The sequence below is a fragment of the Odontesthes bonariensis genome, chromosome 7, assembly GCF_027942865.1.
Source record: "Odontesthes bonariensis isolate fOdoBon6 chromosome 7, fOdoBon6.hap1, whole genome shotgun sequence".
In the NCBI taxonomy this organism is placed as follows: domain Eukaryota; kingdom Metazoa; phylum Chordata; class Actinopteri; order Atheriniformes; family Atherinopsidae; genus Odontesthes; species Odontesthes bonariensis.
In genome coordinates, this window is record NC_134512.1 from 10,800,276 (window position 1) to 10,861,223 (window position 60,948).

Sequence of the window (60,948 nt, forward strand, 5' to 3'; positions counted from 1 at the left end):
GAGAGAACGCTTGTCAGAGGCTCAAGGCGTCCTGCCACCGGAGTCACGACTCCCAGTGCACAAACAGCGAGCAGTCTGACATGAAACCAACGCATCCACTGAGGCAAAAACAGTCCACAAAAAAAAAAAAAAGAAAAAAAAGAAGAGGCTCACAAAGAATGCCACGGCAGCCATGACCTTCCCCTTGCTGGTTCGAAACATCTTTAATTGACTGCAACTGATGTCCACAATAAAGCGTCAACAAATTCCACCGTTAAAACCAAATCCTCTTGATGCTTTGTTTTTCTAAAACAAGCAGAGTCTCGATTTTTAGCAATAAGCAAAGTGAAATACTATGCTAATGCGAATAGAACTTTTTAAATGAATTAATACTTTCCTTCACAGCCAAAATTACATCCATGAGAAGTATGAGAGGGCTGTAGGAGAGTATTTAAGAAGTGAATGTCAGCTGAATGACAAGCCCGGCCACAGAACAGTAGCGTCGGCCACGGTAGAAAAGCTTTCAGACAGTCAGTCACCATAGGAAACTGCATTAAGTACATCACACCTCCTGACTTGAATTGCAATCACTTAGCAAACCGATGTTGTTGTAACAAAAATCATAAAGGAGAACAGATGTAAAAGTGATGAAAAATAGGAATTGTTGATGTAAACAGCGCACGCACCTGCTGTCAAGATCAAGACTGAAGGCTTCTGACTACATATCGGTGCAGTTATGTAACACAAAGCAAAACTGGCTGCCAGATATTTGTCAAAATATTGTGAAAATTAGACAAATTTTTAAGCTGTGAGACAAGGGGAATGCGGGGTAGAAGATCAAACACCGGCTCTGGCTGGTTTCCAGGCTGCTTGTTGTTGAACTTCTTGAGTAATCAGTGTCTGCTCACCAGAATCTGCCTCCGGCTGTCACAAGTCCACTGCAGATGTGATCCCACGCATTATCGCCACGAACTCGACTTGTAAAATGCTTTATAACTGAATAATCAGGAGCTGCTGAAAACACATAACTTATTGACTGCATGCAAATAATACCCTGCGTGTTTCCCTAATGAGTCTGGCAGCTAGCATTCCAAAACAAACAGGGTTTGCATTTGGAGTTCACTGACCTACAAACATAACTCAAACGGAACTGGAGAGATTATTCAGTGTAAAATTACCTCGTGTTTTTCTGTGGTTAATCACACTTAAGGCTAAAATTTGCGATACTTTCTTCAAAACCTTTTTAGCCCAAACATATATTTGAATGATAAGAAATAGAGCAACTCTCAAATAAAACCCCTGCTGGTTATTTACAATCGAAAAGATGTACAGTGTTTCATGCAAACAGTGGGGGACAGCCTGTGATGTCAACTCCCTTACAGTTAAATTCTGCCTCCTCATTAAAATGCATGAACACAGCTCTACTAAAGTCCCAGCTATCCTATCAAGCAACAACTATTCTCAGCATCAGGTTGCTTTTCATCATCCCTCTGGGTGCTGCATGACAAATTGGAGCCTACTTCATGTCTCATTCAGCATCCCCCATGATGGAGCATCATCATCCATTATAGGTTGAAAGCCCTGAGTCATGCTCACAGGGAAAAAGAAAGGGTCCTGAACATTCCTTGTAAAATGAGAGCTTGTGCTCAGCCACACGTAATCTTGTAATTCCTCATGCAGCACTGGTCTCTTCTTTTCACAACCCCCCCCCCAAAAAAAAAAAACAAAACACCAACCTCTGCTAACCTCCCCTCTTTAACAGCCTTTAAGCTTGGTAACACGGATGTGAATAGGTGGTATCTGAGCATACTAAGGGCACTGAAGAACAGAGCTGGTTGGCCAGGGGCCAAATCCCCATGGTTACTCTGGAGCAGCAACAGCCTCTTTCCTGTGTGTGTGTGTGTGTGTGTGTGTGTGTGTGTGTGTGTGTGTGTGTGTCTGGGACTAAACCACCTCTGCTCTGCATGCACTGAGGACTTGAGGCAGGCTAGATAAGTTAGGGTGGCATCATTGCTGTGTCTTGCACATCTCTAAATCACCTCCCGAAATCAGAGCACGAAGCAGCTTGATGCTTAAAAGGTGAGTGTCCGCAGGTGACGTTAAACAGGATACACACAGGCAGGGTATAGAATAAAGAGAGGGACCCAAACGCAAGCCACCGGCTCTTCTTAAGTGTCTCTGAGCAAGACGCTGAGTTTAGATGCATGTAAGCTGCCAGAACTTGTGCTTGTTCCCTCTTCAGTTACGTAATCTTGCTGTGATAACAATCCTGTCACTAAAATCTCATGTCAGCTGTGTCAGAGGGAGAAAAGCTCAGACACCTAATAGTAACAGGTTGCTCAACACATCAACATAACCTAAATACACAAGACTCTTGTTTCAGTCGTTTATTTGATTTAACATTGGACACCAACCTCTTGGCATTAAGTATTTGATAGATTGGGATCTCTTCTTTGGACCTTTGATAAATCTGATGAGCACTTTCACTGGCTTAAAACGATTGAAATCCACCACCTGCAACTCAACTAACGGTCTTTTATTGGGCGAATCATGCTTAGAAGTTTGATATAACTGTAATTCAACTGACCGGATCAGCGATTCAAAGATATCCGTATTATTTGAACACCGTGTGCTTTGTTTGCCTTGCCGTGTATGCCAACAGGAGGTCATATTCTAACAACTTTTTTATTCCAACGATCCAACGTACCGCCATCGCTGGCTATGACTCATATGCATGGTAGATGAACTACCCTGGTCCCAGTTAATCTTTTCTCGGCGCTCCCAGCAGTTCCAACAATCCCCAGCGACACACTACTCCCGTCCTTACCTTTCACTTGGCTCTCGTACTCCACGATGATTTCTTTATCCTTTTTGAACCTCGGCGTGGACATTTTCCGTCTTCCCGTGCCCGAAGCTCGTTGTAAACTTCTTGCAAAAACTGTTTGTCAACAAGCGGGATCCTACAGCAGCGGTCGCATCCCCAAAACGGTCGAAATGAACGCCAGATGACGAAGAAGCGCGAGACAAATCGACTGTTTAACAGGATTTAACTCTGCAACAAGACTTGGAGCGAGAGGGGAAAACCTTTACTATTTCATTGTTCACGTTCCCTCTGGACACAAGGTGGACACACAGCAGGGCCAATGCGCAATCCTGCTCCAACCAATGACTCTCCTCAACTATCTGAGCAGTCGGCACTGAGCAACAGCACCGCTGCTGCTACCACAGAAGAAGAAGGAAAAACAATCTCTCAAGTTTGAGGGTCTCCGGAGCGGGTTTCACAGAAGTACTGCCAGCAACCCGTCCAAATGGCTTGGACGTCGACTTCAGTCGTAAGTATGTGTGCTTTCTGGAAGTGGTTTCCAGATTGGGACACGCACACACTAACCCCCCCCACCCCTCTTGCTAGCTCTTCCCTCCACGGTTGCTCTCCCAGAACTCTCAGCACGCTCCGAAGCAGACAGGGCAGGCCGACTGCAGCACACAGCAGCTGGGCGAAGAGGGAGGGATCTGCTCCTATACAGCTAGTGGACACCAGTGGACTGACACTCATGCTCCCAAATGTTTTGTTTGTTTGTTTGTTTTTTTAAATCCAGAGTCGGTCGCTGCTGGGACAAAATTAAACCGAATAGTTTCCCCCACTATACTTGTAATAAAAACAGTTTATGCAAAGGGAACCGGCCATGTGCCTATGAAGGAAGTCACTGTTAATATTTCGAAGTGACCAAAGACACAATGATGGCATAGAGATGCAACAACAAAAAAAAGAGAGAAGAAACGTGACTGTAAAGAGATGCTTAATCAGTTCATAAAGCCACGTAATTACTTCAAATACATGCAGAAGTGCAAATGTAATACAAAGAGACTAAATTACCACGAAGAGATGAAAACGACTACACAGAGAGGAAAAAACACCACAAAGAAGTGGCATGATTCAACAGACTCATATGTAACAGCAGAAAACAACAGAAAGAAAAAACCACACTCAGCAGGCACAGAATAATCACCACATGGCCCAGACAAAAGTTTTGTAATACTTAAGGGACCGTTGTCTCTTAATCTGATGATATTAAAGATAGAAATTTTTGTCCTTAATCTATGTAGTTCACTGGCATGTTTTTGTGATAATCAAAAAGCAACTCCGGTACCACAAAGTTGTTGCGTCACAGCTTTAAAGGACTGTTGAAAGTTTCACTTGAAACACACCCAGAAAACCCTAACCCAAATTCCTGGTTCCACTGTACTAACTGAAGGCTAATTTAAAGGTATTGCTCATCCCTGCTCCCTATTCATTGGCTCTTTGAGTTCCAAATGATACCATAAATACATTATATTTTGTAGATATTATGCTTTGTGTGACCTGATCTTTGCTCATTTGGTTAAGTCAAAACTTCCAAGTTTTCTTTAACAGCTTCTGCATCACATTCCAGCTGAGATCACTGCATCCACTGAAATTTAACTGTTCCACAGCGCCATCTGCAGGAAGAATACAAGCACAATACCACAACATCCTCTTCCAGACAACGCTCCATTTTACTTTATTGCACCGTTTTAAAAAGTGCATGCAGGACAGCACTGAAATAAATAGAACAAAAACTAAATTCTCAGTCAGGTTCTGAACAGAAATGCAGGACATATCACACCAATAACATTTCCAAGCCGCTCAAAATACGAAATTGATTTGCTTAACATACCGTTTTCAAACAAAGCCTTAAAACACATTTTCGTCTTATTCTACTCATCATGTCCAATGTTGAGGAGTCCAATCGTCTCTTTTAAAAAAAAAGAAAAAAATCCCAGTTTTTCGTGTATAAAAACAGAGGTACAAAACATGCTCAAAGTAAATATGGGATTCAAAATGTAAAGGCATCTTATAATCTTAGATCTTTTAATGCCTGTACATTCCATTGTTGTAAACATTTCAATGAAAAACATACATAAATGCTACTTAATAATAATGGCAGCTTCACAACTTGACTACATAATTAATGGTTTTATAATAACTTGCACCAGAAAGTATTTCACTGAACATTACCAGGTTCACTATGCCAGTAGTACGTCACATTTTTCCACAGACCACTAAATAAATTAAATCAGTGTTAACTGTCTTGATATTTAAAAGCACAAGTTAGCCGCTTTTGAAGAAATTCTCCTCGATGATCTCAGTGAACCTTTCCTTCATCTGCTGTCGGAAGCTGGAATACCACTCCAACAGCCTCCTCCTCCTGTTCACCTTCAGCTCCTGGCTCATCCCTCTCTCCCTCTCCAAGATGGCCGGCAGTTCCTTCCAGTCGCTGATGAAGATGAAGGGTGCTCCTGCGGCCTTTAAGAGACGGAGCGGGGAGCTGGGCCCGGCTGCACAACTCCCTGGTGTCAGAACATCTTCCACCACGGGCACCGAGCCGTAGGAGCAGGCCTCATAGATGCGATAACACTCAGTGTTCACCCCTACAGGGCTGAGAGTGAGCTCGCTCTGGGCCAGAGCGGTTTGATAGCGTTTTAAACTGTCAGCTGTTTCCTGAGGGAGCCACCTGTGGCAAAGAGGGAGGAAAGAATACGTAAACCAAGAGATTAAACCATCATAATAAATAGGCAAAGTGTATTCTAGTGTTGTTTCTTTAAGATATAGTTATCTCACCTGTCACATTTTAATTGTAACAGTTTAAAGCACAAACTGAAATTCTATTCTTAAAAGTGTCCAACAAATAAAATATGGCAACTGATAATGCTAGGGATATTTCTATGATTCACTATGCAATTGTGTAAAAAAAAAATTACTTGTAGAAGCAATTCTGGCAAAAGCTTGTAAACCATTGTTGAAATACTGAAAAAGTAAAAAACTCATTTATATCATAAAAGAGTAAATCTAGATCTAAGAACAGAAGTTACGGCATCATGGAAAAGTTCTAAACAAGCTGCCATGATGGGTTAAAATCTAGGATAAACTTATCCCAAATTATAAAATAATTCATCATAACAGATTAGGTTATTGACAAAAGGTGAGTCAAGAGGGACATCCAAGAAAGGATCAATATTTCAAGTAAACAGCTGGGGTTCACCTCCCTGTGGAAGATTCTGTGGGCGATAAGCTCAAGAACATCATTAAAATATTCAGAGAATCCAGTTAAATCTCTGTGTACAAGGGGCAGTATTAAAAACTAGAACAGAGAGGATGGGATCTTCAGGCCATCAAAGAACATTAAATTAAAAACAAAAACAATTCTGGAGAGGAAATCACTTCCTGAGCTCAAGAGAACTGCTGAGAACCATAGTTAGTAAACACAGATCTCTACTATTCTACTTTACATTGCACTGTGTGAAGGCACCATTAAAGCTAAACCAAATAAATAAGTTTTAGAGCAACAAACTTTATGCAAGACAATTTCATTGTCATTAAAGGCTTTGCTTATTTCAGGTTATTAAAGGTTTCACTTGTCAATAAAAAGGTTAGCAGATACTTACTTATCTCTGCCAGCTGTGATACATTCCTTATCAAAGCCAGACTGTTTCAGTACATGCATCAGTGTTTCTCTGGAGGAATTTTTGTAAACAGTCCCCAAGAAATTGCAGAGGTATGGCCGGTTGGATGTAATCAGCTCCGTGTTAGGCCTCATCATAGGAAACTGTCTGTATCTGCACAGAGACAAAACAAAACAACGGTAGTTTAGGAAGCATTTTTCAATTAAAGACAGCCTCATACATTTGTATCTGTGCTGAGCGCTAATGAGGTATGCACACACATTAATAAGACCGACAAGAGGTGACATACGTGGCAACACCAAGAGGCCACTGGAAGACGTCCTTGTCGTTGACCCACGGGCTGTCGTAAACCAGAAAGAGAAGGTCTACAAAGCCACCATTTCTCTTTAAGTGTGGGGCGATCCAGTCATTATTGCATTGCTCATTGCCCAGCAGGATCACAGCCACATGAGACACTGTGTGGGACTGAATCAGAGCTTGGACATGTTCCAACCACCGTGTGGAGTAAGAGACCTTCTGCTGCTCGCGACCATTGAGAACCAGAACAAGGCTGTTCATTTCCAGAGGGACATGTCCCTGAACCACAGCAGGACCAGTGTAGAAACTAAAGAAAGGCAGGAAAAGAAGCAAAAATGAGTTTCATAGTCTGTTTTCTTCAATAGTTACATTAAAAACTGGCATATTTCATGGAGTGTCAAACGCAGACTTTAGAACTGCATTACATCTGTGATTAGTTACCTGAAATCAATTTTTCCTGACTGCAGCTCCCCTTCTCTCCATTGCGCTACCTTGTCAGTTGGGTTCAGGGGTGCTTCTAAAATATGTTCCCAAAGATAGAGGCCTGGGGAGGAGAAAAAAAATGTAATTTTTGCATTTACTCCCATCGCAAGGCTTACTAAAATGTGCTGTACCCTTAAGTTGTAACCAAGGCTGTTAAGATATCAGATTTTCCCATCTACTATATTATCAAGGCCAAAATAATTAAAAATAAAAATATGTACACAAGATCTCAGAAATTCTCAATAAGAATGCTATCAATAAAAACCATCTTTAACTTAGTGTATTATTTCTCTTTGTTTGCAAACAAATTTGCCTAAAATGGAGAATGGGGAGATTGAGGTTAAAGCTGATCATAATTTATTTATGGACATATCAAAACTGAATGTCACTAAACCACATTGTGAAACATTTCTTTGTTCATTTCCTTCTACACTTTGTGTTTTACAATAAAATCTGACAAATTCTCTTTTTAATAAATATCAATAATGTCTAAATAAAGAAGATTTTTATTAAGTTCTGTAGTAAGTTACCAAATTTTTGTACACAACATTTTTCATTTTTACAGAAAATGTTCATTAGTTCCAATGATCAAATACAGATCCTTTGATTACTAATATATTGCTAATTACAGACAAAACAAGGATAATAGATAATAGAGACTAGTTTTGTCCAATTAGTCTCAAGTGCAATTTTATAAAAATATGTGAAACTTTAAGCAAAAGCCAAACAAAGCCAAAGCCAAACTATTTTACTTTAATGTATCATGTAATGCAGAACCCATAAAAAGAAATGCTTTTAATCAAATCGACACGTTTTATAAATAGCATTGTCATTTTGTGATGACAGCACAGACTTCTTCTGCTGGCTGTAACAGAATCATAAAACGTTTCAATAATTTTATTTCTAACTTACCGATGGCAGCTTTCCCCCAGATTTGGACCTTGTATCTTTTGGGTTTGTTCTTGTTAATTCTGTCCATGTTCTTTTTGAAGGCATCTCTCTTTTTGTTCAGAGCAGAGTTGTACTCCACCTCCTCATCTTCCCACGGATTCCAGTCATCTGCAAAAAATGGAGCGCCGCCATCTCTGATACCACCTGCAAACATATCACCGTTTCAACTAGGCTCATCGGTACACCATTTGTGTATTAACAAAACACCACCAAGAAACAACAAATATCCATCGGTTTTCGTGTCTTTGGAGACCTTCCTCTAACAGAGACAATATAGCGATTGTAATCTGTGAAATTACCCGACGGTACCCCGGTTTCCTTCTTCACCACCCTGTGAACGCGGGAGATTACTTTGTTGCTGAAGAAAACATTATACGCAGCATAGAGTGAAAATGCCACATATGCAAAAATAATGAGAAGAAATAGTTTTCTTTTTGGTATTTTCATTTTTTTTCTTTTATCTCAGGTTACCATTGTGTGGCTTCTCCCCTTATTTTTTACGAGGACCCTTGTTTACATCACAAGGACCCCTGGGCACAGATGACTTCGATATTTGCCTGTTTAAATTAAGCTATTTTACAGTTTTGTTCATTTTAATATCAAATTATCACCATTTTTATACTGATATTCGTAGGAAGCACTACCACTTGATATAACAACGTAATTTATTTATGGAAGAAAAACACGCAAGGCACTACGGTCAGACCTGCTTACGTAACAGGAACGTTATAAAGTTAGGGACAGTTTCACGTAGGGCAGATTAGAGTAGTGCGCGCAAGGTCTGTACACGGAAGGTCGTATCCCCAACTGCGGGGTTGAGGTTTTAATTTGGGCAAAGATGATGTCTACAGTCGTTCGCCCCGGGGTTCTTTCCCCGTACTATCAAGCAACGAAGCACACAGTTAAAAGCCTGGTCTTCCCTGGAGCCAAGGAGCTGTTGCCTGCTGCTGGTAAGGCCAGATAGCGGACACGAGAAACGTTAGCCAGAGTTGCTATGTAGCTGCGTGATGTAACGATAAACCTGGAGATATTATATTCCCTCTTAATATTTAACTCCGTGAATTTTTTTTAATGGGTACATGCGGTACTTATTTAATAGAAGGTTTCGTATTGCCTACAAACAGAAGCTTCATAACGGCCACATGTGTCTATCTGGAAGTCAATGTGCTTTCGTAAGTGAAATCTGTGACTGACAGAGAACGTAAACAATGTACCGAAGCGTAAGGTTGAATAGAAAAAAGTTCAATAAACCGGTCTTAACGCTGCTGTACAGCAGATTACATCGGACAATTTACTGTGTGATACATTAACTGTAAAGGGGCTTGGAAAAAGTCCAAAGGAACGGTATGTAACCGTCCTTATGTAAAGGTTTGCACTGGCATGTCAGCACAGGAGAATCTCCTTCACAGGTCAAAGAAGAACCCTAGTTTTAATAAGCAAAGGAGGAAGAAATCAAAGTCGCGATAATGATTATTATCCAACATCTGTCTTTATTACTACAATTTTTTTTTTTCAGATTTTGAATTTCAATCTATCAAGTCAACTACTGCTGTAGGTTTTGTTGCTGGTAAAACATTTTAATTTGATTTCGCAAAACAAGCAAACTTAATGTCAGAGTGGAATTTGGAATTAATAATTACAATGACCAAACTATTTTAAAAACCTTTTTTTATTTCATATATATATATATAAAATAAATAAAAAAGATATGTGTGTAATTGTTAGTTACATATATAGAGGCATATAATGGACTTAAATCTTGGCCTGATCTGATGCCCCTTATGTAATTCTTGATTTTCATTATCTTTAAAATGTCAGTAAAGTATATTTAGTTATTCACACAGTATTTAATCAAAAAGTAGAAAATATTGTCATTTTTCTCCATGCTTGAACAAAAGTCCAATTTCAAAGGTCACTTAAATGTAACATAAAATCAAAGTCATAGGGGTTCTTATACGTTTCTAATATTGGAGAGAAATCTTACAAATACTTAAAAACTAGTTATGACACAGAAGTATATTTTTAAGATCTGAAAATGTATTTGCTCCTTCAGTTTGCAAATCTACTCTCCTGCCATGTCTTTAGAAGGTGCTTATGTCTCATATCTCTGTTCAGCTCCTGCAGGAACCCGTCCTGCCCATACAGACATCAAGATTCCAGACTTCTCAGATTACCGTCGGCCTGATGTGTTGGACCCCCACAAGTCCTCCCAAGACAGCAGTGAGAACAGAAGGGTGTTCTCCTACCTGGTGACTGGAGCTACCACTATGGTTGGGGTCTATACAGCCAAAACAGTTGTCACCCAATTCGTCTCCTCCATGAGTGCGTCAGCTGATGTCCTGGCTTTATCCAAGATTGAGATCAAGCTGGGTGACATCCCCGAGGGCAAAAACATGACCTTCAAGTGGAGAGGAAAGCCCTTATTTGTCCGTCATCGCACAGAAAAGGAAATCTCAGCAGAGGGGGCTGTGGATCTTGGAGAGCTTCGTGACCCCCAGCACGACAAGGATAGAGCAGCCAACCCCAAGTGGGTGATTGTTCTCGGAGTGTGCACCCATTTGGGTTGCGTGCCCATTGCTAATGCCGGAGACTTCGGGGGCTACTACTGTCCTTGCCATGGCTCCCACTATGATGCTTCTGGAAGAATAAGAAAGGGACCAGCTCCTCTAAACCTTGAGGTTCCATTCTACGAGTTCCCTGATGAAGACACGGTTGTAGTGGGATAAATACTGGAGCTTTTTCAGTTTCTCCCTCTTATATGTATTTCTGTATTTAAGAGTTTTCGGGGGGGACACGTCAAGTTAGCTTTCTAATAAAGATGTATTCACAACTGCACTATTGAGTTGAGGCATCTTTTCAGTCTCAAGTGAGTTATGTCTTCTTCTCTTCATTTATTTTGGCTTCTTTGAGTCATTGCATTGGAATCATTGAGATAAATAAATCACCTTATCAATCCCAATGTATTTATCTCATTCTTTGCTGCATTTAGTTGAGTGCTTCACAGAAAAAGGAAGCAAAACCCTAACCCTGAACCAAAAGGCAGAAAAGGCTTAAAAACAGGAGCACAGCCAACTGACGAGAGGAAAAAAACTGAACAACCTTAACAGGTGCATAAAACTAAATTTGAAAACTTAAACTAACTTACTTTTTAAAAAATGGCTTTAAAAGTAACCAGTATGGGCTTTTATACATATTCATGTACTTATTAACAGTGACAGACCATTTAAGGGATAGTTAGGGGTGCAACAATCCTTGAAGATAATGGGCTACATTCCAGCACCTAAAGTGCATGTGACCGTAAACTAAAGTAGAACTGAAAAACAAATGAATCTTACACACTGGAGTCTGTTAGTAAGATGATAGACACAACAACCGTGTGGATACACATGTATTTACCAAGAAGACAACAAAATGCTACATACTGTGGCTAACTGTCCAATGTCTCCTACTTAATCACCCCACCCCTGCAATCATCAACGCCAGGTGAGGTGCACAAGTCAGTGCAATTATTTGTAACTGGAGTACACGCTCAAAGTGAAACAGCCATCACCCAAGTGCCAATAAAGTGTGAATATAAAACTTATGACGTATATGGCCGCCGGACGATGTAAACACAAGCAGTAAGATGTCCGCCTTTTTTTATTGATATTATCCAATATTCCAATGTACGCATGTTCACACTACAATGCAGACAAGCTAATATTTCACATTTTTGTATCAAGATATACAACAGCAATTTGGCTTATTCAGTTCAGTCGGTGCTGTTTTTAACTGCATTATTCAGTTTGGCCTTAAATGAACCAATTTATCAACTTTTAAAGCCAGACATCACATCATCAGTACTATTAACCACAAAATATATTTTAAAAAACCTATTCAACTGAGAAATGCACTTCCATCATATGTGACTGCAATTGTACATCTGCTTTAATTGATATGTTTAAAGTGCAAACCTGCTTTTTACTGTTAACAGGATTGTGATGGCATCTTTGTGTTTTACAAGGCATGATCGCAGTCTCTCCAGTTTCACAAAAATTGATCACATTCTCCTGAAAGTCAATATCCTTTTGAGTGTGGGGGCCTTTGACCCAGGTTATTCACTTTTTACCCAAATTTAATCCACATAGTGCACCTCAGCCTGGAGCTCCTTGGTGATGTACCCGATAAGAGCAGCTGTAAGCTGCTGCTTCAGTGCGACGTTGCCCATCACCAGAGTGGTAAGCTGAATCAGATCTGTCCACTGGATGTCTCCCATGATGGCCATGACATCATCATAAAGCTTACGTTGCTGCTGGGGGTTCAGCTCCATTATGATCTGAGGCAGCGGTTTGAATTGCCCGCTGGTCATCCAGCAGCCAAGGAGGCCTCCCACTGCACCACCTACAGGGGAGGAGAGGTTCAAGGTTGTGAAATGATGATTCAGTATTGATTAGATTTCAAACGGTTATCCACAAGTAAGAGAATATGTTGTATTTTTCCACTCACCCACAGCAATACCCAGGGGACCACCAATCAATCCTCCAGCAAAGGCGAGTCCTCCAGCGGCTGCTGCTCCCTTCCCCGAGCCTTTCACTGTGGCCTTAATCTGCTGATTGGCAGATAACTCACAACAAAGCTTCATGACATCATTAATTCGTTGGCCCATTCTGTGAATCAGAGTTAATATTTTAAACATGATATAGCTCTCTTTCTGTGACAGCAGATCTCAACAGTTCGATGTTGGGACAGTGAATGAGAAATTAATAAAAGAATTAGCTATTTGGATCAGTTAGTGCCAACTCGCCTGACCAAAGTTCACAAGACCTTGTAAAAACCCAAAGTTCTACTTCAAATGAACTTTTAGCGATGATTTGGCTGCCACAGATCTGGTCAAATATAGCTTTCCAAATCCTTTGTTTTTATATATACATACCATTTTGAGTAGAGTGTATGTCCACATATTTCCATAATTAAAAAATAATTAAATAATATTCTAAACTCCTTGAAACATTTTTACGTTAGAGTTTTTCTGTCACTGCAACTATAGATTTGCGGGACGTTATATATCTCTTTATTTCTTATTCTGTTTTTTGAGAGCTGATTTTTGTTTTTTCAGACTAGCTGTAATATTAAATCTATTTCATTGGTAGTTGTTTTTTTCTATGTTTCTATGTGCTGCTGTACTGAACTGCAGAAGACATAGGAATGTGAAAAAACAGGAGCTTATGTGCGAAGGTGTAACACCTACCGATTCAATGAAACCCCTTTAATTTCACTTTCATTTACTGCCAGGTAAAAGCAGACAAAAAAAAGTCATCAACAAAGGTGTAACTACAACTTCTTTCACTATTTATATGTTGTCAGTGACTTTTTTTTATTTTGAGGACCATATAACTTATAGATGTGATAAAAAAAAAAAAAAACATGTTTACACTACACAATTACACAAATTACAAAAGAATTGATTATAAACGGTAATAACTTACTGAAGTAATCATTTTTAGAAAATTCCAAGGTCTTCTTTCAGGCAGAAAATTGTTTAGGGGATTATGGATTTGATAAACAATGTACCGTGAGAAAGAAGCGATTAATGAGGAACAGAAGCAAATGAAAAGGTAATTAACTTAGACTCAAATGGTCAAATATTATGTCTACAGATCTCTCTCTCCCTCTCTCACTCACATATATATGTAAATATATATACACATACTACATGACACAAATAACGAGACCTGTGACTTCATATGTGTATAACGAGACCTGTGACTTCATATGTGTATAACGAGACCTGTGACTTCATATGTGTATGAGACGTCCCTTTTCACAAATAAGCTTTTCAAAATCACTTCGTGATATTCACACAGCATTGTATAAAGGACGTGCGACTAGTTAAACTACATATATCGAAATAAAACACACTTTGATATATTCTAATGTTAATCTACTAATAAACAACACGTTATTAGCTCTTATTGCATCAGAAAACATTTCAAAAGCTAACTCTAACATTGTGATTCTGCAGCTTCTTTTTACAAAATAACACTGCTCGTTCTGAATGCGGTAGTAACCAAAGAAAACTATATGTACATACCTTATTGTATAACGAAATCCTCATAGATATCTAAAGAGCTTATTTCTTATATGTTACTAGAAGTTCGACTCTATACTACCGGCTAAACATGATTTTTGAGCTTGTTACCTTTATCAGGGTAACATGCCGCAATGCCTGATGGGAGCAGCTACAATGATGCGTTCATGGAAATCTGACTAATTCTAAATTTTGCCTCTGATCCTTGATGTGCATTAGTGCTCAAGTTACAGCAAGTGACATTTTTTTGTTCTTGTGTAACACAAATTTAATCTTATATTATAATAGCTATAACTGATTCAGCCATTTGTTTTCACTTGTATAACATAGGCTTTACCTTTTGTTAAAGCCTGATGTGTTTCCTGAAGTGCTATAATCGGTGTTGAAAAGTAGATTTAACAATGAACAGTTCATCTTTTCAAAGAGTAGGTTTTCTATCTACCCCCTTCACATTTACCTTTAGTTTCATGTTGATTCTTTGAATGTATAAACGGAATGCAAGCACACTGAATCACACATGTGAAAGTAAAAGTAAAAGTAGAAAAACAGGAAGAATGTGAGTACTCTCACACACAGCTAGAGACTAGGAGGATCAGTGATTAGTTTTAATAATAGGACAGAACATAAAACTGTCCAATAAATCTAAACTGTTCTCCAAAGAAGGCTACATGCTCGTTAAGATGTTCGTTTTCAGGATGAATTAAGAATTAACTTGACATTGATGTCGTCTTTTGATATATTGAATATGAATTTAGAGTTATTGACTGATAGCTTTGTGTATCAAGAGAGGCATAAAACGTTACATATTTTCTGGCAAGGCAATGTTGCTTTGCATGATACCTTTCCATGGTAAAGCAAGTCCAAGTGACCAATGACAATTTAAAGTCACAATTATTACTTATATGTTGATCAACCTTTGCTGAAAGTAATACTTTTCAACAGATATGTAGTTATGATTATCTCTTTTTAAAAAGTATTTAAAGTATGTATATATTTTTTTATACATACTTATTTTAAGAAACATTTGCACTTGTTTTTAATAAAATAATAGTCATTTTAAGATCTCTACACCACAATAAATGGTCAATTGTTGGTATGTTTTAATGGGTGTATTTACAATAACGCTGTCATTTTTTTCTGTTTAAAAATCACTCGATAGCGTTGTTTAGAACCTCTGCGCGTGCTATTTCCGACTGCAAACAAAAGCAACAACAGCAGCCAATGAACATGAAACAATAAGGGGGCTGGACTCATGGACGGTTTTTAAACTACACTCGCTCGTCACAACTGTTCGTGGTTTTGTTTTTTGTATGTGACCCATTTTGTGTTTATAGACTTAAATATTACCCGGAAATGTTTGTGAAGCTCACAGGTCGAGTCGGACAGGTTTAATGCCTTCCCCGTGTTGGCTGACAGCTGAAGCTCACGGTGGTTGCCAGTAATTGTGTGTTGGCTTGTGCGGCTGGGTTTGAATTCATTAGAGTGTTTACATGCGTGCAAGCGTTCACATTTACCCAGGGTACACCGGGAGACACAGTGGAGCAGCGGCGTCAAGCTCTACTTATTACGTAGTCAAACGGAAATGAGTTTGGTGTTTTTTTTTATTAAAAGTACGGAACGAGAGCTGAGGACAGAAGAGAGCTCAAGTGTATTATTCTACAAATACTAATTGATAAATTCCATATGTGTGTAATTCATATATGCTCTATTAAATTAATTTGGAAGTTGTGCCGATTATGCTGCAAAACTGTTTATTATAGTTCGTTATTTATTATAATTTTGAAAATAATATGACATCATTTTGTTTTTCCTATTTCACTGAGATGGAATTATGTACTTTATTTTGTGATTGTGTGGAAAGGCTGCACATTTAATATTTAATCACTAAACTGTCCCAAATCCATCAACTTTAAGGGCTATATCTAGGCTCACTATTTGTGTTTCCGTCATGATTTATATGAGGGGGGGGGGGGGGGGTTGACCTTTCTGTAAAACATGTTAATCATCATTATGGGAGTGGCAATATCTTTTCCAAATAAGTTCTGAAATGTGGAGGCAAAATCACGTTTTCAATGTGTCAAAAGGAAACTCCTGTGAACCCTTCTCATTGTGCATGCGCAATTCAAAGTTGGTGCAAGAGCACCAACTGTGAATATAACATCTGCTCAGCCAACTGCTGTTAACACAATACTTTTGTGCAGCATTTCAGTTCAGTTGAAGTGGTTTTACTTTTCATGAAATTACATACATTTTTTTTCGTTTGTTTTACCAAATGATTTAATTTTTTCTTTTGTATATCTTTTGTATACCAAGACCCATTTAAGTTGGTCTTTTAGTTTATTTAAACTACATTTAAATAGGAATGTTTTATTTTGAAAGGGGCACCCGGATATATCACCGGTGCTGCTGTTGTCCTGGTGACGGACTGAGGTACATGGCGCAGCGAGAGTGACGGGAAGTATTTGCTAATCTTTGGATCTTGAAACCGTGGATATTTTTGGAAATCATGCAGAAATCCTGAAATGAGAGTGTGAAATGATATCACCTTCGAAAGTGTGGATAACCATCACTGCCCTATTGATGAATACGTGCAGAACGGGTCTCAGGAATAGCTGCTGTTGCATTCATAAACACTTCTTTAGGACTCACAACAACCCCTGAGCTTTGTTTTGGGGGTCACTAAACACCACAAAATATCGTTGTGCACGTGGGCTGACAATGGCTGAAAAAGGTAAAATGAATGTGGAGCATCTCGGTGGAATTGCAAGGCTCCGTAAGGAACACAAAAAGGTAATTTGAATTGTTGACACTAAACATGTTTGCCTGCAAGTGAAACCTCGGATGTTAGCCACAGTCAGCTACTCGCCACGCGGTTGGTTCAGTTGAAGACTTTGAAACACGAGTGCGTCTGCTGAAGTGCTTTCCAGTGCATTTACACACGCCTGTGCACTAATTGTGGCATATGTCACATTTATAAGTTATAAGCTTTGGTTGTTTAACTCTGTTTTCCAGGAGCCCCCGTCGTTGCAACCCCTCACGTGACCTAGTTCTTATTTATATGCAGGAGGGGTAATTTAGGTTAGTTTATTGTTTGCTTGTAGGGAACATTGGCTTTCAGGCTAAGGGAAACGAACGTCTTGAATAACTGGTTAATAATTTATCAGCCAGCGAATGGAAGTTGGATAAGGTTGTAGCCTGAATTCTACAAGTCTACGCCCCCCGCAGGCGTGCTATTCTGACCGGAAGTTGAAAGATTACGTTAGTATGATGAAAAAAAAGTTAAATTATGTTTCTGCACCGCTCACTTTTATTGTCCAGTATTCACATGATCACATACCTTGCATGTTGATCGAGCTTGGGACTTACAGACAGCCTGCACAAATTTATCAACCTCACGACCCCCCTTTCGGGCTGGATTGCAGATGTCCTGACCATTGTTTGACCATTGTGATGTTGTCATGTCAGCTGTCTTTCTTCGTCCACTTTCCTCCAATGGTTGGACAAATGATCTGCTTTAACTACTGATTTTATCTGATTATATCAATTGTTCTTATTTCTTTCTTTTTTGTTTAAAATTTAAATCGTGCTTTTTATTTTAATGTATTTGTAAAGCACTTTGAATCGCCTTGTAGTTGAATTGTGCTGTACAAATAAACTTGCCTTGCCTTGCCTTGCCTTGCTTCCACCCATGTGACAATTCTATAACTTTGGCAGAATGTACGATGCTTTTGTGTAAGTAATTCAGTTTTAGTCAGGTGAAACCGCTTTTCAGAAATGAAATCTGAGGTAAGAATGCAGCTGACATTTCCCCATGATTTCCTGAAGGTGTTTTATTGTTGACAGAAGTTTGTTTTGACTTGGATTTGGATTTTAAGCTGAAATTGTCTGTCCTAAAACAGGTGGTGACAGGCTGCGAGAGTCGGATTCAGCACTGGTAAGCGTCACAAAGTCTTAAGAGTTGCTCGTGTTTGGAAATGTTTAAATATGTTTTTGTATCGGTACAAAACATAGGCACAGAAACAACATGCATGTCATTCCAAATCATTCTGAAGCGTTCTATTATTCATCTGCACAAGCACTGTTGCAGCTAAGAGAGAGCAACCCTCTGCCAGGTTTGTATTTGGTTAACTTTGAAGTCTCTGCACACTCCATACAAAGATATGCACATATTTTGTCTTATGGCCTGCTGAACGGGATTAGGCCTGCTTCCTATGATCACAAATAAAAACAAAAAAAATTGGGACGGTAGAGCAAATTTAAAAAAAAAAAGCAAGCAAGAATAAATGAAAGAAATCTAATTTGACAAAAGAGCACAAAATTTAGTTTATTTCTTTTTCATTGGAGACAATATGAAGATGTTTTATTTCATTTTTTAATATACAACATATTTGGCCTGCAACACATTCATAAGAATAGTTGGAAGGGTGGGGGCCAATTGGGGCTTGTTATAATTTGAAAAAAAAGATAGATAACGTTTTAAACAAGTGTTTTGTACAAAATCAGTACAAAAGGCTGAGTCTCTGAGGAGCAAATATATGTGCTGGGATCTTCAGTTTGTCAGTAAACTTAATAAAAGTTTTAACCAAAACAGTTTTCATCCAAAAGATTGGAAACCAGCTTCAGTGTATAATAGCAATCGATTCAACGAATGTGAATTGTTTAGCTGTACGTTATGGAGTTATTACTATGTGTTATTATTATGTCTGAGAATTTATTTTTTTTTTAACATTTTCCCTATCGTTTCTTCTTTTTCTGATTTGTGGATGAGATTTTTGACCAAAAACACCGAATGTATTTGCACCCCATTAGACGCCTTCTCAGTTTAAAAATAGGCCTTTTTTTTTTCTTTTTTTTTTAAGAATATTTTCTCACTTGTCATTGTAGGGAAACGACTCACGATATGGTTGGTATTAACAGAAAAAACTGTGACACTGCGCAAACCTCCAGGCCCTGGAGACTGAGGCCGCTAGAGATAGAATTCAACCATGGTTAATTTTGTTATCTTCACTTTTGCTTTTCTTGCTTTGAATTGTCAAAAAAAAGGAGGATTAATGTCGGCAAAGTTAACAGAATGATGGGTAGATGTCTCTCAGGCACAGTGTATCCCAGTTCTCTTGTTTTCTTATGTGCACACAAAGCTCTTATTTCTGAGGAGCGAAGAGGGAGCTCTCAGAAGTCGTGATCATAATCATAATTCGCAGCAGACTCCTGAGCCCTTTTATCAGAAATTTGTTATTGGATGCTGCAGTGATTTTACTGTTCTGACTTTACATCAGCACTTTGCCACGGTTTTCTTCCTAGGAAAATGCAGATACTGCTGAGGTACAAGGTCCAAGTTTAGATTAATTTGTATTCTGATTCACGGTTTTGTTCGAATTGCTGGATCTGTACTAAGCGTGCATCTGGTTAATTAAAGAGTCGGAGCTTTTCAATGAATGCGCAAACATTCCGGTTGTTTGCTTTTGTGGAGGATTGACTCTGCTGGTATTGGTATGCATGTGTCCTTGTTATAGAGTACAGCACGTGCATTGTGATGCAAATCCAGAGAACGACAACAACAAAAAAAAAAAAAAATCATATAAGCCGTTTGCTAACAAAACAGTGGGAGTCAGCTCAGAGGAAAGGATGTCTCGTTTCCTTGCAGACATATCTCCTCGTTTCCTCTTTCACTGCGAATTTTCAATCTTTGTGCCCCCTGTTGGAGGGACAAAGAAAAGTGACGGAAATGTGGATGTGATTAAGGCCACATTTACACATAGCCGGGTATTTAGAGAAACGAATATTTCCCCCCCTCCGTTTTCAATAATAACATTGTGCACACAACATCGTTTTCAAAAAACATGTCATTTACATCAACCCGCATAAATACGCCGTCAAGCGCCATAATAACTATGCCAAACCTATTGGCGGCAGTGTAGGGAAAGGAATAAAGCCATGCAAGCCAATCAAAATCCTCAGAATCGAGGACTTTCGTCATGTGAAGGAGGAGATAACGCGAGCAAATATCACAACAAAACTGAAGGCAATAAGAGGGAAATATAGACAGTCAGTGGATACTGGACGCAGGAGCAGCCACGGAAGAGTGGTGCTCCTCTATTTTGAACTGTGCGAGCAGGTTTGGGGTGGCAAATGCAATAAGGCCAGAATCGTTTGCACAAACGTAAAAATTAGTAGAACTTTAACATCATCCATGATAATCCTGATCAGTAGCCAAACAAACTGTAAAGGCGCTCTCATGACGTTAAGCATTTTCTGGCGCATAATGTGACGTTTAAGAACCTAAAGCGCCGTTTCTCTCAGTTGACACGGCAACACATAACCGGCGTTATCAGAAATCTCCACTTTGGCCGGAGGTTTTAGAAATAATCGTTTTCTGTGATTAAAAACGGGGTTTTGGTGTAAATGAGAGGCCAAACCGCAGGAAAATATCTGCGTCTTCCTATCGTGTAAACGGGGCCTAAGTCATTCGAGATGTGCTTTACGTCCAGGCCTTTCAAGACTGCGGAGCTCCTTGCTCATAGATTGAATTGAACCACCGGTGTGGGTGAAATGTGACTTTAAAGGAACTTTACAAAAGTGCAACCTTATTAAACGAAGTACATTTTTTATTGAGTGCAGTGGGTTCCACTCAATAGTAGTATTGATCACACGGTGGGGTGTGTGAGCAGTTATTTCAGGCAGAACATTAGCTCTGACTTCTTGTGCGACAGTGAAAGGTATGTAGATGGAAGTAATAAATGATGGTCATTCGTAAAAGAGTCTGTTTTCTTTTTTTTTTCAAACAGATGTTTATAAAAGCTTGATCTATGTTCGAGTGTCTTTGTAATAGCTGCCCCACTGTTGGTCTTGAAGGAGCCAGCCATGGGAGGCCCACACAGGTGATTTCACTTACTGCTGATTAGAGCTCTTGTTAAAGACTCGGTGGGTTTGCACAGACTGTAATTGAAATCCTCCCCACTCTCCAGTTAGCTTTCGTTCCACCTATTAGGGTGTGACAAATTACACCTTTATTATTCCGACTCCTAAATTAACGCGGTGACTTTATTTAGTTGTTTTTATTCTCCTGTAATGGTCTAATTTGTTCGAATAAATGGAAAACACTAATGAGCTTGTGTGTGTAGAGCTCTTAATACCAGAAAACTGAGCGGCAAAATGGAGTAATATTGCTGTCATCGGTTTGTGAATTAAACTGTGATGATTGTCAGGCCGTATTATTGGACTGTGTGTCCAGTGTTAATGCTTTTGTATCTAAACTCAGCACTTGCTGTGCAGCAAGCAACTTTTGATGGTTTTGATGGACTATTTAAGACCCAAAGGGGAAGTTAGTTTTTTTTTTCTTTACACCTGGACCTTATTTCTGGCATAGAATACATTCATCTACTCACCGATAACAGTTTGGTGAAAGTCGGCATCCTTCGGAAGATATTTAGATTACTCGAGATCCGAGTGTATCTATATAACAGGAGAGAACAGGGAATAGACAATACAGCCTCTAAATAAGACATTATCTGTCTTTATTTCACCAATACTTTAAGACGAATGAATGAATGAACGCGTACTATTGCACTGTTAGCTCATAGCTGCCGTGCTGTTGTTATCCGGGGCTATCGGGGGGCTTATAGGAAGCTTTCTACACATGCGTCTAGTGGGATGACTTCATCGATGCGCACCGCTGCAGCACAGCACAGCAAAAACTAACTTCTCCTTTAACAGTGTGATGTTGAGCAGCGGACCAGAACAAACTATTGTTAATTTGTATTATTTACACCTATGTTTTTTTTCTTCTGTAACTATCAGAATATTCTCAGTGTAACAGACAAAAGTGTTTGTGGCACTTGGCGTCTTTTGTATTTTGGGTATTCATGTACAAGACGTTAGCATTGTTCTTTTCTTGGATTTTAAAGTTACCATTAATGTGCTCTCTTTCACACATTTACAAAGAGTCTGTAAAGGGGAGGAATATTAACTTGTGTCAAGTGCTTTTTGATGCATCATTCTTTGAACCTTCTATATGATCCTTGCTGTAAAAAGCTGTGCAACTTAAGCCAGGCTGAGTAGTTTATAAGGACAAGGCTGACTACAGCTGCGGCTGAGGAGAATATCTTTGATAGGGAGAAAAACTTAAAGCGGCACTATGCAACTTTCAGTAATACGGGGTTTGTTTACCATGCAATACACACCCCAAAGCTGTAGGGGGAGCTCCGTAGAAAATAAGGCGACAGTCTAGCCACATTATATATTACTACTCTAGAAGCTAACCACATTCAATTTAGCCGTCGACAGCTAATGGAGAGAGGTGTGTCTTATCAGGCTCCCTGGCTCGGCTCAGAGCCCTTTAGACCTGCCGTGAAGCAGTAGTTCTCGGCTCTCGTGTGTCGCGAGACTTCCAGAGGTAAACAAAGCACGCGGCGCCACAGGCAAAGTTGCAAGCGCTGTTTCGGGCTAGGGCCATCAGATGGAGATGGAAATGTCACCGTTTTCATCAGAACAGGTCAGCCAAGCTATCTGATGATTGCCAAGCAATTTTATGACCATGAAAAAGTTGCATAGTGCCGCTTTAATTTAAGAGTAACTTCACGTATTGCTCTTTTCTCTTTCATTTAAGAAAGCATCGTAGCTTTACTCTGTTGTTTGAGTTTTTTGTTGCCCACCTACAAATAAATAACAGTGACATCTTGTGGCTGCACTAGGTTTTTTTTTTTTTTGCTTCCCTTTCCAAACTGTCACCAAATATAGAAATCAATTAAGCCAATCTGCAAAGCAGTGGTTCCTGAAGAGGGCCTTGGCTTTAAGTGATGAAGTCATTCATTTGACTCGTTGTTTAATTAATTTGCAGGAAGAAGTTATCAGGCGACTATGAAGCCCTAAATGACCGCCTCAAAACCCTACCAGATCAGCTATCTTATGACATCATGGTGAGCGCTAACTTTGTTTAAATGTATTGTTAGCTTAACAGAAACTTGAGCTTAAATACTCCCATCACTGAAAGTTGTATTTTTTCTATTTGCTCTACTTTCACGTCCACTTTCTTCCACCTGCTTTCTTTGACCTATTTCTCTTTTGTTCTGCTTCCCACCCCACCCAACTGTACCGTGAGCAGGTGCCATTTGGCCCTTTGGCCTTCATGCCTGGGAAGCTGGTGCACACCAACGAGGTCACAGTGTTGCTGGGTGACAACTGGTTCTCTAAGTGCTCTGCCAAGCAAGCTCAAAAGATCGTCGATCACAGGATGAAGTGTGAGTGTCGTTTCCTGTCTTCTCTGAAAAGACATCATTACGTGATTTTTAAAGAAATCTCTCAACACTGCGGATCATCCAGCAGAGGGTGGTGGTGCATCACGTCTAGATAGCTTGTCTGAATACTGAAGGGACAAACTTGCTTCATAACGCTGTGATTTACAACACGGGTCTGCTGTAACACAAATGATGTTTGGAATAACATATGGCACATCTGGTTAAAGACTTGCAAGCTGCAAAGCATATTAACGCACTCAATGGCTGTGCTTCTCCTGCATTCATATGTCACCACCATTACTGCTTTGGTTATAAACGTCAAGATAACAATTCATATCTGTTCCTGTTCTTTGGACAAATCGAATCCCGTCGATGCAGCACTTTTGTGCGGTCTAACACAAAAGGTTGTGCGCAGCTTCGCTACCCTGTTCTTTAACAGTGCTGCTCATTCTAGGTCTGAAAAAATCTCATATCAAGTCAAATGGGCCCAAGCAACGATCTTTGATGTGAACATTATTAGAATGTTTAGTGAAGCAGAAATGTGCTGCCACAGCCCATCCAAACCCCCCCTCCTCCCCTTCTGCTGACCCTGCCCACCCTGCTATTACGGAGCTAAGTGCTGCAATACAAACATAGCTAGCTGAAATGTGTCAGACAGCGGCTGAGTTGTCAGGCCTTCTGTGTTTGACCTTTCCTCACTTCCAGTTGATGCACTGACTGGAGGGGCTCCCGATTGCCATGGAAACAAGGGCCCTCTGCTGCTATTAGTGAAAGGGCTTAATTGTTGTGAAGATTTAATGATCCGGAGTAGTATTCAGGGCAGAAGATATTATGAACTGTTTGTGTCATCATTTTTCTTTTTTTCCCCCTCTGCCCAACTTGTTTAGGATTTTAACTCTTTAGCAGCTGCTTGTCATTATGTCGAATGTTTTATTGATGTCTCTGTACTCGCCTGTATCCATCTTTTGCACATTTTGTTTTGCCAGTCTGCTGTCTTAAATGCTCATAGTCATTGCAATGCATCTGTTTTCTACAGACGTGAAGAAAGAATTAGATGATCTATCCATGACGATGAAAAACTTTGAAGCAAGAGTTGGGTTTGCAAAGGATTTGGAGGCCATGTCAGCAGTATGTTTCATTTTTTCAAATTGTCTCACAGATAAGATGTTCTGTAAGACGTAAGTGGCGACAAATGTATTGACTTTGGCATTCTTGTGCTTTAGGGTAAAGGGGACTATGTCGATATCAGAGAGGAGGCTGAAAACAATGACTCTGTTGTCACCAAAGGTATCTTTGTTAGCCTTTCTACTGACCTCATTTCACTTAATCATGGCTTGTATGTAGGCAAAAACATCCATTAGCATATTGCTGGATTTTGTACCATAGTTAGTGTGTTTTTTTTAAGCATAAAGAATGAATGGATTCCTTTTGTGTCTTGGATGCTTTAACAGGAAAGCAAAGAATAGCTCACAAACCAAATTCTAAGCCCAAGTCGGATGTGGTGTTTGATCTAAAAGAAGAGGATGAGAAGAATAATGAAGAGAGCGGAGACAGAGGCAGAAAAGACATCATGACTGAGGAAGAGTTGTGGGCTCATTTGGATGAACTTGAGAAACTGGAGGAGCATCAAGATGAGCAGGACAGGTATATGAACACATATTTGCTTACTAGCCTCAGTCATTGCACTTTACTTCAGGAAACCTTAAAATGTCTTTCCCTCAGATTATCAGATAATACAGACATGAATGGAGAGGACACATCATCCTCTTCCTCCGAGGAGGAGAAGGAGGGAGATCCTGCATCTCCAGCAAATGGCCTGAGTTTGAAGCCAAGCTGGACTTCTGTGACTCACAGTAAACCGCCACTAACAGACAGGAAAGAGGAAGAAGACTATGAGGAGGAGGAGGAGGAAGGCGACACTTTGCCCACCATCTTCTTCTCTCACACAATCGAACCCAAGAAGGTTTGTGCGATTTTTAAAATGACAAAAAACTTGAAATGTTGACGGATATTAATTCATCTATCCTTTGTTTTAGGTGAGGATAAACACAGGAAAGAACACCACATTGAAGTTTAGTGAGCGGAAAGAGCAGAAGGAACATTCAAAGAGGAAAAAGAAAAATGGCCACAGTAATGGACACTCTCATCATGAACTTCACAAAATCACCACTCCAGCAGACATTTACAGGTAAAAGCAGGCCTTTACACCAAAGTCATTAGATCAATCATGATGAATTTGTTGTGGACCTTTAGATTGATTAAACTGGAGTGTTTGCCTTTTTTCAGGTTGTTTGTGGATGTGAAGAACGGGGAGCCCATCCCAAGGAAGTCCATCCTGAAGTCACGTAGTAGAGAGAACAGTGTGTGCAGCGACACAAGTGAGAGCAGTGCCGCTGACTTCGAAGAGCGCAGGATGATTGGACGCAGCTTTAGTCATGATGACGCAATGCACAGCGACACCAGTGATGGCATTACAGAGGAAGACAGTCCCACCACCGCGCCGCTGCATACCTCCAGCCGTTTTGAGATTAAAGAGAAGGTGGTTATCTTTTCGTTTCTTTGCTATTTTTTCCTTCCAAATGCCTTGTCAGCTGTCTTAGTCCATGTAGTCCTGTAAAGAAGGACTCTGTGATACCCATGTAAAACTAATTTAAAAATTCAGCTCTTTTAAGCTTCAGATCGCTTGTTTATAACTTGAACTTTGACCTTAATGTGGCCGAACAATGATTAAATGTCAGCCACAAGAAGCACAAAGCATTAGCATGTCAACAGCAGAAACTTTCTGTTCCAGGTTAGTTACAGTGAGGTGAAAGTGACACCAACACCAGTTTTCTCACATTTAGTTCTATCTTTGTCTCTTGCTTAGGCATTTTCAGGTACAGTGGTAGAAAAGGACCCAATGCCTTCTGCTGTCCCCCATCTGACCATTGTTCCACCAGCTCTGCCAACCATTCTCGAGAGGAAACAGGAGGAGGTAGCACCTGATGTTGCCCCAAATCAACAGGTGCCAAAGAAGGTGTCGAAGTTCAAAGCTGCCAGGCTGCAACAAATGTGACTTTTAATGAAGAAAATCTTCTTCATCGAGCCTTTTTTCTGTCGTCTTTTAACTGGTTAACAGAACAAAAACAAACCACTCTCACCTTTGTTTTGCTCGTCTTGCCCCCACTTACACCTCTAATCGCAGCGGGTTCCTTTCATTCATTCATAGAAAAAGTACAGTAGCAATATTAATAAATCAGCCATTTTTGTGCGTTTTCTCTTTTGCTTATGTATACTTACAGGACAAAAAGCACTGAACAGTTGTTCACGGTTCTGTTTGGCTGTTAAGCCTTTTGTTGTCTGTCATCAGTTTGCCTACTTGCTGCTCTTCTGTTGATCCATGCTGTTGCCACGTGAATTGGGACTGTAGGCTTTGCCATTTAGGACGAGTTGCCTTGTTTTCTTTCTCTTACAAGTAGAATCAGGAGCCACTAGTTGTGATTTGCCGTTCTTTTTGACCTGCCCATTGAATGTATGTATTTTTTGTGACAAACTATGTTAAGAAAAATATTAATGTAAACTACAATAAAGTAAATGATTTTTAACCACAGGTCGATTTCTTTTTTTGTGTCAGGACAGTAAAAAAATATTTTCCCTGTAGATGTGGATGTCCTTATTCTATTTTTCTGACAGGGTTTTATTGTGTTTCGGACTATCTTACAATCATACTGAGAAGGTGTGCTGCAATTTTTACATACTTTACAGCAATGATGGTTCATTGTAGAAGTTTTTCTGTACAAAGTTTTGTTCTTTAAACAGCTATTACTGAGCTCAGATAGGCATTTCTGATTTATTGTTATTTCTTGTGATTTTTCGGTTATGCATTAAAATTTTAAGAGCTAAAGCACCAACTGAAATTGCAGCCAAACTCTCTAAGGGGGCAATAAGGTTTCATCGATGTTGGATGCCAACGAAACATAAAATGCCCTCTCCAGTTAGTAAACATTTCCAAGGAATTTCCAAATCAAATTAATTGGCTGTGTTGCAAACGCACCACCACAACTACACTGCAAAATAAGTCTTGAAAGCAAAAACGTAGCTTAAGAAAAGCATTGAATGTAGCACTATTACATGATTTGTATGTCGCCATGAGTAGCTTCCCCTTTGTAGGGTAGAGTGCTATGTGCACATACCACACAGGCAGGTTCAAGCAGTGACCCATAACATAATCACTTCTGTCTTCTTTACCCCATAATTTCCTTTCTCTGTTTTCACTGTGACTTCCCAATAGGTACTGAAAATGCCCGACAAAAGTCCTCAAATAAAATCTTGAACTAAAAGAGACCAAAACTGGTTAAATAGTGCAATAAAATGAATCTTTTTTTGTCTCTGAATCTTAGTAGATCTGAATAAGAAAGTAACAGGTAACAGAGGTGGTATCATACAAATAGGGATTAAAAATTATACTTCAGCACTGAAACTTTTTGGATCTACGTTTCACTGATGATGGGTGCAATAGAAGCCAGACAAAGTTCTAAGGTCTCAGAAGTTGTAATTCAACATCACATGACCACATACCAATAAATGTGGCCTTGGTCAGAATGAATGGAACCCCTTAATTTTAATTACAGAATGTTGGATTTCTTTGAAAAATAAATGCATATTAATCAGTTTGCAAGAGTTTGCAGTTTGCAATTTTTTTTAAATGAAATGCCCATGGTAACAGCAAAGGAAAAAGAAAAATTAGGCATAGACATGAAATAATACAAACACAAAATGTAACCCAGACACCAAATTTGAACATTTAGAACGCACCATGGAAGAAACTTCAGCAACAATACCACCCTCCAGGTGTTTTTGTAGTAATCTAGAAACCTCTTGAACCATTCATTTAAGTCAGGGGTCACAGCTGGCCAGTTTAAATCAGTATATCTTTTTCTTCTTCTGGAGTGTCTGTTGCTCTTTTGCAGTATTGAGATGGATTGTTTCTTATGTAATCCTGTAAGGAGAATTACATTGTTGTTGTATGCAACATACTGCAACAACGTAATTTTCACAAACTGTTGGAAAGCTGGATGTGCATCAGAGAGAGTGGTGTGGTTAAAACCTCCAGAGGTCACCATAAATGTGTTGGTGGGTCTACAGGTGAACTCTTTTTGAAGACAAAAAGGAAAGGAAACACACAGCCAACAGTTAAATATTTTGAGCAGAGAGATGCTCCTTCTCACTGACATGTCCAGAATTACCCCATCTGTTGTTAACAAGCACTGCACTCCCTTTATTTTACTGGTCTGTCTGTGGTTTCTATTGACACATGCAGTCAGAGAGCTTTGTAGAGAGGTGGCAGGGTACATAATATGTTCCTGCAGCCATGCCTCAGTGAAACACATAATACTGCATTCTCGTCAGTTGTACTTTGTCCTCATCAGCACTGTAATCTCTTTACAGTTCATCCACTTTATTTGCTAGTAATCCCACATTTCCATCAAGATCGAGGGAAGAAATTGTTTAAACTTCCTCCCTCTTTCTACAAGGGTAGAGAGGGTAGGTAAAAATCTGCACTTTCACAGAAGAAAGCTCAGTAGAAACTCTCAAGGAGATGCAAAGAAAGACCAGAGTTACTGCAACAGGTTGACACCAGTGCAATGCCACTGTAGAACATTTGTGCTGATCGAAATTTGCTTCAGGTTGTTGTCTTGCTAAAAGACCAAGCCCTTTGCTTCAAACAATGTTTTCTGACATAGTGTAACACATGTTTCTCTTGTTTGTACTCACTGTGGTCACTGTATTGTAAAATACTTTGCATCAATCAAATCATAAGCCTTTTAGCTTTCCAACAGTATACTGCAAGCACCCCTACACAGCACTGTTGAGTCTAAAACATATCATGACCCACCGATTGAACAGATTGAAAGTTAGAATATGTGTGTCTGTACCAGCAGAGGTATGCTGACAGTGAGCTCTGTAAGATCTAAAATGATTTATTTTATTCTTCTTACTATTTTCATGTTGCATCTGTTGTATAGCCTAACTTATAAACTATTCCACACACAATGAGACTCAGGTGAATCTGAAAGGTGTTAATGTTCAATTAATGATATAGTTCGGGCTAATTATTGTATTGTTTCACAGACACCGTAGAAGTGCTGATGTCCTGTTTGTGTTGTTCAGACAACTGACTGTGTGACCACTAAATGTGTTACATTCACTCCAGTTCCGGAGGGAAACACCACAGCCCCACAACATAATAGATATTCGACCATGTTTTACCGTAGGCAGGGTTTTCTTTTGACTATAGAAGATTATTTCAGAAAGACTGTAGCTTATCCGTCAACATTTTTGTAAACATTATCCTTGCTTAATTTTTCATTTCGTTCAGTTCCACAGTTATTAGGTTTTCTATACATTTTTAAGGATTCAAAATTCTTGAGAAATCTTTTTTTTTTTCTACATGCGACTGTTGACACATTGGTGCAGTATGTGAACGCTCAGTTGCTTACAACAATCACAATTATCTCAGATAAATTTGCAGGTAATGGAGGGCATTCTCTTCTTAGTAGACCCTAAAAGACCATCATGTGTAGCTGTATTTTTGTCTATACTTTGAATATCAGCAGGCCAAATGACACACACAACTATTCTTCAGCTTGATTAAAGCCATGGCTTATGGGTTGAAGGGCTATCACTCCCTATTTAGTTAAAAAGTGGGAATGCAGGTTTCTGATAAGACGCTTTTAAACAGGTCCTGAGGTGACTCCCCCTCCTCCCACCCTTTCATCAGGATTAATTCTCCAATATGAAAATCCAGGTAGCATGAGACAGATTAGGCAATGCTTAACATTAGAGTTGTGTTGGTGAGGTGCAGATCAATGGACTTATGTGGGTTAAGCTGCAATGGTATATGCTAGAACATAGCAGAAGTACATTTCAAAGAAATCTAGAATACAAACTACGTAATGAGCCGGAACACACTCAAGATCTACATTTCAGGGATTAAGGGGGATTTTAAGAGTTGTGTGATGAAGGATTCAAGAAGGTATTGTTGTCCAGACAGGTGTTCGGGTCTGAGAGGGGGAGAGGAAGAGTTGCAATTGGCTCCATATGACACAAGAAAGGATTAATCAGAAGCCAGTATATCTGCTTCAGTGCTATGTTAACATTTGATAATGCAAATCCAAGTATCAACATCATGTGCACTCATGGCCTCTGCTCGTTCTTACTTATTACACTAATAACATGGAAGTAAAAATTAATAAACAGTTGTTCAAAAGTAACTTTGTGTCAACTTAACAGTTTTATATAGTTGATATAGTTTCTTTAAATAAGTTTTACATGCAACCTGTTGCAAAGACACACATTTTGTTTTCATTTCTTTAGCTGTATCTATGCAAAATGCTAAAGACAGCACAGCTCAATGGGGATAGAATAGAATTTTTGCACTACTAAAGTGATTCCCAAAGAGATACTTGCAAAATATGTCTTGACATGGTGTAAAAAGATGATTTAAAATATGATATTAATTGATCAAACTAATCAAAATGAGAGGAATCTAGGCAAGTGTAAAGCAAATTAAGTGGCAGTTCAAAAAAAGTGCACTGTCCTTGAGAAATATATAAAACAAATCTAGCAAGGACCTGTCACAGGACCTGGGAGCTGCATCTCGACCTTCAATTGATCTATCTACTGTTGGCTGAAACCTCATCAGAACTGATCTCCATGGAAGGGTATGTGTCAAAAGGCTGTTCTTAAGAAAGGGAAACAGGGAGCAAATTACACAAAAACTGGACTAAAAATCGGTGGCAACAGATCTTAAGGAGTGATGAATCCTCCTCAGAGCCCAGACCTAAACATTGTTAAGGCAGTGTGGGATCATCTTGACAGAGAATGGAACAAAAGGCAGCCAACATCCAAACAAGAGCTTTGGAATGTCCTTGAAGAAGTCTGGAAAGCTATTCCTGAGGACTACAAGAAAACTTGTCTAAGAGGGTTCAGGCTATGTTGAAAAATAAAGTGGTCAGACTAGATATTGATTTCCAAGCTCTTTGTCATATATGCTGTATTTCCATTTATTTTTTGAGCATTTTTCAATAAATTACTGCACCTGTTTCCTGTATTCCTGGCAATACATAAAGAGGAGAGCGGTAGCTCAAGACATTTGCACTGTACTGTGTATTGACAAAAAAAAAATTAAAATCTTGATTGACAAAATGTTAGAAAGATTAATCAGCCATGAAATGAAATGAAAGTTTGTATATGTCCTTTCCAAAAAAATGTGGACTTTACAAAATTGTGTGGGGCTCTTAACTTAAGGAGAAAAATCATTCACCACATCAATAGGTAACTGCAACAGCAAAATCAAGAACCTGTTGCTGTGTTTATGTTTTTGTATCATTTTAATCTTATTAAGTCTTTATTTTTCTGGGAGTAATATGTCTTGATTGCAAAGACATATTTATACTTATTTTACTCGTTGTCTGGGAGGGTAATCTACGGTGAAGGTCAGATGGTTGATAGAGGTGTGATGAATGCGACAAGCATCCAATTAAGAACCATTACCGACTAAAATGCTAAACCACTGATTTATAATCCTTTGCATTTTCACTCTCACATTAGCAACAAAAAGGTTGGACACATAAAGAATGGCAGCAGCTTCAAGACAAAGCGGTCAACAGATCACAACATCAGCCTGTTGAATAAGATCTTTATAAGATCATGACACGCTTATATGCGAATCAGTCGTTTTTTCATAGAACTTTTTTCAATGTGTTACTCTTGTAGGTAATCTCCATAACGAATGCGACATGCATAATATGACATAATGCTTTCAAATGCCTGTTTATATAAAAAGGATTGTCATAGTCTGCGTCCCGGAGACGCCAGAGCACATTTTACGCACGGTGCCAGACAGTCTGTTACACTTGCATACCAGCGGCCAGATGAGGGAGACATACGGCTTCGGGACATGTCGAAGTATCCCGAGTAATTTTTTCTTTTTTTTTTTGAAGATTTAATTACCTCTTTCTTCAATTGGAAATACTACAGAGCGGAGCGCACTTCGACTGGCGAATGCGTTTAAGCGTGTCTTGAAGAGGAAGAAACGGCAGTTCGAAATCTGTGTCCTACAGTGTGCTGGGCGTTTATGATAAAGCGTGCGAAGCGTGCGGTCCGTCAGTCAGCAGTCAGTCATCCTGTTCAACATCACTCTCCACAGAAGTCCATCTGTCACGTCGCCTACTCCGTGCCTCACCAAAGTGACCAGGTAAGAGTAATCTCAGTCCCTCTTCAAGAATTGCTCAAGTTATTTATGAAAAGTTTCTGACGAGTCGGAATCTGACAGACACGCGTTACCCAGAGATGCCACTGTAGGCTATCTTTCTTTTTGCTTGTGAAGTGCCCTAAGTAATGGCGAGGGCTGAGAGAAGATGAGGTATTCTGGCGAAGTTGCTATAATATGAGGCAACATTCTTTAAAACGAGTGCGGAAAACAGCAGGTGTGCGTTTCTTGGGTGTTTTTTGCGCTTTTGATTTCCATGCAGTAAGATCGTCTTAATGTTTTAATTTTTTTTAAATTTTTTTTTTTTACATTTTTTAATGTCGATCTTCCACCATGTCATCCCCTTCCATAACGTTTTTGAAACGCAACATTGACGTGTAAGTCTATAACAGAGACTATTATGTATGGCTTAACGAAGTTGTGGTGGTGACTGACAATAACGATGCAATGTGTCTGCATTACAATGTTCAATTGGCCTCCGGTGTTTTCACAACGAGTAGCCTATTTTCTGTTGCAGCTTATGCTGCTCTAATAGCACTTTTTTAAAGATAGTGTAGGCTTTTTTTTCTTCTTTAAAAACTGTCACCTGTACAGAGTGGCATAGCTACTTTCAAAGCCACCCTCACCCTCTGCCCCCCCACCTTCCTCCTGTTTCCAAATGCTCTCCTTTGAAGCGATGATGCCCCATCTGTCATATGTGTGCAAAGAGAGACCATGCTCTGCTCTTCTCAATTACTGAATTCTCCTCATGCCAGCTCCGCTGGGACAGGAGGAGGAGCAGGTGGGTGGCAGTCAGTACGATCAATCAACATGAAATATTCAGCTTTGAATATACACATCATTTACTGCTGCTGCTGCTGCTGTTCTTGTTAGAAACACCACGCCAAGAAAAAAAAAAAAGAGTTGAGGCGTTTGTCTGAGGTGTTTTGTAACTGTGATCTTGTGTGAGCAGTTGCATGGCTTCTGTTGAAAAAATGGGCCTGAGTATGTTCAGGTGATAGCCTTTTCTCATAAGATAAACTTAGATAACTAAACTATAGCTCACAGCAACACTGGAAAGCAAGGATATCCAAAATTATTATAAAGAAATTTGAGGAAGGGAGGGTGAGTGGATGAAACTGTATTAAATGTAGCACCACAGCCTGTTTTCTCATTCTGCTGCAGTAAATTCATACAGCTTACATGACAAAGCTCTACTTGGCAACTTTCTCCCCTGATAGAAGCACTTGTTTGAACATGAGGCACATGATTTGAATATCTGTAATCCATGGTGAAATCAACAGGCCAGATGAACTTTTTGGCACCCCCTTACCACCACACTGAGTAGGATTTTCTCCTCGCAACAATGCCTAAGCTGTTTAGACTTAGGCTTAAAATCACTTGAAAAAAGCAAGGCAAAAGTTATTTGTCGTGTCTTTCCCAATGCAGAAATCCCGGAACTTTGAAATCGTATCAGAGAGAAATAGGATCCTTTCCAATCATTCAAACTCTTCAGGAAACTTTTAATCTCCTAAGTGTATTTCTTGTGATAATAATATCGCTGTGATGTTGCCTCATGAAATTTGCCTGAGTACCATGGCCCTAAGTATTTGAGCTATGAGGCAATACAGTGAAAAGCATGGCCCCCTCATATGAGAACACAACAGTGAATAATTAATAACCTTGCTCCCAATTCCAGGAAAACAATAGCATATTGTAGGAACACTGCACTAATTTAACTGGAGGAGTAAAAAAAAAAAAAAAACGCTCTTTAAGTTCGACAGAATCTGGAATGCTCTGCAATTGTTATAAAGCGTGTCTGAATGATTTTTGATTTAGTTTCTTAGCCGCTGTCGCTTTTCACACTTTCTATACTGTTGTGCCATATATAATGTGGTGTTGCATGCTGTATAATGTTGTATTGTAATGTTGTTTGCCTTTGAAATTAATCAGAACCTATTAAATACCCCTCTCTCACCTGCTGGCGGTATGTGAGGTGGAAGTGCACATGCAGGAAGCTATTTTCCACAGGCCTCCTCTCTTGGCTGTCAGCTCCCATTAAGGGGGAAGGTGTCATATCTGTAACACAGCTGAGTGCAGATGGCAGAGTGGAGGGGATGGCTCACCGATTTAAACAATGATTAATGAACAGAGATGGAAAACAAATTACATTGGACTATTGGAGGCAGGGAATTGTTTTTATGAAAATGTTAATTGTGTCTGCCAGGCTGATACCAGGCGTGGGGGAAGGGTGGAGTGAGGGCAAGGCAGCGAAGAAACTGAGGGGCCACTGATAGGACGTCTACTACTCCCCTGGCTCAGATTATCGGCGTGTCTCAGCACGCAGTGTTTAATACCGTACCTTGGCTTTAAGACCTCTAATGTGCCATAACTTTCAAGGTTTGGCTTTTTATGATGAACCCCATGAAGAATTGTCGCCCACCACTGCACCAATTAGCGTTATCTCTAATAATAAGTGGTTGTAAGTGACGAGAGAAAGCGCCCTGTTCTAGTTGTAATTATTGCAGGCGGGTGCAGCTGCACTACTTAGGGAGATGATGATAATTATTTTTCTTTTTTTTTTTCATTGCGGGTTGATTATTTAAGAGCATCATACACTCATCAGAGTAATCAGGAGAGAGTGATTAGTGAAAATCCACGAGGCTAACAGCTGCCACATTAAACACTTGCCTCTGTTGCCAACACACAGAGGTAGTCAGAGCCCTTCTGCAGGACAGAGACGAACAAAAGCACTTCACCTTCCATTCCTGGACCACATGTGTTTGTCAGAAAGTCATGGCTCAGGGCACAGAGAAATTCAGTTAATAGTGCTCCCCATGAAAAGATGTGTTGTTGTTCACCAAGGTCGATCTTCAATGCTTCAATTCGCAAGTACAGGAGGGAGCTGAAGGGGAGTGAAAGTTTGATATGGGATTTTTGGAAGCGTGGGAAAAGAGATAGTTACAGTGCAGTATCTGTGCTCTGTGTCTCCAATTGTACTTGAGCAAGTGAACTCTGAATGCTCCACTGAATCACCACAGTCTGATAATGCATGTGATCTAACACCCAATGTGACACACAATCCCAAAAAACTGTGTCAAATTAGAGATGTGTGCCATGCACGTCCATGTCCGGTGTTCATGCTGCTATGCTTGCCACTGTGTAAGGCCTGCTAAACTAAGGGCTAATTCTCTTAGCCCAGATGTTGCCTGAGCATAGTCCTGGGATCCCACTGGGTTGATGAGCTCAATCAGTGAAATGATGAAAAGATGATTTTGTCCCTGTAATTACAGTGTGTAAACTACTTAGCTAGGATTGCAAAGGAAGTCATTTTCTAATTACGCTGGTACCCCGTTGTCTAATGGTGAATGTTTTTTTTTTTTGTTTTGTTTTTTGTCGAGAGAGAACGCGTGTGTGTGTGTGAGTGTGTGTGTGAGAGAGGTAAGAACTTCATGAAAGGTTTGTGCTCTGCTGCTGCGGCTGAAAAAAGACCATCACAAGGGCAAGATGGCTGCCAAATGAGAGTTCATTGAATTATCAGCCCAGTTAATGTGCCTTGGATTATGCTCTTTGTTTGTCAGTTTTTTCCTGTGGATGCCATAGCTTAATGAGCTACTGTAAGTGGCATTACCAGAGTCCTGCTGTGATTTTGTGATGACTCGTTTAATGACTTTTGTTTTAGTGCCTTCGAGTGCTTTTGCAACTCAAAGTAGATCTTGTTTCTCTTTCATTCTTTCCACATTTGCAAATATTGGGTGATGGGAAAGACGAATGTAAAAACAAGATTATCCTCTCACAGTCAGAGTCCTGTTGAATTAAATGATATGGTGACAAGAGTTTCCACAGACAACCCTGCGTCTCTTTCATCGGGGGGAAGTTGTACATGCCCGTATGTTGCAGACTGAAGGAGCTTATTTCTTTGAGATCTGTGAGTTTATGTTGGAGCTGGCTGCTGTCACGCAGGGCCAAACCATCTGATGCAGCCTACACCATGTGGATAGGCTTCTCTTGTGCAAGGCATCCCCTACGCACCCCACACTGTTAACTCACCCCATCATACGCCAAAGCTTTGTTTGTGTCCAGAAAGAACAGGTGGTCTGTGCAAACAAGAGCAACTGTTTACACATTAGTGATTTAAAATACATTCTATATATGCACGTGCCTGCGTGTGCATGTGTGTGTGAGAGAGAGCGGGAGAGACAGCATGTGAGAGTGGGAGTTTTTGCATGTGCTTGATGAGGAAGACTTAAGTGCATATTTCCTTCCCTATGAAATGTGTGAGAGCTTTTTAGAACAACAGAGGAACCTTATGAATGCAAAGTTTAAATACGAAACACATGTGCCCGGTGACATGATTATGATTCTGCATGTTTCCTTCACTTCACCTGCAGCTACCACAACCTCGCCTTACAGAAATCGTGTGTGAACTGTTTGTTATTTTAAAGACTAAAGAGTATTGACATGTAAGAACAAAAAAATTCTACCAACTCATACAGGTACACACACAGCTGGGGGGCCCTTAGCAAACCTGCTGTTTTCACTCTGACTTGCAGATGTTATACCCTGTAGCTTTAACTACGTTGCCACAGGAACTTATTTACTCTTTGCCATGCATTCAAGGCCACTAATCTGCATTACTGCCTGGGACAAACAAAATTAATCAAAAGCCTCCTTTCACAGTATGTATGAAATAGCTGACTCCCAAATAACAGCACATCACCACTGCACCACATGCGTGCCAGATTTATTTTTACAGGGCACAAGCCAGATTTTTGATAGTCATGAAAGGAGTGGCATAGATTTACTGCATCCACAACAAATGTGTATGTATTCCTTTATGAGTTCTTTAGCTATTACTCACAAGGAGCTAGTTTGTCAGTGCTGTGTGTGCTCTTTCTGTGCTCTGTACTCTTGCAGTAATGAATGGGGCTGGTTAGACTATTCTGTCTCCGTCAGGCTTTTGGGGGGCCTACAGAGGAGCTCCTTTAGGGTTTCATTAATCTGGCTGTCAGAAAGTATATGGGCGCTATCTTTTGTGTGGGTCATGGCGGGCAGCTGTGTTACCACTGCCCTCTTCCTTGTACAGACTCTTCATCCCCTGACAGGGCGGTGCACAGGATGATTGGCTGGCTGCTTTGGTGGGTGAACGCGTGGGTTGAAGTGAGATTCAGGGGGGCATAAAGCATGGCATCGGGCTTTTACTCTGTACATAAGCCTGCTCTGTAATAATGAATAAGACAGTTGTCTTCGGCAGCCTGGGAAGTCGTGGAATTTCAGGAATTTTGAATGTCATAACTCGACATGTTTGATTTAGATGGAGGCAAACCAATATCCAAATTAAAGTGAGACATCAACTGATATGTTCAACATCAAACTACATGATTAAAATAAAATGGCCGGCATCTGTCTGTCTTTTTAAGGTTAACAAAGTTAGGAAACTCCACACCAGAATGTTTTATACATTTTTCAAGTCACTTCAAAGTTACTTTACTTAAAACATTATAACAAGTACAGTGCCTGAGAAAAATATTTTGATGTATATATTTACATATAAGTCTGTGTTATAAATAATTTTAATCATCAGATAGTCCTTAGGTACTTTATATTGTCACAATGCCCTCTACCTTTCATCCTAACTTGCTGTTAGATTATTTTTCAAGTTAGGTTACACCAGAAAGCCTACTGCGACTGTTAAAGGTTGCTGTTTGTAGTACATTCATGGTAGTTTTATCTCAACAATCAACACACTTTGAAAATAGTGTCAAATGTTGCTGATAAAGAAAAATGGCATTCGCTGAGATCAAAAAATTTCATTCATATTATCCATTCCAGTGTCACCTCTGTGCATTTACAATACTGTCCACCCACTCCAACTGACAATATACTGCAAAGTAAAAAGATTATATTGCCATTCTCTTCTCGGTTAATTCATTTATAGAATCCTTTGGCTGACAGCAGTGGAAACAAATGTATTGTTTGATCCAAAATCATCCTGAATGCACAGCTCCCATGGCTTGTTTAACAGTGTGTGTATGTGTCACATTTTTGTTTCTCCTTTATTGCCTGTGTTAAATCACACCTGCTCCTTTTTCGTCTATGTGCAGCTACACCTAAGAAGCGCTACTGTGACACAGTGTTTCATAACAATCAAGTATTTTCTCAATTTGCACCAAAAGAACCTAATCCACTCTGACAGAGAAACCACCTTATGATCCCACTCCCATCTACACCTATTTCTACAAAACCTGCCCCCCTGAAACACACACACACACACGCACACGCACACGCACACGCACACGCGCGCGCGCGCGCACACACACACACACACAGACACACACGTGAAGGCAGTTTTATTCCCCCCTGCTTAGTTAATCATAAGGTTACCACTTTTGTAAATATTAAGCAGATTCAGTGTATGCTAATATCCTTCACTTACTTTCTCCCTGTCAGATATGATTAGGTCAGCCTCATATCCTTACATTGATCTCAGCTCAAAGCAGACACAATGCTCAAACCAACCATGGCTGCAGGCAGCTCTTTATCTGTGTGGTTTTATGTGTAACATTTTCATGACTGAGGTTGCTACAAAAACAGCAGGTGGCACAGACTCATGGTCAAACAGTTTATTGAAGAGCCCTTTAGTTACAGTAAATCTAGTGTCTTGATTTAAAAAGTTTATAGTTATAGTTAGTTAATATTTAGTAGGGGTGTTGGGGTGTGGGAGAAGCTTTAATTAAGGCACATAGAGAGTGTGGGACGACTACAACCACAAGGTTTGAAGCCATTTGTTGCATACTGAGATTGGATTATTCTCCTGTATTTTGCTTCAGTAACTTTTTCTTGTAGCTTGATGTGACAGCCAGATAAGAAAGTGTACTTGCAGTGCTCAAAAAGAAATACAAAGTAATCTAAGAAAAATGCGGCAGATGCACAGTCATTTGAAGCTGAGTTTGATCAATCATTATTGACTCTGCGCAGATTCCAAATTGGATACAGTATACAATATTACACATTCAAGGCTACAGTGCGGTAATGACATCAATAGGAGCTAATGCAATAATAGTTCTAATGACCGTAATCCTTGAAAGCGAGTGGGAAGTGGGAGGAGGGTGGACATACCCTCTGCTTTCTGATGTTGGAAACTGCTGAGGAGCACCAGGTTAACAAATAGACGGTGAATCTCTAATATTTTATTATTTAAATTTTTTTTCCTGTCAAGTGTGATTAGTTCATTACCTCATGGTTACATTGATTTCTGATTCGCAGCTTAAAACAGCTGACATAAATCGTGTCTTCCAGTCTGCCAACTTTTTATCTGTGTGGTTTTGTGTACATCATTTTTCGTGACTGACTGAGGTTGCAGTCCAGGGTGATGTAAGCCTGTGTTAATTCAGGGTGGACAGTGCAGCCTTTGTTCTGTGCCCTTTGGTGCTGCACTAGAGCTGTGCAGGGCTCGACTATGTGACCTCTACCATTGTAGCACGATGTGAATTTGAAGCTTTGTTTTGTTGCTACAGTTGGATAAAAAAAAAAAAGAGCTGGCAAAAGGGGAGGCTTTTCTCTTGGATATCCTTCCTTTAACTGCAGTTTGAATTTTTGCATCCATCATTAATTAAGTAGCTTATTTTCCTTATTACTCCTGTGACATAATTATTCTGCTAAAGGTTTTATTCAAATATGCAGCAAACCTGCTGAAAAAAGGCTGAACTATTTACTTTAATCTTTTCTTTAAAGTGTTTCAAAGATTTATGAAATGCAAAGGAAGGGCAAGTCGAAGCAGACAGACTTTGATGTCTGTGCTGCCTTATTGTGTCATTACAAACAGAGATCTAGGCAAGATTTTCACCTTACCCTTTTGTAAAGATGAGATATTTGTTGAGGAAGCCTTTGTGGTGAGACATATTCAGCATTTTTACAGTCTCCAACAATAATCTAAAACCACAGGTATACTTAACACAGGATGAGAGAAGTCAGAACATACTTTGCTCTATTTCCTGACCTATTTGTGGTGCATCACTGGCATTATACAGCAGTTGCAAAAGCAGATTTGCATATTAAATTGACAGCTTATAACTGTACTGATACTTCAGTTGACAGTTTTTGTGTTTCTGTTCTGACTGGCTTTTTATGTATTTTAATGTTATATACATAATTGTGGCAGATTTGAAATGAATTTAATCTTCCTTTTGTTCTCTCCATAGGTCTGAGCAGCAACAAACAGACGTTTCATCTGAACAGCATGAATCCACATCCTGTTTCAACTGAATAAGTGCAAACTCTGACTTCATTTCACAGCTAACCTTCTGACTGTCCCAAAAAGATAACCCTGACCACCATACTGTAACAGCACCCAGTCCCTGAGAGGACAGCTTCATTACCCCATCCACCCACCCAATTAGTAGCCAGATGGCGCTTCTGGCCAATCAAATCATGGATGCAAGAATTCTCAGCAGTATGAACGGGAGAGTGGAGCTTTCTCAGTTTCTGAGAGTCACCAATCAAAGCATCATCTCCCAGGTGAATTCTGCTCAGGATGACAACCGCAAGAACAGGAAGTATCCTTGCCCATTGTGTGGGAAGCGCTTCCGCTTCAACAGCATCCTCTCCCTTCATATGCGCACTCACACTGGTGAGAAGCCTTTCAAGTGCCCATACTGCGACCACAGGGCTGCGCAAAAGGGCAACCTGAAGATACACCTTCGTACACACAAGCAAGGAATTCTGGGCAAAGGCCGTGGGAGGATTAGGGAGGAGAATAGGCTGCTTCATGAGCTTGAGGAAAGGGCGATACTTAGAGACAGGCAGATACGAGCTGCTCACGTCAGCCAGCAGCAACCTCAAACATCTAACCCAAACCATCTTCAGAAGCCTTTTCTGCACCCTGTCTCAACAGAGCCTCAGTTATTAAACAACTCTGCAGCAGGTGTACAACCACATGCATCCACCTCTCCTAAGATTACTACCATCCCTGATGAGCCCACCCAGTCCCAAACTACCGGATTCCGCTGCTCATTCTGTAAGGGAAAGTTCAGGAAGCAGCAGGAGCTTGAGCGCCACATCAGGATCCTACACAAGCCCTATAAATGCACCTTGTGTGAGTTTGCCGCTGCACATGAGGAGGAGCTCATTGGCCATGTGGAAATGACACACATTACTGCTGATTCAGGCACAGGACAGAAACCATCACTTGGGGCTAGTGATAAGGGGAAGCCCGCTGGGGAATTCCCCTGTGAAGTGTGTGGTCAAACCTTCAGCCAGGCCTGGTTCCTGAAGGGTCACATGAGAAAACACAAGGACTCTTTTGAGCACTGCTGTCAAATCTGTGGCCGTCGTTTCAAGGAGCCCTGGTTCCTCAAGAACCATATGAAAGTTCACCTCAATAAGCTGGCTGCTAAGAGAAATATCTCTGCTGAGCGTGACTCCTCTGTCGACATGAGTAGCTTAATGCAGGACCATCAGAGTAATCTCTACTCCCAGTACATCTCTCGCATCCACAACAGGTTTTTCTCGCCTGAGAGAGCAGATCTGTCAGATTATAACCACATGATGGCCACAGCAGGGGCCGACATGAAGGTCAGAGAGATGTTAGGTAGGATGATTTCCTCAGGTCCTGGCCCTCTGACAGATGCAGAGAGTTCTTCTTTGTCTAACCTAAATCATATCCACCCTCCACTGAGCTCTACTAGCATGGAATATCTACAGAAAGTCATCTCTAGCAGAGATGCTATCAACAACAGCAGCAGCTATGCAGGTTGGCAGATCATAGGACCTGGCCTGCCTATGGAACAGCAGATATTCAGCCCTAAAGACCAGCAGCAGCAGCAGCAGCAGCAGCAGCAGCGCTCCTCCTACCTGCCTGAGAGATGTCTCCCTGCAGATGAAGGCAAACTGAGTCTCAGTGACCAACACTCCAAGGCCACAAGCAGACCTGGGAGCCCAGGCAGTATGAGACACCATGGGCCAACAGAGATGATCACAGAGACAGGGAACCCCCTATCTGGCAGTGCTCTTGACCATAGACCACAGTCTTCCTCTCCAGTTACAGGTAAATCAGAAAACCAAAGCTTGTTCAGTTTGATGAGGAACACAGCTCAGACTCTATAGAATATTTTTGCTGCTCTTGTTGAAGCTCTCCAAAGTGTAATATTTCCAAAACAGAACCCTGATTCTGACATAATGGTCTAATCCTTGATTAAGTTTGTTCCTTTTTTCTAAATTTTTATTTCCAGTCGAGCAACAAATGAGGATATCACATAATCTTCAAAACCCTTGTATTCTATTTTTTCAGATATTTTCTTTCCTGAAAAAAAAAAGTGTGCCATAATTTTTCTCCTACTTGGACTAAGTAGACATGAAGTACAGGGTCAGCAGCACACCACAGATATTATCATCCACAAGGACTTTGTCTTCCTTTTAAAGATAATGGCATCATGTTGAATTGTGGGGATAATTAGTACCCTCTATTTTATATCTGTCACATCCCCACCCCTTGCCTACGGGGGCACAAGATGTTAATGCATGCCATCTGGTGTTTTTAATGATTTGATATATACCACCCAGTGATTTTTATGATTTGATCTACCACCTGGTATTTTTATTGATAGTGTTCTTTTTCCACCTGGTGATTTGGATGATTCGCCTCAATGGGTAGATGCCTCTCTTGTCATGGCATCCTGCTAACATGTTATCATAAGTCAAAATTACTGCTTTAACAGTGTTGTTAAGAAACAAGGAGATAAATCCAAACTTTTGTTTGATTTCTTCTTAGCTCATGCTTCTTTTTTTTTCTTCCAGTGTTAAAGTAGCACTGTTATGTACATCTAAGTCTGTTGCGCTCCTGTGGGATTTGATCCAGCATCCTCTTAAATGATGTCCGTATAGCAGAGATAAATGGATCAGGTCTAATCCCATTAGATGTTTTGTTTCCATATTGTACACACATACTGGTATCTGCATATTTACATGTCAATGCTTGCAGTTTATGGCCAAATCCCTCTCCGGTTGCTCTTTAAGAAACATATTCAAGCTCTGTTGTTTGTACTTTCACTCCTCTCCCCTATCTCCAAGACCATACGGTGTCACTTGCAGAAACATTTATGATAGTTGGCTAGCTGAGGATTTGAGTGTGCACAGTTCTGGGATGGCACATTCAGTATCAGACTCTAATTTCAGTCAATATTAAGCATGGAAACTAATTCATTGTAAAGGTCAGGCGTCATTGCTTTAGTCAATGATGGATCCGGCAGGCTCTCTCTCCCCCTCTCCTCCTCTTCTCTCAGTTCTTAGTCCTGTGTAATGGTAGACTCACTCTGGGGGCTTAGCACCGCATTGTTTAGCTCTGACAATATATCCCAGAGACCTCTGCAGCTGCTCCCTGCGCTCACAATGACAGATTAATTAACACAATCACACGCTGCTGGCCCTGGCTCAACGCACAGGTCTGCTGCGGGACAGATAGGTAAATCCTACACATATGGAGAACACGCACCACTTGATGAGGGTTTAATAACAGGGATAAGTTTTTTCGGAGATGGGGGGTTGTAACTGATCAAGTCTGTCTGTCTTGATGGTTGGACATGGAGGAAGAGAGAGAGAGAGAGAGTGTTTTCTAATTCAGGAGAGCGGAGATGCTGAGGAAGAATTACCACTGCCAGATGTTCAGCTTGAGGAACATTGATTAGTCCAGAATTACTGGCTGCATTATTCATAGTCAGCCTATGGTGGTCTTGAAGTTATTGATGTTCTCAATATGGATAGCAAATATAGTACAGTCATGGTTGTCAGAGCGAGAGAGCCATTCTTTCCTTGATACATTCAGATACAGATTTAGATTTTTAACCACAAATACCCTGCATAAAATTAGAAATCTCACTTTGATTTCAATAGGAGGCATGTTACAGATTACTTCTCTCAATATCTAATCAGGACATATCTCAAAATGCAGTTTGGTTTTAATTATAATTTGAGATTAATAATAAGGACTCTTAAAATGATAACTCAGAAAGGGTACATGCAGCAGGCCTCTGACCTACATTAGAGCAGTTAGATCCCAGATCTGAATAAAAACATGCCTAACAAATACAAAATGCGCTGACAGTTATTAATTAGTCCCATTCAAAACTCTTAACCTCAAGGTCAATGAGCAGACACCATGTAATGATGCTGTCCCCTTACGTGGTTTGTCCCTTATTTCCTGCTTTTATGCTACTTTTACTGTCAGCATTGCAGCCAAGAGAGCCTGAAATGATAAGCATGTGCAAAACTGGGAATGGTAATATGAGCTCTAGTTTACCCAGAAACACAGATAAAGCCGGTTGCTGCACAGCATATCACTTTTCATTTGGCTGTTCCAGCTACATCAGTCTATTCTTTGTGATTGCTAACAGTAAAAGCATCTTTAAACTAAATAGGCCCTTATCTAACTTGGTCGTGGCTTAAGAAAATCATCTCTTATTCAGAGATCTCTCAGTCTGACTGGTTTGTCTAAACTGATTACCTGTTGGCTTTTCTGTCTACCTCTCAGTTCTGTCTTTTAATCCTCTTTTTAATTATTATTGCAGATATGAGGCTCAAATTAAGCTCAAAATGCTTGTTTTCCTAGCATGCAGATAAAAAGATTTACCCTGGGAGTTCTGAACACCTGCCTTGAAATATTGTTCCGCCGTCTCCTGAATGCCATTTGGCTTAATTGACTTGGAAACGTCCCAAATGCGTCATTGACTATGTGGTCTAATTAATATTAATAATATATGCTATTATAAACATCAAAGAACATCTGGTGCCCCTGTTTTTCTCACCAGTCTTGTGTGTGACTCTCACTCTGTTTCATCTTAAACCAAACCAACCACCATGTATCCCTGTTTTGCATTTCAGGTGCTTGATTACATATAGAGAGAGCCAAAAGCTTCACTGTATATAGAGTTTGATATCTACAATATAACTGCCAAATGCCCATATAAGCAAATAATATGTGAGAGTGTGATTGCATTGATGGGGATATATGGTTGTAAATCTTAAAGCCCATTTCCATATGAAATGAATCACTTGTCCAAGCCCAGCTGCATGCTTTTCTATTGACATGGCTCACTTGAGGCATTTATTTATTTATTTACCTTTTTTCCTCCAATGTGCACATCTAGCAAGAGCAGATAAGTCATACGCATCACTTCATTAGATGCTATGTGCTAGGTGAGAGAGGCTGGGGCTTGTAATGATGCAGTAATTGGAGTTTTGGTTGATAAATCTAAGCTCTAAAATTACTCCCCTCACATAATGTGAGCCTCGGCACTGTAAGTAAATCTTAAACTGATTAAGTTAGCATGAACCAGGCAATCACAAAGATGGCACCCATCCAAAGGAAGAGAGAAAAGGCAGAGTCTTCAGTCTTTGTGTTGTTTTACCGCTCTCATGGAGGCTGGCAAATGGGTTTAGGAAGGTCCATGCTGAAAGATGAGGTCAGATATATGTGTTTTCTGCATTTGGAGCTGGCCGGTAATGTCATCGTAATTTAAGCCACGGAATAATTGAGATATATAGCGTGTCTGAAAGAGTTCCATTAAGCTGTTTGTATTTTTTTTGACTGTTACTGGAGACAAGGGTGTGGCACTGTTGAAGTCTATTTCCCGCTCTTGCACAACCACGCACATCGCCACACACTTTTGTTGTACGCAAACATTAAATCAAACATGCTTTACGTACTGTAGACACACACAAACACTTACAGTGCAAAAGAGAGGGAACTGACTTTAGTTCAAGGGCACGATTTTTCCATTTCAGCTGTGACTTCTCAATCTCATTAGGTAGAGCTCAATTTAATTAATACGTGGGTGTTATTTTATGGTTTTTGTAAATTGTTATAGTAAAAAACAGTCTCCCTTTTACTACCATTCAGCTCAAAATGATGGTTTTCCTATTAAAGTTGGAAACAAAGTAAAGCTACTACTACAGATCATTAGATTTAGATTTACCTCAGAGAATTACCTCAGGGTCAGATCTTGAGGTGTATGAAATTGATATTTCTGTGGCGGGGATGAATCATTGCTGTAACTCAGGTATTAGTCCATTAAAGAAGAACAATAAGGCATCAATATGCATAGAATTAAATTAATGGTGGTGGGTTTATCTCCCCATCCCAGACGCATCCCTAAAAGACACAGTATAATGTATGACCTGACCTTCAAATGCCAGGAGAGTGTTGGGCAATAAACTGCCAATATTTGTGGCTTAATGGCGTTGGATGACTTTTACTGTAATTGGAATGGCAGCGAAACAGCTGGGCTGTTTAAAGACAGTGCAAGGCAGAGGTCTCAGACAATCACTAACTCAAAATGGTCACAGGGAGTGTGTTTAACCCTGCAGGGTGTTTCTGTGATAGCTATAGGGATGAAAGTGTAGGTAAACAGAGGGAAGAAGACATTTAAATTACCTTTAAAAAAAGTTATGGTGTATGGGATCAAGTCTTGTATCCAGATGGATATTATTCACTGGCTAAAAGGAGAAAAATTACCCTTTGTCATTCTCCACAATAACACACTTTGTACTTTTTGAATTATGATCCCAACATGCCATTTTTCAAGTATGAAGCAAAAATAAACTCAGCTTACAGTAGATGGTGTGGTTAATCAGAACTGCTCACATGTTGGACTTCGTTATTTTTGACTGTGAAACCCACTTACTGGCTTTGATGGAATGAGGCTATTGTCTGCAACATCTGCCTTGTTCTAGTTGCTTAACAATTTCACTGTTTATTATTTCTGGAAGAATCTTGTTTGGTGTTAACATCTTTGGGTGTATTTATTGCACATGGTGGTGGCGTCCATACTGTAAGATGATGGATCACTGGAGCTGAAAGCTGATTACAAGCTTGATTTACTGCAGGGCAGCACTTAAATCATTCAACTCAGCCTGGTGTGAGATTGCAACATTTTTCATGTTTAGACAACTGGTCTTGGTGCATACAGAGCAAAATGCTCAGAATGCCTCATAAAAACATGGTTTCTTAATTTGATTGGGATACTATCATGTCTTTGCTGTTATTGTCTGTGTTAGGTGAGAAAGTCTACAGGTGTCCACTCTCCAGTGACTACACCCCTACACAGCCAGCCTCCCTCAGCTTTTATCTGGATCGCTACCACTTTCCTCACTGGCAGAACAACAGAGATCTTTCATCTCCCCTGCAGCCCAGTAACAGCAGTAGCTCTAGCCCCAACCCCAAGCCCAGACCCAGATCTAGGGAAGACTGGAGCCCAGCGGCAGATCAGTACCTCGGTCTGGAGAACCACACTGAGAAAGCTCTACTTATCAACAAGCAGTCTGACCTCGCTGACAAAGATCCAGTTGAAAATGTCTCTTTATCTGGTCAAACTAGGAAGTCCCAGTATGAACCTTTGGATCTGTCTGTCAGGCCAGAGTCTGTCCCATCTCATTCAGCCATGTCTCCTGCTGCACTGGTGCAGATGTCTGGCCTTTTTAGCAATGGACTCTCGTCCTCCATTACCCGCCGGCTACAAAGTTACTCCAATGCACCAGCTGAACTCAGTATGAAACCCACATATCAGTGTGACCTTTTGGTGCGGGGAAAAAAAGAAGAGATGAACTCTCAGAATGCAGGCTCCATAGGTCATGATGAAGAAGGCATTTTTGAGAAATCTGAGGACGAGATGGAGGACAATAATGAGGATGCTGCTAAGTGGAAGATGCTGAAAAATGATGTCCTTGATTCAAAGGAGTTGGGACAGTCCAGTGTTGATTTTGAGGGTCTTGGCGAGACAACGCAAAACATACTTGGACAGTGGGGAGGAGCTGTGGCAGAATCTCCCATCTCTTCTCTGGAGAGCTTGACTCCAGGACAGGCCGATCCGCTCCAGCACCAGGGTGTCCTGCTCTCCTTTCTCAGATCCCAGGGGAACCTGAACAGCACACCTGCCAGTGCACACAAGGCCAGTCTGAATGGTGGAGGAAACATGGAGAACGATGTTGCATCAGGTGAGGATAAGCTTATACATCACACGCAATGAAAGTAGCTGTCAATGTTGTCAAGGTATAGCCAGTACTGTCTCCAGATTTGAAGGTATATATTGCCACCTAGTGGACAAACACGGGCTGGTCATCATTTTGTCATTTAGTGACAAATGCTTTGCTCCACACTGTATGAGTGAAGCGGCTGACTAGTATACAAACTTTAGGTTTCGTACTGACACGTGACATTGTCAGCCACGAGGTCTCTGTTAAAGAAATAAGAAAATAAAAAAAGAGTTTTTGGCAGTATCTCAGCCCTCATCACCCGACAGCAGGAGTGTGAACAGTGAGTGTGAGTGTGTGTGAATCATGCCAATTATGAACAACACACTTCCCTTATACTTATAGCACTTGAGCTTTTTTTTCTTGCCAGATCTTATCTCTGATCTCAAATAAGGGATAAATAAGACACAGGTGTGTGGCACTGATTACTTCTACACTTTAAAGGATGATATAATCTACTTGTGTGATAGGTTACAAATCGCCAAGCCGATGGAGCCCACTGATGGAGAGGCTTAAGCTCTTGTGCTGGTGTGATATGCTTGCTGAGTGCAGATTTAATAATGCTGTCTCTCAGGAGAGGGAATCCAACAGCTGGGGTCTTTGATATGCATGTATTATGAGTGCAACATGATACACCTTCCCTCTGATCCCCCTCTTATTCAGAAACTCAATATGTTCATGTGAAAGACAGGAAAGTGCCTGTCAACTCCATTAGGGATTAACATCTGTTCCCTTTCTTTATGATTCTAACAGCAAGATTTCTGTAGTTTTCTGTTTGATTGTACAGATGGTTATTATAATATGCCGAAAACCACCCCTCCCTTTTACCTCCTGTCATAGCATCGCACTGTTCATGTTTTTTTCTTTCCTTTTATTGTGTAGATGCCAATTGGATTAAAAAAATAGATAGATGGGCTGACAAATTTTGGGTTGTTTTCCTTTTTTACAAGTCTTTGAATGTGTTGGAATTACTTAGCCGCATTTTCTTTCCATACATCATTTTCTACTGCAGCTGTTGCCTGTGTTTTTCAGCAATCTGATCAATGCAAGGAGTTATTTTAAGTATGCCCTGCCTTTTGTTCATTACGTATTGATCTTCCATATTTTTCACCTCCCTAAGGAAGCAGACGTCAGACAGACAATAAACACCTGTCAGTCAAACTGGACACTGAGATGAGTAACTGACATTGAGAGTTCATTGAGTGTCCTCTAAAACTGAGCTAACCAGGTGGCCCAGCAGTCTGTCCTGTCTACATTGATGACCAGGTGGCTTTGTCACGGGGCTGTCTCCTGTTGCCCCCGTCCTCTCCATACTGTATGGCACATTGAGTGGCATGGTGACATATTGCTGGGCAGTTTGGACATGGAGTGATGTGTTTGTGATGACAGTTCAGGTCGGCTCCAATGTGCCAGCAGTGGTAATTGGCCAGATGGTGACCTCTGGTTGAACCTGTCTGCATGCTCATTAGTCTCACTGAGCCTTCCCTTATGACTGGAACGCTCTCTTCATCCTGCACTGCTTAGACTTAACCACTAGATGGCGACATTTACCACATTAAAGAGTTAAGATGTAGCACAGTTTCAAAGTATGTCCCTACCAAGTATGCATAAATATTTCATAAGCACAACTTTTATTGAAGGTGCTGTCATGTTACTTAAATGATGCCTTGAGGTTTAGAGAAAGGTTGAACTGCCAGAGACTTAACCAGTTAACCAAATCAACAGTCTCTTTAGTGGCATCAGATTCGGCTACTCAGATGCATGAGAACAAGTGAATATGAGAAGATCAATAAAGAAAGGATTAAGAATGAAAGAAGATGGAGGACAGAGAGAAAGAAAAGGTCCTGATTTGAAAGGTTGAAAAGGGTGAGTCATTATCTCATTGTTTGACCTCTGTGTACCCTCCGCAGAGAGGGTGACAGAGAGTGAGAGAAAAGGAAAGAGAAAAGGAGCGAGAAATATCACCATAGATGGAGATAGATGGAGCGACAGCGAGGTGAAAGAGGAGCGGTAGTGCGGCTGTCTCCATGAGCAGATGTCGTTTGAGGGCAGCAAGAGGGCAGCGCGGCCTGCCTTTGTGCCTTGCATCTCCCCATAGAGATAATGAAGGGTGGAGCACTGGGAAGGATGTGCAGTCATCACTCACTGTCTGTGTGCCATCAGAGCTCAGCCCTGTGTCATCCGTCACCATTCAGCTCCTCTGGCCCCCGTCGGCCCCACCACTGTCATCATGGTCATTATCTCCGCCTGTGACACACAACACAGTCTCTTGCACCCACACCCACACCCACACGCACACAAACACATGAATACATGCATGCAGGTGCAAACATATACATTTACACAACCTCACACAAATAACCGTAGGGCTGTCAAGTTATCCAGTGACACTTTTAGATGCATGTCCAAGTGCCATCTTTTTCCATCTTTTAGAAAAACTTTTATGAGGAATATACTTGGCACAGAAAAAAACAAAGTACTCAAAAATGTTGAAACATTAGAGTGTTGAATAAATATACTTCAAAATTCAGATAAGTTTACATGGGACTAAAGATGTGCAAAAAAAGAACTTCTAATTTAGGTGAGCATTTAACTTTGTACAGGTAATAAAGCAGTCAATATTTGATGGTGCTAACACATTTTGGACATTATCAAATCATTTTGAGTTTTCAGTCCCATTGAAAGGGCTGAAGGACAGGAAATAGTTTTGATTGAAATTGCTCCTTTTTATCCTTTTGGTATAAGGCAACAACATGGTGTTGCTCATGTTGTTTATTAAAAAACAACCTAAAAATGTGTTTTTATAATTTGGCTGCTTCCTGTGCCCAAAATTTTTTTTTTCCTCCTTGTGCAGAATGATATACATTGATATGTTACTGTGTTCAAATTTCTGTGCTGAGTGGAATATTTGTGAGCTCAACTTAGAAATTAGAAAAGTCTCTCTGTGATTCAGGAGATTTCTTGTACGTTAAAGTTTTGAAGTGGGAAAACAATCCATAGTGAGGAGAATGTCATTAAGAATTTTATTACTACTTTCAGTTTACTAGAAAGAAACATAACACATGTAACAACATTTTTAACACACACAATATCCATGGTAAACATGCATCATAGTTAAGATGTAATGTTAGGTGTGCTCACTTTTTGTCAAACGCTGTGATTTAGATAAAGTGGCCAGGAGGATTTGATGACTACAATGTTTTACCAAGTGACAGAAATGATGCTCAAAACTATGAAAGCAAGAGCAGTCCGAAAAATTGTACCTCTGCCAAAACATAATCAGAAAATTACTCAATTCAGATCTACATGTAGATTAACACCAAAAGTCAATTACTTTCAAGTTGAGCCTTTTAAGATACTCCACCTCTGGTTAATTTTTTTTATGCTGATCAGCTCATAAGTTTTTGAGCAATCCTCACAAACAAAGAAACAAATTCAATGAGATTTAAAGACTCAAACTGAAATAAACTGGACTTGTTCTTTAATAACAATCTCAGAGTTCTACCTGGGCTCATAAAATGCCACATGGATAACATACAGTCATTTTGCTTGTTATCAATACGCAGTTTTTAGCTGTTTTTGCAACCGTTGATGCTATGTAGTCTTTGGGATTTACTCTGTGCACAGATGAACGTCAGTCCAATTCTAAGCGTAACCATTACAACCTAATGCTTCACAGGAATACCCATGTAGTCATTTTGTTAGTATTAAACTGCGCTAAAAATATAAAGATGGCACAGTTAAAAGGGGCTTAGATGGTACACAGTTCATGTATCAGCCTGTCATGAAGAACAACATTACACAGAGTAAAAATCTGATCTATTTTTCCCACTGTTAGCAGATCTCCACTCTTTTACTCATCACACAATCCTACCTGTCTTCTTTATGCCTTTAAATGTATAGGAATACATGTATGTATGGTTTTGTGTGCGTGTTCATCTGTTTTTAAGAGGCTGCTCTGAAGTTGTGGCTTGAGCAGCCTGTGAATGGAGGATTATGTGGTGAAGAGATGGATGGCTCTGAGCCCACTGCTGTCTCCTCTAATTGTAAAATATTAGTTGCATTAGACTCTGGTCTGTGATTAATGGAACTTATTTGGAGGTTGCCCTCTCTTGGACCTCCCCTCTCCTCTGGTGGGAGGAAGGAAAGAACGGCAGTCTCAGGGAGATGAGGTGCGACAGAAAGTAAGGTAATAGAGGCAGAGAGGGGGAGACAAGCAGGGCAACAAATAACTAATGTAGACATAAGACCTCCTGGCTTATTATTAACTGACTTTATGAAAAGCTAAAGAGTTGTTCCCATTGACTGTGTGCATTCGTAAGACTGAGGAAAGTTTGTTGGGTTTATGAGGTTTCAGTGGGTGTGTGCAATTTCAGAAAGTGATGTGAAAGTGCTGTCCAACAAAGCAATGGACAGAATCAGAAATGCAAAGATTCTGGTATCCACCCCATATTCTATTTTTCAACTCCTACTGATTAAAGCTTGGGGAAGTTGACATGAGACAGGTGGAGTTTAGCATGCGCCACAAACTGCTCTCTACCTGGGTTTTGACTAAGCTTGGCTTTCACTATTGAACCAGACAACTCCCACTCTCCCTTACAAACACACATAAACACACACAAACGCCCTCTGTGCCATCCTGATGATATTCAGATGTGTCAGACCTCATCTTCTCTTTGACTAGTGTGTGAATGTGTATGTGTGTCCTTTATGGCCATCGGGTTATTATACACCAACAGATGGAGCATTACCTTTTATTGCTCACACCTTCTGTGAGTTTTTCCACTTTCCCCCCCGAAAACACCTTTTTTATGTAGATGTGAAAGTGAATGTTCAGCTCCGTACAGCTGTCTCTGCTCTGATGAGGAGCATGATAGAGAGGAAGAGGCGAGGGTGGGGTGAAAGGGCTGAGACAGCCCTCAGATTTTGGGAAGTGATGTCAAATGACATCAGCACATAATGGTTTACTGTAACCATGAATCATAGAAAAACACACTGAAGTCTTAGACAGAAGGGAAAGGAGAAAGTCATTATATGAGGTAACATCTCAGAAATAGCACAGCGGTGAACAAGGATACATGGCTGTCTAGGTGGAGAGGTAAATGAGTCACCGAGCTGAGTTTTCGTTTTGATCTTAGCAGCACCTTCAGACTTTGGTGTCATATTGATTTTTATTGAGGTCAGATTAGCTTCTTGAAGCTATTAACAGTATGCATTGTTGTTTGTATCTTAAGTGTACCCGGTGTGCTGTGTCATGTTGGTTCACATAATTTGTGGTGGAACTATGCAGCAGGCACTAAAGAGGTGGACAGACAGGAAGTTTTGGCATGCATTCCCTCTCAGCTGCAGACGTCTGTCATTCCTCAACTCAGCACTTGCGTACATGTTTATTTATCTGTGCCTGTGTCTGTCCATGTGTTTGAGAGTGTGTATTTGTGTTCAGAGCAGGAAATATGGTATGAGCAAGAACTTGCTAGTATATATATAAAAAACCCTGTCAGCTAGTGAGGTTCCATGGTGTTTTTGTTTTGTGCGAAGCTATAAATCATTATTAAGATGCAAAAATACTGCAGTTTACCTCACTTTTCCTTTAACACACACTTAACTTGTGTGAACCCAGTTGAAACTTTTCAACATTTATGTTAGAAAGTGATTTTCTCCTTTCTGATAATTCAGAGGCTTAAACCTTAAAGGCTTACTTTTGCCACCCACTATTAAAAGAGCCATTGTTCGAAATTTGCTCTAGGTCTTTAAAGGTTACCATGTTCACTTAAAAAAAATTCACAACAAAACTAAATGGGAATTGTCAGCAAACACATGACAAAACAACCAGATGGTTATTATACCTTGTCGTTTAAAACCCTTTAACTTAAATTCTAGCAGCATGTTGTTAACATCCCTCAAGAGAAAGTCTTTTAGTTACCATTACTGATAGCTTCGAAGCATTTGACCATATTTTACTGCTGTTTCGTCTACTAATATATTCAGAGCTGGGGAAAAAGGTTGTACTTTCCCGCTGAAATGTTTTTTTCCTGTTAATTTTTGAGTGACTTTTTTGTGAGAAAGGGACTACAAATTGTAAATTAACCGCATAAGGCATAACGTTTTTCACGTTTCACATTGTTGCATCACCCATTGTCCCCTTCAGCCCGTAAGGCATCGTTTTCGCCTGTCTCTTAAGGGCTGATTATGCTCGATGCATCAGTCATTTCACCAAGTTATGTGACTGCAGCAAAGCACCTTAAGCGGTTATAGCAGCGTGTTTGGAATGCTGGAGTTGCTACAGTTTTTAACCAAAAAAAGTTGGTGTTGCTACCAGGAAAAATACATCTCTATACTGCAGGATACTTTTACAAGTGGTATTTGTAAAGGTAATATTTGCAGTGAGAATATGAACCTAATGCATTCCTAAAACCAGGGGTACACTGTTGTTAACCCTGATATGAGATAGAAACGGAAAAAGAGGCCACATAGTTTGCCATTTGCCACTATTTTTATTAGGATTGCTTAGTATGATAGTGATTTTTTTCTCATTTTCTCACCATCATTTTGCACATACTCTTATTTACAATAATTGTGAGTACTATAAAGAACCACAGCTGTGCCTCATATGTAATGGCAGTGGAAAATCTCTTCAGTGAGACTTTATAAAGAAAACAAATATTTAGAAACTGTTTAGATTTTCTGGCACAAGATTGTTTCATAGTCTTCCACAGGGCTGTTTGAGAAAATGGCAACACACCATGATGCAAATATACACCTGTGTCTTCCTCCAGATCCTCTTCACACAGACTGTATACTGTACAGGCTGAGCCTTCATTCGTTGTCGATGTAAATGGAAGTTGTCGGTCCTCTGCCGTATCTCCGATGTGATGTGTTTGATGATATACATTTTGGCCTCTAGCTTATGATGCCACCATTTATTTTCTACTTCTACAGGGTTCTTTGCTTTGAATTTACAGAGCTGGTTGCTTGCTATTTATTTATTTTTAATTCAGCAGGTTTTTTTTCTGTTTCTTTTTTCTCTGCATCACTGACAAATGTCTCAGTTTTATACTCGGTTAAACTGTGCTTCTTCTTTACTGTTGCTTTCCTGATCACGGCGTCCAGATGTACATGTGACAAGTTAGAATGGGTATGTACCCTTTGGCCTGTGTGCGGCACACAATTTTATTGGTGAAGTTACACACTATTTTACGTATTTTGGCCCTGCAGTCTATCTCAGACAACAAAGATATATGAGAGTATAACAGTATTAGTATTAAATCCACTTTCTCTTTGTTCCTTTTCTATTTTCTAGCTCGGAAGCCTTTCCAGTGCAGGTACTGTCCCTACAGTGCCTCCCAGAAGGGTAACCTGAAGACCCACGTCCTCTGTGTCCACCGCAAGCCCTTCGACAACAGTCTCTACCCTGACCGCCGCCTCCGACGCTCACACGCACCCCAGGTGCCCTCCAGATCGCCTCTGAGTGTCACAGGAGACAACCTTGTGTCAGAGAGAGACCAAATCAGTGTGACATCACTGTGTGGGACTTGATGTTGTCATAGTAACTGCAGATACAGACAGTTATGATTATTGTTTTAGCATCACCTTGAAGGGGTAAGATGATTGAGATTGTTTAAAAAGATGTTAACAACCAACCTTGATGTACATTCCAGTGTTTACTTGAAGAGCCACAGTACGTATTTATCTGTAGCAAAAGAAGCTGCCTATAATAATAATAAAGTCCGTTGTGATGTGAAAGTGTAGCAAAAGTACTTAGTGCCATTTGTTTTATCAAACATGTCCAAATGATTTACTTGTCTTTACAAGAATCAATCAGATCAACATTTATCTGACAGGGAGAATGTACCATGCCTGCCCAAAGCACTTGTTATTTCATCTAGTAAATACTTTGTGTTGCATTTTTTGTAAATATCACTCGATTTCCCTTCCAGTCCAGAAGTCTTGTCTATCTGTCAGGATGTGGTGCCAGATGTTCGGCCTTTAATCGCAGCAGATGTAATGAAGTAGAATGTTGCACATCGGAGCTTCCATTTGTTCTGGATTCCACTCCAGGGAGAAAGCCTCTCTCACATATAATTATTGCCCATTAACTCCTATGCTTCATGCCCTCGTGCTGGAACAATGCTCAATTAAGGGGAACCAAGGAAATGGAAAAACTGCAGAGATTCATTGATAGCACATTCAAATGATTTTTTTCAGCTTTTTTGAAAGTGAAAGCACCCATGTGTGTCTATAGCCAATCTACCCGCTAGTGTAGCACAGGCCAAATCATCACTGCTATTGTATGCTGCTTCTGTCATGTATGATAATTTTAGCATGATCTGAGCTGCCTTAGCCTCCCGTGCCAATAGCCTGCCTGTATACCCAAAGATCACCTTGGGCAGCTGTGTGCCTGCTCAGCCGAGCCCTTGTAGCCACAGCGATGTGACTTTGACTGACAGTCCGCCTGACAACTCCATTCATGCGCCACCTGCTAGCTGTCAATCAGGGTGGCCATCCTGGGGCTATTGACGGAGCTGTCAGCCTGTGTGAGATGTGTCTGTCAAAGCCCACCCACTCTGCCATTCGTTTACTGTCCTCCCTCCACCCTTCTTTCCCTTCCATCTCTTACTCTTTCTTCCTCTCTTAGTTTGTCTGTCTCCTGCCTGCTTCTCATCAGGGACATGGCTGCCCCTTAATCCCAGATCCAATCACAGATTCTTTGGATACACATTCGTCATCCTCAAAACCCTCTGGTTTTTTGTAATGGAGTGTTTCACAAACACTTCTTCAGGTGACTCAGACCTGATATACATGTTGTTTTTATGGCTGTCTCTTGTTTTTGTATGTACCCTGTTAGCCACTGTTTTTTTTTCTCTCCTCTTTTTTTCCCTTAAGTTTCTTGCTCTGCCATTCCTCTCCTCTGCTCATTCACCCTTCATCTCTCCACCTGACAGGTGACAAGGTCTGAGCCTGCAGCTGACTGGCTAATCGGAGGCCTGTCATACCTGTCAATACTGTTTTAGAGCCATGCCAAACCAGATCAGCCCAGACCAGTCCATCTTTTAGTTGATCAAGGGCACTTAGTTTTGTGGCGAGATCATGGAAAACTTTGATTTCAGGAAATTCTCTAACTTGTGGCCCTCCAACAGTCCCCTGGATATGGATCATCCCTGAAGCCTCATCCTGTCAAGCCTCCTAATTAAGCACAGCTTCCCTTAAAGGAGGGCCCTTTAATTAATGCCGGGGAAGTTTGTTAATTACCGTTAATGGTGATGAATGATTTAGTTAAGATCTCACTGCCCGTGTTAGTGTCATACTCTGTTTTTTTGTTCTTAGTAAGGGCTCATCTTAGTGGAGTAAAATAGTTTATATATATATATATATATATATATATATATATATATATATATATACATATATATATATATATATATATAGCTCCTAGTTGTTGAACTAAAAAGCTCATTTTGCATGTCTCCAAGCTCTGTCATACATTTTAACTGGCTTGACAGACTAGTGATATGCAGAGATGCCAAATTATTGTATTTTATCCACCTTAGCTTTGGCTCACCTTGACCTTTTGCAGGGAGTGACATCCTGTTTAATGCAGTAAATCAATCCTCATTCTCTGACACCTATAAATAACTTTTTTTTCTGGACAGAAACAGACATACCTTTTCATAGCTGGTCAAAATAGGTTTTATCCAACAACGTGAGGACAGGTTTGTTTTATTTCTAAATGTTCAGCAGAATGTTTATGGTAAAGTTAAATTTTACATGTAAAATCTTCTCGTCCATTGTCTTTTTTTTTTTTAAATCATCCACATGCCTTTCTCTTTTGGTTTCCCTCTAATTCTTGCCCTCCTCATTATTATTATCCTTCCCATCACTAGTACTACTCATTGCTCATCTGCAGATCATGTTTGAGGTCTCTCTTTCAGCTGCATTGAGAGAGGCAGGCCATGTACAGCTAATCAGCTTGAATAAGTAAAGGAAACAGTTTGACAGGCCAGGTAATGAGAAGTAATGAATCACTAATCACAGTCTCTTACAACCCTTGGAGCACAGATGAAAAATTAAAGGTAATTAGCTTGCACAGTTGTGAAAACAATATTTAAGACTGTTGGCATCACATGGCACAGACATAACAGATTTTCCTTGCCGATAACATATATCAGCACCAGGCCCAACTCCTAATATCAAGCTGTTATTGAAAAAGCTTTCTCGATGTAATTTTAGTGACTGATCTGATTTGGGTGTACAAGTCTTTTTTTTTTTTTTTCGCTCTCAGGCAATTTTGCCAAAATGCAAGCATGAGAAATGTTTCACTTATTTTTTTCCCTAGGGTTTTTTCTACTGAGGCAATGAAGGAACATACCACAAACATAATTTTGAAATTTTTGCTGAAAATGAAGTAAGGAAGACAGTGAAGAGTGAGACAATAATCAGTGTAAGGTAATTCAGAGACGTGTGTTCACAGCCGCGAACCCTCTGCAGCTCTCCATGGTTCCTGTGCTTGACAATAGACTGAGGGATGCTTTGACAAAGCCCGTGTTTGACAAGTCTGTGTGAGACTCAAAGTACAGGATCCAGACATGGACTGTCAGTCAGAGCCAGCACATCTCCCAGCTGAGACGTGCCAGTTTAGTCACAGTTACAAAGGAACTAATATGCGTTAAGTGGAGCAAGGCACACATATGGGCCTCGAAGAGCCCTATGTCCCGAGGCTGGGATTGAATAAATGCCAAAGAACATAAGCCCAAGATATAAAAAGAATTACAAGCAGACAAATAAAACATGGGGATTATGTCAATGTGAGAAATGGAGGCGTTGTAATTCTGCATGTGTGTCGACTCACCTCTCCTGTTTCAGCATCCTGACCCTGTGGGCTGTAGCCCTACAGTCCTGCACCTGTGCTTTGAGGATCCAGGAGCTTTGGAGACAGAATGGAGAGGAGGCTGTTACACTGTATGTGTCAGGGAGAGAGAGGGGAAAGAAAGGAAAGGAAGGAGAGAACAGCGGGACATAACATACTGATGGAGGGGTGTCAGAGACAACAATCTGGCCCAATAATGCTGTATCTAGCAATCAGATGCCAGCATCATATTTTTTGAGTTGTAGACTTACATGCAGGAGAGTAACCCCACCCTCCCAAAATTAACTGTTCAGTTCAGTGTGTTCAGTTAAATACCAGTGACAGGAAGTGACTTTTGAGTTCCTAGCTTTTCCACTGCTCAGCTGCTCATGTCATGTTATCACCCAAAGTTCATTTGAATGTTAGGACCAAACCCCCCCATCCCTTTGGATTTCTCCTGCCTCGCATAACAAACAATTGCACCAAACTCCATTAAAATCCCTTCATGGGGATGTGATACTGCCTCAAGTTAAAGGCTGTAATTGAAACACATTTGACAAACCATGCACTGCAAAGCGACAGTAGACAAGCTGCGATTCTCACTTGAGTTATTCAGTGGAAATGATTATCATCATTTTACTCTGTGCCCTACACAACTTGCCTGAATAGTATGTCTCTGAAACAGTGATTCTTGGATTTATCCATGCTAATGATCTTCAGATTGATAGACACACTAATAATGATTTTCTTTCCTACTACATGAGTCAGTAAATAATGGCCACTTGATAGAGTTTCCTGAGAAAATACATTTATAAATGGGTATTCTATTTTTTTCTATTTGAAGGTGCATTAGCAGGGCTTCCTGAATGCCACTTTGACAACTTAGTGTTCTCCAACTTGCACTGAAGCGCAGCGTAGCAGTTCAAACCCTAAGAAGTGGAAGAAGTCTCCAAAGGATGATGCTCTCGTCCATTGATTTGAAGTGACAGCCACATCCTTGACAAACACACCTGTCACTGTTCAAGTCACATCACATTTTCACTTTTAGAGACATAAGACAGTAGAGCTGTGGATGTTTGTGTGTGTGTATGGATTTTGTGTGTTTATGCACATGTGAGCATGAGCACCCATAAAGAGCTTCTTCATCCGTCTTTTTTTTTATTTTTTATTTTTTTTGGTGGACAGATCCGTCCGCTCGGCTCCAGCTGCTGTACAGGAACACGGCCAGATTCTTTCATTGGCTCCCTTAGCCGATGTTTATGAAACAAGACATCTGGGATATTTATTTTCAAACACGTGTCAGAAATGGATTTAATGTGCCAGAACCTGCTGACCATCACTCTGCGTGTATAGTCTTATCTCA

The 60,948-nt window shown here is 40.3% G+C and overlaps 6 protein-coding genes across 6 annotated transcripts in view; 3 read left to right on the forward strand and 3 right to left on the reverse strand.

Moving 5' to 3' along the window:
* The window catches only part of srgap1a (SLIT-ROBO Rho GTPase activating protein 1a), a 75,058-nt gene extending 71,598 nt beyond the window's left edge, over positions 1-3,460 (reverse strand). Inside the window, exon 1 of the mRNA XM_075470869.1 lies at positions 2,807-3,460. Within this exon, the coding sequence (XP_075326984.1) occupies positions 2,807-2,870 (64 nt within the window). The 5' untranslated portion in view covers positions 2,871-3,460. The remainder of the gene's footprint in view (positions 1-2,806) is intronic.
* A 1,010-nt stretch (positions 3,461-4,470) lies between these two features.
* On the reverse strand, positions 4,471-8,720 carry rxylt1 (ribitol xylosyltransferase 1). The gene is made up of 6 exons (XM_075469437.1): positions 8,490-8,720; positions 8,152-8,334; positions 7,198-7,300; positions 6,749-7,063; positions 6,442-6,612; positions 4,471-5,510 (listed from the first exon to the last, which is right to left on the reverse strand). Exons 1-6 carry the CDS (start codon positions 8,635-8,637, stop codon positions 5,108-5,110), a joined length of 1,323 nt encoding a protein of 440 aa, XP_075325552.1. The 5' UTR covers positions 8,638-8,720; the 3' UTR covers positions 4,471-5,107.
* Positions 8,721-8,927: 207 nt separating this feature from the next.
* Positions 8,928-11,149, forward strand: LOC142383741 (cytochrome b-c1 complex subunit Rieske, mitochondrial-like). The gene is made up of 2 exons (XM_075469439.1): positions 8,928-9,140; positions 10,306-11,149. The coding sequence occupies exons 1-2, from the start codon at positions 9,029-9,031 to the stop codon at positions 10,914-10,916; spliced, it is 723 nt and encodes a 240-aa protein (XP_075325554.1). The 5' UTR covers positions 8,928-9,028; the 3' UTR covers positions 10,917-11,149.
* A 662-nt stretch (positions 11,150-11,811) lies between these two features.
* Positions 11,812-14,408, reverse strand: LOC142384622 (protein C19orf12 homolog). The gene is made up of 3 exons (XM_075470917.1): positions 14,261-14,408; positions 12,676-12,836; positions 11,812-12,570 (listed from the first exon to the last, which is right to left on the reverse strand). The coding sequence occupies exons 2-3, from the start codon at positions 12,833-12,835 to the stop codon at positions 12,305-12,307; spliced, it is 426 nt and encodes a 141-aa protein (XP_075327032.1). The 5' UTR covers position 12,836; positions 14,261-14,408; the 3' UTR covers positions 11,812-12,304.
* Positions 14,409-16,662: 2,254 nt separating this feature from the next.
* Positions 16,663-27,088, forward strand: uri1 (URI1 prefoldin like chaperone). The gene is made up of 11 exons (XM_075469440.1): positions 16,663-17,047; positions 18,157-18,191; positions 23,094-23,172; positions 23,358-23,493; positions 24,527-24,618; positions 24,714-24,777; positions 24,942-25,134; positions 25,213-25,453; positions 25,527-25,678; positions 25,777-26,029; positions 26,357-27,088. Exons 1-11 carry the CDS (start codon positions 16,976-16,978, stop codon positions 26,543-26,545), a joined length of 1,506 nt encoding a protein of 501 aa, XP_075325555.1. The 5' UTR covers positions 16,663-16,975; the 3' UTR covers positions 26,546-27,088.
* Positions 27,089-32,484: 5,396 nt separating this feature from the next.
* On the forward strand, positions 32,485-58,076 carry LOC142383743 (uncharacterized). Its single transcript, XM_075469441.1, has 4 exons — positions 32,485-32,728; positions 40,924-42,767; positions 47,771-48,706; positions 56,043-58,076. The coding sequence occupies exons 2-4, from the start codon at positions 41,129-41,131 to the stop codon at positions 56,276-56,278; spliced, it is 2,811 nt and encodes a 936-aa protein (XP_075325556.1). The 5' UTR covers positions 32,485-32,728; positions 40,924-41,128; the 3' UTR covers positions 56,279-58,076.
* The last annotated feature ends 2,872 nt before the right edge of the window (positions 58,077-60,948 follow it).

Coding starts and splice junctions, on each gene's coding strand:
- rxylt1 (XM_075469437.1), bottom strand. CDS start 8,637: ATGAAAATACCAAAAAGAAAACTATTTCTTCTCATTATTTTTGCATAT. Junction 6,613..6,748: donor TGGCCTCTTGGTGTTGCCAC/GTATGTCACCTC, acceptor GTCTCTGTGCAG/ATACAGACAGTTTCCTATGA. Junction 5,511..6,441: donor ATCACAGCTGGCAGAGATAA/GTAAGTATCTGC, acceptor TCTTTGCCACAG/GTGGCTCCCTCAGGAAACAG.
- uri1 (XM_075469440.1), top strand. CDS start 16,976: ATGGCTGAAAAAGGTAAAATGAATGTGGAGCATCTCGGTGGAATTGCA. Junction 18,192..23,093: donor GAGAGTCGGATTCAGCACTG/GTAAGCGTCACA, acceptor ATTAATTTGCAG/GAAGAAGTTATCAGGCGACT. Junction 25,454..25,526: donor ACACAATCGAACCCAAGAAG/GTTTGTGCGATT, acceptor CCTTTGTTTTAG/GTGAGGATAAACACAGGAAA.
- LOC142383741 (XM_075469439.1), top strand. CDS start 9,029: ATGATGTCTACAGTCGTTCGCCCCGGGGTTCTTTCCCCGTACTATCAA. Junction 9,141..10,305: donor GGAGCTGTTGCCTGCTGCTG/GTAAGGCCAGAT, acceptor ATCTCTGTTCAG/CTCCTGCAGGAACCCGTCCT.
- LOC142383743 (XM_075469441.1), top strand. CDS start 41,129: ATGGCGCTTCTGGCCAATCAAATCATGGATGCAAGAATTCTCAGCAGT. Junction 42,768..47,770: donor GTCTTCCTCTCCAGTTACAG/GTAAATCAGAAA, acceptor TGTCTGTGTTAG/GTGAGAAAGTCTACAGGTGT. Junction 48,707..56,042: donor GGAGAACGATGTTGCATCAG/GTGAGGATAAGC, acceptor TCTATTTTCTAG/CTCGGAAGCCTTTCCAGTGC.
- LOC142384622 (XM_075470917.1), bottom strand. CDS start 12,835: ATGGGCCAACGAATTAATGATGTCATGAAGCTTTGTTGTGAGTTATCT. Junction 12,571..12,675: donor TCCCCTGGGTATTGCTGTGG/GTGAGTGGAAAA, acceptor CCTCCCCTGTAG/GTGGTGCAGTGGGAGGCCTC.